The sequence below is a fragment of the Gadus morhua genome, chromosome 5 (assembly GCF_902167405.1).
Source record: "Gadus morhua chromosome 5, gadMor3.0, whole genome shotgun sequence".
In the NCBI taxonomy this organism is placed as follows: Eukaryota; Metazoa; Chordata; class Actinopteri; order Gadiformes; family Gadidae; genus Gadus; species Gadus morhua.
This window is the reverse complement of record NC_044052.1, coordinates 21778213-21850301: the sequence shown is the minus strand read 5'-3', so window position 1 is coordinate 21850301 and position 72089 is coordinate 21778213. Positions and strand designations below refer to the sequence as shown.

Below are 72089 nucleotides of genomic sequence, written 5' to 3'. Positions count from 1 at the left end.
CTAGAGACAGCGATAGACAACGTGTTTTTCTGAGAGTGGACGGTTGCTCCATGCCATAGAACACCGCACGCTCAGGAACACAGACAGGGCCTCCATAGAGCTGTCAGGATCTGAGCTTTTGTAGTCCCCGTCCGCCATATTTGGAGTTCTCTTACTCCACCTCATGTTGTAGTTCCCCGTCCGCCATGTTTAATAATAATAATAATAATATATTTAATTTGTAGAGCACTTTACATTCAGAAATCTCAAAGTGCTTTAAGAGAGAGAAAATGGGGTTGTTAAAACATATAATGCATAAACAGTAAAAGGGAAATTAGCAAAAGGCTTTTTTAAAAAGATAAGTCTAATTTTTTTTTTTTTTAAACAGCTGTTGTCTGTGGGGCCCTCAGGTTGTCAGGGAGGGCGTTCCATAGTCTTGCGGCAGCAGCGGAGAAAGCCCGATCGCCCATGGTGCGAATCTTGGTCTTGGGTGGTCTGAGGGTGTGTGCTGATGCAGAGCGAAGGGTGCGCGAGGTGGTCTGGAGGGTGAGGAGCTCCTGAAGGTAGGGGGGGGGGGGGCATGTCCGTGGATGCACTGGTGGGTGAGGAGGGAGACTGGAGTTTGGAGTTTTTTGTAGTCTCTATAGTTAGGTTTCACTTTAACAAACCCCCTGCTGGCCGACAAGGGAAACTACCACTAGTTTCTCCCCCACCCAGCCCCCAGAGCACGCACGCTTCAAGGCGTAAAGGCCGCACCCAACGTGCAGCCCCAGCTAGCGGAGGCGAAACCCAATCAGACACCCCGGCCCAGCTGTATGGAAGCATATATGTAGCAAAATTCAAATGGCAATGCAATTTGGAATTACATTATGCATTTGACAATTCATTATGCAATTTTATAATGTAATTTGTAAATACGTTATTCAAAGTGTATTTTAACATGCAAAGTGACAATGCAATCCTCAATTAAATTTGCAAAAGTTATAACAATACAAATAGAATAACATTTTGTCAAATTCTTTGAGTTCCTTTATACAAATTGAAAAGCTATAGCGTCCCCGTGATTGCAATCCACTTCGCCACGCTCCGTGTGTCGCGATATTCAAATGACATTTCAATCCGCAAAACGGAATCCAAAGAGGGAATCCAAAGAGGAATCCAAAACGGAATCCAAAGAGGAATCCAAAAGAGTCAACATGCAAAGTGGCAAACGTATCAGCCAATCAGCGTCTGGGCGGGAACTACGTCACTTGCTCGTAATTTCCTTGTTCACTTCTAGTTCGTATGTGTCAGGTCCATGGTCACCAACGGAGAGTATTGATACGCTCCGAAGTTTGGCCGATGATGTGGAGAACAATCGTGTTGAAGACATGCAGTAGATAGAGTGCGTGTTCTGGGAGATAGGATAGACGACTTATCCTCACTTGTACGTTTTGACGCCAGTGTGGTAAACACAAAGATTTCCGAAGTGCTACAGGCACTGGGTGCGAAACATAGGGTCGGGAGACCCACCGTCTCCACCCACTCCTCACCTACAAAGCTCTCCACAACCTAGCCCCCAGTTACCTCTGCGACCTCCTCCAAGAATACACTCCCTCCCGCTCCCTCCGCTCAACCTCTGGACTACTATATGTATCCCCACATCACGACTCATTACGAATGGGTGCCCGGTCATTCAACTTTTCAGCACCCAGGCTCTGGAACTCCCTCCCCCCACACATAAAACAGATACCCTTGGAGACCCAGACGCTATTTGGCTGATACGTTTGCCACTTTGCATATTGACTTTTTGGATTCCTCTTTGGATTCCGTTTTGCCAAATCTTTGGCAAAGCGTTCGTTTTGCGGATTGAAATGTCATTTGAATATCGCAACACACGGAGCGTGGCGAAGTGGATTGCAATCACGGGGACGCTATAGCTTTTCAATTTGAATAAAGGAACTCAAAGAATTTGACAACATTTTATTGTATTTTTATTGTTATAACTTTTGCAAATTTAATTGAGGATTGCATTGTCACTTTGCATATTAAAATTCACTTTGAATAACGTATTTACAAATTACATTATGAAATTGCATAATGCATTGTCAATTGCATAACGTAATTACTTATAGAATTTCAAATTGCAAATTGCATTGCCATTTGAATTTTGCTACATATATGCTTCCATACAGCTGAGAGCCACGGTAGCTAGGCACTTAGCCGCCAACGCCCACGGCGCTGTCCACTAGCGAACAGAGACAGTAGAGAAAGGAGAAGATAGAGGCAACATTCCACCCTTATCTATTGTTTTACACCAAACAGCACCCAGTACTGAGGAGGGAGATAGAGAGCGCGTTCTCCTGAGTGAGGGAGAGAGTCACAGGGAGACACGCAGAGAGAGGAGGAAGGGCCCACCCTGAGGTAATAGATCAGGGGAGAGCCCCCTCGTATTAGAGCAACAATTAGCATTTAAAGTTGTCTACAGCACACTCCCTGAGGGATTACAGTAATAACAGACATTCAATTAAAAGTGATTATATAATCTAGAGATAATAATCGACAATACCTAAAATTTGACTAAATAATTAGGATAAAATGTTATCTCAATTTCTAATTCATGTTATCCACAGTGAAGAAGTGGGGTGAAAAAAAATATATAACAAGAAAGTACCATGTGCGTGTGTGTTTATTGTAAGTCACTGTACCGTTATTACTGTATGACTTATGAATTGCTACAAGTTCAGATGACTCTTTATTCTACCCTAGTGAGAAATTTAATCAAAGTGTGGATTCTGAAATCAAAAATTTGACTCAATTGAATTGTGTAGATACACTACCAGTGGCACTAATGAGTTATCACATGCAAGCTAACAGAATGACACATCTCACCCCGCATGATTACATGGAGATCAAGGATCAATCGGTGAAGACAGGCGGGGATCTGCCAGAGGGACCCGACCTGATCCGGCTCCTCGTTTGGGAAAATGTTCCTGACTTCTGGTACGGGCGAGTTGATAATTGGATGCCAGGAGGACGCTCACATGTGATCGTGCTACCAACCTTGCTGTGTTCTTTTGGAAAAAGGTCGCAGAGTCAGGATCGCTTGTAACTCACTTTATTTGGTAAAGGTTTTGTTATGATATCTATGAAGCAAAAGGAGGGGAATTGTATGGGCACACGTGGATATACGCTTGGTAAGACATCTAATGGGTGCGTTACCTAGAGCGTTCTGGCCCCCTGGGCTATGTGTTGTGACTTTAAAACTTGGTGTTGGTCCCTTGTGGCTATGTGTGGGCATTGCCACTTGGTTTGTGGCTTGGTGCTGACCTCTAGTGGCTCCTGTGCACATTGATTAATCAATGTACAACTGGTGTGCAGCTTCACCCAGCCCCACAACCACTAATCCACACTCCATAAAACAAAATACATAAGCTGGGCTCTGACCAGTCTTACCATACCCAACTAAAACAACAGACTCTTAACCAACTTCAAAAATAAATAAATAATAACATAGTCCCCACTCCCCACACCTGCCCAACTGTGACCTCTAAGCGACCTCCCCCCTCCATCCTGGAGACCAGAGGCCTGGGCTGCTGCCTTGACGGGCCACGTGTTGCAGGGCTGTCTGGATGGGCTGGATGGGTTAGTTATGGATCTCAAACTCTAATGATTGGGTATTTGGGTCAGTGATAGCAGGATGACACTAGAAACAAACATCAGCTATGTTGCAATTATATGCAAAAGAAAGAAATACCAGCACAATCACAACTGGATAAAGTGTTAAAATTATTAAAACGCACACACTGGTTCATAAAGTTTGACTGGAAATCACATTTTACACATTCTCAAATGGTGCATCTCTGTGTTTGAACCACGTTCATCATCCAAATCAATAAATAAATATTACCCCCCCTTTAAATTCCCTGAAAACAACTAAATCGATCAGAGTTTAAGAAACATCTCTACTGTGTGGATATTATTTCTGAATCAGCTTAGCCAGACAGAGATAGAAGCCAACAGATACTTTCGATACAATCCTGAACTCACAAGCTCAACATTTCGAAACAAAGACTGATGCATGACACACCGACATCTGCTCGTGAAGGAATGAATTGATTATCTTCTAAAGTGAATGTATTCTACATGCTATGTCACATTGTCCATAATGTGATATTATGCAGAACAAGCCATCTACCACGGACACTCTGAGCTACAGCATTCGGAAGCTTCACTACGTAGGACCTTGTCGGAATCAGCAGCTCTGTTCCCCAGTGAGGCCAAGTTAGGTGCAGCGAATTTGATTCTCTCTTGTGGAACTATAGAAGTGCAACTTCTTCACTCCCTCGGTCTGACCTGCGGAAATATAAATATATACAAGAAGGATAATGAAAGTGGCGTAGAATACCTACAGCTGATTACACTCATTCACACTCCTAGGTTGAGCACAATACTTATGAGGACTTTAATTTACCCAAACTGGAATCTCGGCCCACTTACTGTGTAAAGCAGTTTGTAATTGTTTAAATGTTCAATTAAAAAGGATTGAATGTATGTATATATATATATATATATATATATATATATATATATATATATATATATATATATATATATATTCAAGTGATGCCCGACGAGGTGTCCATTATCAGGAATTAATGGACGACGTGGAGGTCTTAGAACCGTCCGACGCGCGGAGGACGACACCTTGAAGGGCATTATCCCGCTTATACCATGGTCACTTGCCAAAGAAAATAAATTAAGACCATTCATTTAGATTTCCAGACAATCCAGATATACGTTTTTCACAAGCCATAATTTAGTTTCCCTGGTATTCCTGAGGGTTTGACTAATACCTGGAACAATCATTACCCTCCTGTAAGGTACTTATGCAACGGAAACATTGTTCACATCATGGTCACAACCTGTACAACCTCTTTCCCTCTGGTACGCGATACAGGGCGCTGTTTGCCAAAACCAGCAGACACAAAGTCAGCTTCTTTCCCCAGGCAGTCACTCTGTTGAACGCTCAGAAATAGCCCCCACCCTAATCGAAGTCAAATTCCTTGTTTGTTATGCAAACTGAATCTGAATCTGAATCTGAGAGCTAACGGTATACATTGTACATATTATAATTCGGAATTCGTCCCAGCCTTTATACCACAGATACTCTAGGGTATATAACATATAACCGCGTTGTCTGATCACAGTTTTATTAATTTTTCACAATTCACCAGCTCTAGTTTTGAAGAGAAATAACCGCGCCATTCGTTTCAATGGGAATCGTGACGGTTTATACTTTCTAAATGAAGTGTACAAATGTACAGTTTGTACACAATTTACCAGCTCTCGTTTTGAAGGCTGAACAGACAATTTGACTGGAACTACTTAGTAGGTGTCCATATATCAGGGATTAGCCAATCAGAAACGAGTATTTCCCAAGACCATGGTATAAATGTATAGATATATATAGCTTGATAAGGACCTGCTAATAGTCTGGACCAACCTGTGAAGCAGATGAAGTTAAGGTGTTCTTCACAGGAGCGTTGCCTCCATGTGGAAGGTTCCACACTGGACACGCCCCCACAGGGGCTGGGGTGGTGTGAGCCTTCGTCCCATTGGCTGAAGTCCATCGGTTCACCGGACATCCAAAACCAGGAGCTTCCTAAAATGGACCTAACGACATTGACAGAGAGGTCCATTGAGCTGGTTTGAAGGAAGAATAATGTGGCCAAATATTTAGCTTTTGTGATTTTCATAGTATTTCATTAGACAAAGTGATGGACAACAAGATGATCTTAAGGACTTGATTGCCTGATAGACACTAAGGTCTGGGCAGTACCTGCGCAGGCCCACCCAGAGGTGGCTGGTTAGTGGGAAGGGGGCGCGAGCCACCAGCTCATCAATCCTCTCCTGGTCTTCTGGGTCCCTGAGGCTCAGCAGGTCCCAGTGAAAGTCTCTGCAGTAGAGCAGGGCGTCTGACCAGCACAGCCGCCTCCCCACCAGAGTGATGTTCCTCCCCGTCTCCTGAATACTGACGGAGGGTGGAGCACGCCCTAACTCTGGGGAACCAAAAGACAGTGTGGCTGTGAGGGATTACTACTCTCAGCCGTGTAAGTATCCCTTTATGTCTCTTTGAGCAGACACCTTATCCCTACCCACCATTAAGATATTGAGCAGACACTTTTACATCTACCAAAGAGTAATTTCTGACACTAAATCGTCAAACAGTGTGGGATGTTTTTAAAATGCATATACAACACCTTCAGACACTTGGCTTTACTTTTCCCTCAGAAATCTCAGCACACGTGAACTCAATTGATGTCGAAGTCTATTGGGTGCCTTGGACCATACAGAAAACAACATCCCAATGCAATCGGGATGTCACGTAGATCAGTGGGGCCTCACGTTAGACTTTTGGTGGACCACTAAATTGTCGTCAAGACCATTCACTGACCAGCTTATATGCAAACAGCAGAAAAAAGGTAAATACAAATGCAGTGCTTGAGCAAAGAGTGCCATCAAACCCTTTATACACAAGTATTACTGCAGGAAGGCCATGGCCAGTGGGAAACAGCGGAAAGAAGAAGTCAGTAACGCTGCTTATGCTCCCTTTGTGTATATTCAGCAAACACCAATCAACACAAATCATTAATTGAGAACATTAGTCCAACAAACCATAATACTTTGTTTACTGAATATTTATAATTGAAGCTTTGATCTGTATTTTCTTTTCCTTTATCTTGCATTTGTCTCTTTCAAAAATAAAATTCCACGTTCCACCTGCAGTACCATCGTGTTCCACCAGTAGTAAGCGTACCACGTGCAGTACCCTCGTGTTCCACCAGTAGTAAGCGTACCACCTGCACTACCATCGTGTTCCACCAGTAGTAAGCGTACCACCTGCAGTACCAGCGTGTTCCACCAGTAGTAAGCGTACCACCTGCACTACCATCGTGTTCCACCAGTAGTAAGCGTACCTCAGGTTGAGAACACTGTATGCAGATTGTCCTTTGCTGGATTATTTTACTAAAGTGTCTTACAATACTGCCTCTGCCTACATTGTTATAACAGGTAGCCCAGAGAAAAACAAACCCCTAACGTGGCAGTGTTACTGCCATGCTCAACCAGTTGAGCTACACAGGACCAGCACTGTTTGACCATTGACCAAATCTGTTTTACCAGCAATGGTACTGGTACACCAATCCCCCTTTGATGATCATGTAATGATGGACGGGGTCCCTACCTCCGTACACCTTGACCTCACAGAACTGCACAATATTTGTTGCATCATGGGACCGGTAGAAGTTGATAAACCTTCCTTCCATTCCCCAACACTTGACAGTCTGAGTCAAGCAGCCTGGGTCATCGTTGATGATGGCACACCTGAGCGAAAGACAGAGAGACGATACAGTAGTCTGGTGAAGGTAGGTATCAGAGGCTAAATTCCAGTAACTGGTGTGTCAAGGTGTACTAGAGCAGAGCACTGGTTGTGTTTCCTTATTTTCTGGGAATAAACTGTTCAATACTTTTATCCAAAGACACTTAAAAGCAGGTTGAGGTCATGAGAGATAAAACCTAGAAAGATTTGCTTGGAGTCTAACAGTATGGAGTAAATGTAGGGACGGTGACCAGTGATTCACCTTGGATTGTCATTGCCGTTGTTTGACAGTGAATCCCCGATGAGAATTTCCACGTTGTTGAGTAACCACCCAAAGTCATTCCTATTGGTGACCTCAATCTCTGACACCCGGTACACACCAGGCAGCTCCAGCCTCCACCATGCTCTAGCCTGTATGGCGGTACAGCTGCAACTGTTGTGCTCCCACTGAGGGTCGTTGTTCCCATCGATGGAGCGTTCGGCCAGCCCTCCATAACCGGTTGAAGACTGAATAGCCGTGCCACTCAACGCTACGTTAATGCGGGATGCAGCTAATGGAGAATGAAACCACAGATCATTTGTCAAGTTTAAAAAACATATCGAAATACTTGCCTGATTGGATAACTTGTAATCTGCCCCTAAATTGGGTACATAGAAATACCTGAAAATCCTGGTGACTTCCACAAGAGGACCAAAACACCTGGTGAAGAGAAAATACTATTTACTTAAAGAAGTAGTATTTCAGCTATTATCAGCTTATATTTACAAGCATATATCCCGCAACTATGTGGATAAATGACTGCAACAAGTCATGAATCGTGGCGAAGGGAAACGGGGAATGTATTAAGCCTTGAAAAGATCCGATATCACAACAATGAAGAATTGAAATACTATTATAAGATCTAATAATAATCGATAGAATTAATATAGCACTTTTCTAGACGCTCAAAGACGCTTTACGGGGGTACCTCACTCACCACCACCAGTGTGTAGCACCCACTTGGGTGATGAACGGCAGCCAATCTGCGCAAGAACGCTCACCACACACCAGCTTGAGGTGGAGAGTGAGGGAATTAATGAGTCAGCCAATTATTCAGGAGGAAGATTATGGGGCAAGAATGAGCCTGGTTGGGCAGTTTTAGCAAGGACACCGGGGAAAACCCCTACTCTTTGCGATAAGTGCCCTGGGATCTTTTTATGACCTCAGTGAGTCAGGAGCTCCGTTTTACGTCTCCGCCGAAGGACGACGCCTTCCACAGCACAGTGTCCCCGTCACTGCACTGGGATTGATGTTAAGGCCAGAGGGAAGAGTTACATCTTTTTGCCACAACCCGATATCACTTACAGCACCTGGTATTCCCAGGCGGTCTCCCATCCAAGTACTAACCAGACCCAACCATGCTTAGCTTCCGAGATCAGACGAGACCGGGTGTGTTCATAGTGGTAAGCCTGTCAGATCTGGGACCCTCCACTGTTGTACATAAAGGGCCAAGACTGAGACCTAATACTGTACACTTCTGGAAACCCTGATCAATGTTTTCTTTTGGATATTTATTTCTTAATGTAAATACTCTGTATTGAACTGCATTACATTCATGACCCACATGCCTGTTTTGCAATATGTGCAATGTTCAATCCATAACAAAAATGACATTTATTTATATCTGTAAAAAATAAATTATCTATAGTATATATATAAAAAAAAACAAGAGGCAAGTCGTCAACAGTTATGGCAGGTACATTTTCATAAATTAAATTCAATGAACTGGATAATGATTAATACTGTAGTGCTGTGTGGAAAACCTACCAATCAAACTGCAGATGAGACGAATGGACCCCATAGTTGATACTTGAGAAATAACCTGTTCAGATCATAAATAGTACAAGCTACTTGGTAGACATGTCTTCATGTTAACATTATTTCAAAAGTGAAGAATCTACCATCAAAAAGCAAAACAACGAAACTCTAAAAGAGTTATCTCTCTAATTTGAGATGGTACTCACCAATAGAGTCGGTGGCTGAATTCAAAGGAACAGAAATAGAATGGAGACACTTGTGTGTCCGTTCTCCCTTTCTCACACAGAGATCACATATTCTCTTTGTGCAACTTGTTGACGTGTCTCACACTAAGACTTTTGGCTAACGGCTCGCTGAAAACGCGTCACATGGTGTAAAATTAGCAAATTCCCGTTCCGGTCGTCAGCATATTAATACCTAATTGTCTACACAAATGATGTTTGCAAATATCCAACCTCCTTCAAATTTCGCTCTGCAGTTGCTAGTAATGTTTCCCTTCTATCTATCTGTCATCAGAGGAGATATTCTCACAGATACAAAACATAAAACATCTTGTTGTTGTTGGATAATTTAATGTGGAAATGTTAACGTCTTATACCTTTCATCTCTATAGCTGCTGTAAATAACCTCTAACCTAATACCTTCACCCAACCAACAAACCAGCTAACATAAGCAATTTATCAAACGTAATTTTGAAAGCTGAAGTTTGAGTAGCTCACTTTAAAAGTATTAAAGGCAAAACAGTAAAATAACCATGGGGCTTATTACATGATATTGTCTGGCTGGGTAGTCTAGGCTGAGGAGAATCTTGTCATTGAAGTGTTTGATCACCAGCTAGGGCCTTGTCTTTCTCCGTCTGCCTCTGTACCTTCCTCTCCAATTTCATGTGCAAAGATATTCAATGAAGGAGAAATACATGTGTGTATTTCTTCCTCGATGTATTCATTCTGAAGTATAATTTTAGAAGTATTATATGTTTTTAATAGTTTTTACATGTCCGGGCTGATAATACTTACCATTAAACTGCACCCATTAAACAGGGACGTTTGAAGGTGGTTGGATATTTGCAAACATTATTTCCATAGACTAGATTAGGTATGGTCACAGTCTACTGACGACCGGTCCGTGACACAACTAATTTTACTGCCTGATCTCGCCTGATCTCACATGCAGCGAGCAATTTACTTTGTGTGAGACGCGTCAATGTCACAAAGGATCATGTTAAACTCTGTCACATGGTCTTGCTCTGTCACATGGTCTTGCTAACCCCTGGTTAACCATGTTATGTCTGACGTCTCCCAATTAACCCAAACAGTATATTCTGCGACACCCCATTGGTTCCTTGAGCCTGCTCCACCCTCTCCAGGGAGTACCCGTCCCCACCTCCCTTCTGGAGCCTGGGTCTTCGGTGTCCTGGCTGGCAGAGGGGCGGAGGGGCCTGGGCTGATGCGTGATGGACCCCGGGGCCGCTAGCCGCAGACGGATGCCTCTTGCTGCCTCCCCAGTCCTCAAGCCCCCTGTGGTTTGTGCCCTGAAGCGAAGGTGCGCTCACGGTGGGCTTTTGTCTTGGCCACTGAGGCCAAGACACTTTATTCTACCCTAGTGAGAAATTAAATCAAAAAATTTGACTCAATTGAATTTTGTAGATGACCTACTAGTCGCACTAATGAGTTATCACATGCAAGCTAACAGAATGACACATCTAACCCCGCATGAAATGCTTACGGGTCGACTCATGCCTTCATCTACATTTCGAGGGCCCCATAAGGGAGCAATTAGAAATAGAATTAGGAAATATATGTTTGATAACTAACAGCTATACATGAGTTTGTATTCCAACAAGAGAAACACAAAGTTCTGGAGCCAGATGCATACCCGCACAGAGCCGACCAACTACCCCAGGACCAGAGCCAGCCGCGCCAAGAGCAACAGCCACATGATGCAATCAAATAGGGGCAGGGTTTGAATCAGTTGTTTTGGTGGGCCACTGTCACGCCAAATTTGTACTGGGTGCCAAATTTGACCGGGCACGTCATCCATACGTAATCCATTCCAAAGCTGCCTGGCAACGGACGACCGCGTCGAATGACGTGAAAGGTTCACGACCATTCGCAAACCTTCACGCCTCGTTTCCACATACGTACATTCTCGTATGCGATCCAACCGTCTCCGACCGAAAGTCCATTCATTCCTATGTGATTCTCCGTAATGTCAGTTTTTCCTCCGAGACTCCTCCCCTCCGTAAAATTTCTGTCCGGTATGTCCGTAATCAGTGGCGGCCTTCCCTACAGGCGGGTTAGGCGGCCGCCTAGAGCGCCATCTAGAGGGGGACCGCAAAATAGTGCGTCCAAAAAAATCTTATCGGCCACATTAGCACTAGCGCTCCTTCCGTAAATTTACGGAAGCACGGATACGAAAAACATACGTATGTGGAAACGAGGCGTCAAGCTCGTTCATTCGCACTTGTTCATTGACCGTGACAAGACCGATAACAATGACCGTGACCAGACAGATAACACTTACACTTACAAATTAAATAAATTTGAGGACAACCCTTACGTAATCAGTTGGCCGTTGCCTTGCAACGGACATCTGATGACGTGCCCGGTACAAATTTGGCACCCGGTACAAATTTGGCGTGACACTACCATTAACAAAAATGTTGATTGGATAAAATATATATACTATAATCAGCAATGGTTTGGTCAATTTGACAACGGATGCGGTCAAGGGACTATCAGAACAATTAGTTGCCACCTCCAGAATGACCTATCAGAATAGGCTAGCCTTATATATATTATTGGCAGAGCAAGAAGGGGTGTGTATAGGATGATAGGGACGACACGTTGTACTTTTATCCCCAACAATACACCTCACTGGATGGATGGAGAACCTGTTTGCGGTGAGTGCTCCAGGAGCGCCAGGTGCCATCCAAGCTTACATGGAGATCAAGTATGAATCGGTGAACACAGGCGAGGATCTGCCAGAGGGTCCCGGCCTGATCCGGCTCGACGTTTGGGAAAATGTTCCTGTCTTCTGGTACGGGCGAGTTGATAATTGGATGCCAGGAGGACGCTCACATGTTATCGTGCTACCAACCTTGGTGTGTTCTTTTGGAAAAAGGTCGCAGAGTCAGGATCGCTTGTAACTCACTTTATTTGGTAAAGGTTTTGTTATGATATCCATGAAGCAAAATTAGGGGAATTGTATGGGCACACGTGGAGATACGCTTGGTAAGACATCTAATGGGTGCGTGACCTAGAGCGTTCTGGCCCCCTGGGCTATGTGTTGTGACTTTAAAACCTGGTGTTGGTCCCTTGTGGCTATGTGTGGGCATTGCCACTTGGTTTGTGGCTTGGTGCTGACCTCTAGTGGCTCCTGTGCACATTGATTAATCAATGTACAACAGGTGTGCAGCTTCACCCAGCCCCACAACCACTAATCCACACTCCATAAAACAAAATACATAAGCTGGGCTCTGACCAGTCTTACCATACCCAACTAAAACAACAGACTCTTAACCAACTTAAAAAATAAATTAAAAAAAACATTGTCCCCACTCCCCACACCTGCCCAACTGTGACCTCTAAGCGACCTCCCTCTCCATCCTGGAGACCAGGGGCCGGATTCACAAAGCATTCTTAAGAAGAAAAAAGTTCTTAAGTAGCCCTTTTTTCTTAACTATGTTCTTAAGACAAAATTGAAGATTTGATATTCTTGAAGAATTTCTTAGTTTCTTCTTAACTTTTTTCTCAACTTTCTTCTTAACTTTTTTCCTAAGTTCCTAAGTTTTTTCCTAAGAAAGTATTTAAGAACAAATGAGATTCTTGAAGACAAAGTTCTTGAATTTCTTCTCAAATTTCTTCACAACTTTAAGATAACCCTTCACCAGTCTTAAACCAGCTGCAGTTAAAAGGTAAGTCTTTCTTTAAACATATCTATATTACATTTATATTAATTAATTAATTAATTAATATATTGCTTAACCCAAGACTATATGTTAAACAATGTTGTGAATTTAAGCTTGTCATACTACTATATATATATTATATTATATAATATTAAATGAAATGGGCCTAAACTCTGTCATTTACTATTGATAATACCAGACAGTGTTGAGAAGTAATAGTTATCAAGGATGTTTGATTATACTTCAATTTTCTCTTAAGTATATCAAGAAGGCAGTTGTATTTATTTAGATTATTAGATCATTTCAGTAGGCCAAGTCACTGAAATCATATTACTCTTCTTTTTTTTTAGATGGAAGTTCTTTGGGTGGCAGTTAGGGAGGAAAATCCACCAAGGCAGAATGGATCCGCTTATACTCCCTGATCACATGTTGATTAGACAATATAGGCTCCCTAGGTCTGCAATTATTTATTTAGCAGATATGCTATCAAATGACCTGAAAAGGAAAACAAGGCGATCGTCACCCCTTCCAGTTGTAACGCAAATTATGGCTGCCCTGAGATTTTTTGCCTCTGGGTCTTTTCAAATGGTGGTGGGGGGCACCCTGTGTGTGAGCCAATCATCCGTTAGCCGAGTGGTCAGAGATGTTACAAATGCACTCTGTAGAAGAGCACGGCAGTTCATCAAGTTTCCAGCAACAGACGCAGAATGCATTCGAACCAAACAGCAATTTTTTGAAATAGCCGGATTTCCAAATGTGCTGGGGGCAGTTGATGGGACACATATTGCAATCAAAGTAAGATAATGTTATTTATTTGAATTTTGTTTATGCTGTTTATGAACGTATCAGCTTGAATCAAAAAACATTTCACGTGGTGCTTGAAGCGTTACCTTAAGTATGAATTATTCCATACATTTTAATTCCATAGGCACCAAATGATGAGGAGGAGGCCTTTGTGAACAGGAAAAATTTCCACTCGATAAACACACAGGTCATATGTGAGGCAACGCTCCGAGTGACAGACCTTGTTGCGAAGTGGCCGGGTAGCACCCACGACTCCTTTGTTCTTATGAATTCAGGAACAGGCATTAAATTTAATGAGGGAGAAATGCCCGGTGGTTGGTTGTTAGGTGAGAACTACACATGAATTCTACTTTAGGTTAAAAAAAAAAACATACTGTACCGCCCTAACTAATGTCCTCTATGACAGGAGACGGTGGCTAGGCCTTAAGACCATGGTTGATGACACCCATCCTTCACCCTGCAACAGAGCCAGATGAGCGCTACAGCCGGGCACAACGAAAAACGCGTAGTGTTGTGGAGAGGTGCATTGGGGTAGTGAAGTCAAGGTTTAGGTGTATCGACCGTTCTGGTGGAGTGCTCCAGCACACTCCTGAGAGGGCATGTAAAATGATTACCTGTGCTTTTATCCTCCACAACATCTGCATTATGTACCGCTTGCCAATCCCTGACATCCCAGAAGATGATGCCCTCCGAGGGAGATGTCCCAGTCCCTGCCCCATGTAACACTGGCATGCAAGTGAGACAAGACCTCATAAGGAGGAGATTCATGTGAAGAAAAACCACAATAAACAACACATGAAAACCTCTGAGTGATTGCTATTTTATTCTAGGTTCAACATTCATTTTTTTTTAAATCAAACTTGGCTTGGGCAAGGTGAAGCTTCTCCCTCTCGACGAGCAGCTTTTCCCTCTCCACCTGCAGGAGTTGCTCCGGAGTGTGCCTCAGCATTTTAACTTCCTCCAAAAGCTGACGCTGAAGGGAGACCATGTCCTCTGTGTTGCTTCTGGATGTGGCTGGCAGGTGTATGAAAGGTTTCCGAGAATAGCTGGGATATTGTCAGGTCATCCCCGGGACTCTGTAACAGCTGTGAGTAGAACGATTGTAAATTTAACAGTATCAAAATGTATGGTTAGGTAAAACAGTTAGTGTCAGATACACTTATTAACTTACGTTTTGATGGTTTGTAAGGGCTTGGGTTGGTTCAGCTGCATTGATTGTGTGGGATTGTTCTGCATCCTGGTTGACTGCTATTATGACCAAAGTATCTAAAGAAAAGCAACAGAAACAAAGAAATTTGATGCAGCTGGCTAAAACAACTTACATTAGCAGGGTGAGTGCTTGCTCTGTAAGCTACACAGAGTAGCCTACTTGATCAAGTTATAATATTTAAACAATGAGTTACCTTGCCTGGGTTTATTAAATGGCATAAGGTTTATTCAGTTTATCAAACACTTTTCACAGGACACAATGTTGTTGACAGCTTACAACCCATGGGGCCAATAGCTGAACTACTTGTAACCAATAAATAGATACATCTACACTAAACACTGACAACAACTCAGCCACCGCCAGTCTAACAGCTTGTTTCTTTGACAACAACACAGCCAACGCCAGTCTAGTGGCAGCTAGTGTTGTGATAGCAGCTAGTTCTACGTTTTGGTAGGCTGGAAACAAATTGTCACGGTCAAAGTAACCAAGCCTAGGTAAACTGCGGTCATCGGAGACGTAACTCAATCAATAGTGGTCTCTCTTCTCTATGGTTTCATGGTCATCATAATAACTAGCAAGCGCTAGACAACAGTTGACCGTCTTGATTGGCTTACCTCCTGCTTGCAGGCTATCGTCTTCTCCCGGTTCTCCAGTGTCCACTCCTCTATCTACTCCTTCAACTAACGTTTCGGCAATCGCCCCCAACAACTTCTCCTCCAGTGGGTCCAGCTGGATTGTCGTCTTCCCTCCTCCGGTTTTTTTTCAACTCTCTTGCCCTCTCCGTTCCATTCTTTTTTACAATAGATTTGATGTCAGCCCACTTTTTTTTTTACTACATCCGCCACTGCAGATACAGTCTGGGCAACTTTGGCCCACGCCCTCTTTTTGTTTTACGACGTTATCATACTGTCTAGCTTGCCAAACAATAATCTTTTTCGGATGATGATCTCCTCGACCATCACCTCCAACTCCTGTTTGGAGAAGTTAAAGCTTCGTTTACAGGCGATGTCCTCCATTTTTCACAAATCAATTTCTCTCAAATGTCGGTCAACTGTTGGTTCAAAAACCTCGCGAGCGTTCTTAAGATAAAAATCTAAGAACATCCTAAGTGAGAAAACTAAGAAGTTCGAAGACAATCAACAATTCTTAAGAAAAAAATGGTGGATAGCGTTTAAGAAGATTCTTAGGAACTTCTTATATTTTTTCTGAAGAATCTTCTTAAGTTTTATCTTAAGAACACTTTTGTGAATCCGGGCCCAGAGGCGTGGGCTGCTGCCTTGAAGGGCCACGTGTTGCAGGGCTGTCTGGACGGGCTGGATGGGTTAGTTATGGATCTCAAACTCTAATGATTGGGTATTTTGGTCAGTGATAGCAGGATGACACTAGCAAAAAACATTAGCTATGTTGCAATTATATGCAAAAAGAAAGAAAAAACAGCACAATCACAACTGGATAAAGTGTTAACATTATTAAAACACACACACTGGTTCATAAAGTTTGACTGGAAATCACATTTTACACATTCTGAAATGGTGTATCTCTGTGTTTGAACCGCTTTCATCATCCGAATCAATAAATAAATATTACCCCCCCTTTAAATTCCCTGAAAACAACTAAATCGATCAGAATTTAAGAAACATCTCTACTGTGTGGATATTATTTCTGAATCAGCTTAGCCAGACAGAGATAGAAGCCAACAGATACTTTCGATACAATCCTGAACTCACAAGCTCAAGATTTCGAAACAAAAGACTGATGCATGACACACCTACATCTGCTCGTGAAGGAATGAATTGATTAACTTCTAAAGTGAATGTATTCTACATGCTATGTCACATTGTCCATAATGTGATATTATGCAGAACAAGCCATCTACCACTGACACTCTGAGCTACAGCATTCGGAAGCTTCACTACGTAGGACCTTGTCGGAATCAGCAGCTCTGTTCCCCAGTGAGGCCAAGTTAGGTGCAGCGAATTTGATTCTCTCTTGTGGAACTATAGAAGTGCAACTTCTTCACTCCCTCGGTCTGACCTGCAGAAATATAAATATGTACAAGAAGGATAATGAAAGTGGCGTAGAATACCTACAGCTGATTACACTCATTCACACTCCTAGGTTGAGCACAATACTTACGAGGACTTTAATTCACCCAAACTGGAATCTCGACCCTCTTACTGTTTAAATGTTCAATTAAAAAGGATTGAATGTATACATATATATATATATATATATATATATATATATATATATATATATATATATATATATATATATATATATATATATATATATATATATATATTCAAGTGATAATGCCCGACGAGGTGTCCATTATCAGGAATTAATGGACGACGTGGAGGTCTTAGAACCGTCCGACGCGCGGAGGACAACACCTTGAAGGACATTTTCCCGCTTACACCATGGTCACTTGCCAAAGAAAATAAATTAAGACCATTAATTTAGATTTCCAGACAATCCAGATATAAGTTTTTCACAAGCCATAATTTAGTTTCCCTGGTATGCCTGAGGGTTTGACTAATACCTGGAACAATCATTACCCTCCTGTAAGGTACTTATGCAACGGAAACATTGTTCACATCATGGTCACAACCTGTACAACCTCTTTCCCTCTGGTACGCGATACAGGGCGCTGTTTGCCAAAACCAGCAGACACAAAGTCAGCTTCTTTCCCCAGGCAGTCACTCTGTTGAACGCTCAGAAATAGCCCCCACCCTAACCGAAGTCAAGTTCCTTGTTTGTTACGCAAACCTGGCAAATAAAGCTGAATCTGAATCTGAGAGCTAACGTTACACATTGTACATATTATAATTCGAAATTCGTCCCAGCCTATATACCACAGATACTCTAGGGTATATAACATATAACCGCGTTGTCTGATTACAGTTTTATAAATTTTTCACAATTCACCAGCTCTTGTTTTGAAGAGAAATAACCGCGCCATTCGTTTCAATGGGAATCATGACGGTTTATACTTTCTACATGAAGTGTACAAATTTATAATTTGTACACAATTTACCAGCTCTCGTTTTGAAGGCTGAACAGACAATTTGACTGGAACTACTTAGTAGGTGTCCATATATCAGGGATTAGCCAATCAGAATCGAGTATTCCCCCAGACCATGGTATAAATGTACATATATATTTAGCTTGATAAGGACCTGCTAATAGTCTGGACCGACCTGTGAAACAGATGAAGTTAAGATGTTCTTCACAGGAGCGTTGCCTCCATGTGGAAGGTTCCACACTGGACACGCCCCCACAGGGGCTGGAGTGGTGTGAGCCTTCGTCCCATTGGCTGAAGTCCATCGGGTCACCGGACATCCAAAACCAGGAGCTTCCTAAAATGGACCTACCAACATTGACAGAGATAAAGGGTGAGCTGGTTTGAAGGAAGAATAATGTGGCCAAATATTTAGCTTTTGTGATATTCATAGTATTTCATCAAACAAAGTGATGGACAACAAGATGATCCTAAGGACTTGATTGCCTGATAGGCACTAAGGTCTGGGCAGTACCTGCGCAGGCCCACCCAGAGGTGGCTGGTTAGTGGGAAGGGGGCGCGAGCCACCAGCTCATCAATCCTCTCCTGGTCTTCTGGGTCCCTGAGGCTCAGCAGGTCCCAGTGAAAGTCTCTGCAGTAGAGCAGGGCGTCTGACCAGCACAGCCGCCTCCCCACCAGAGTGATGTTCCTCCCCGTCTCCTGAATACTGACGGAGGGTGGAGCACGCCCTAACTCTGGGGAACCAAAAGACAGTGTGGCTGTGAGGGATTACTACTCAGCAGACACTTTTACATCTACCAAAGAGTCATTTCTGACACTAAATCGTCAAACAGTGTGGGATGTTTTTGAAAACGCATATACAACACCTTCAGACACTTGGCTTTACATTTCCCTCAGAAATCTCAGCACACGTGAACTCAATCGATGTCGAAGTCTATTGGATGTCTTGGACCATACAGAAAACAACATACTTCACACACTCACTCTGAAACATCCCAATGCAATTGGGATGTCACGTAGATCAGTGGGGCCTAACGTTTGACTTTTGGTGGACCATCAAATTGTCGTCAAGACCATTCACTGACCAGTTTATATGCAAACATCAGAAAAAAGGTAAATATAAATGCAGTGCTTGAGCAAAGAGTGCCATCAAACCCTTTATACACAAGTATTACTGCAGGAAGGCCATGGCCAGTGGGAAACAGCAGAAAGAAGAAGTCAGCAACGCTGCTTATACTCCCTTTGTGTATATTCAGCAAACACAAATCAACACAAATCATTAATTGACAACATTAGACAAACAAACCATAATACTTTGTTTACTGAATATTTATAATTTAATCTTTGATCTGTATTTTCTTTTCCTTTATCTTGCATTTGCCTATTTAAAAAATTAAATTCCACGTACCACCTGCAGAACCCTCGTGTTCCACAAGTAGTAAGCGTACCAACTGCAGTACCATCATGTTCCACCAGTAGTAAGCGTACCACCTGCAGTACCATCGTGTTCCACCAGTAGTAAGCGTACCACCTGCAGTACCATCGTGTTCCACCAGTACTAAGCGTACCTCAGGTTGAGAACACTGTATGCAGATTGTCCTTTGCTGGATTATTTTACCAAAGTGTCTTACAATACTGCCTCTGCCTACATTGTTATAACAGGTAGCCCAGAGAAAAACAAACCCCTAACATGGCAGTGTTACTGCCATGCTCAACCAGTTGAGCTACACAGGACCAGCAGTGTTTGACCATTGACCAAGTATGTTTTACCAGCAATGGAAATTGTACACCAATCCCCCATTGATGATAATTTAATGATGGACGGGGTCCCTACCTCCATACACCTTGACCTCACAGAACTGCAGAGATTCTGGTGCATCAGAGGACCGGTAGAGGTTGATAAACCTCCCTTCCATTCCCCAACACTTGACAGTCTGAGTCAAGCATCCTGGGTCATCGTTGATGATGGCACACCTGAGCAAAAGACAGAGAGACGATACTGTAGTCTGGTGAAGGTAGGTATCAGAGGCTAAATTCCAGTAACTGGTGTGTGTCCAAGTGTACTAGAGCAGAGCACTGGTTGTGTTTCCTATTCTATACTTTTATCCAAAGACACTTAAAAGCAGGTCGAGGTCATGAGAGATAAAACCCAGAAAGATTTGCTGGGAGTCTGTATTGAGTAAATGCAGGGACGGGGACCAGTGATTCACCTTGGATTGTCATTGCCGTTGTTTGACAGTGAATCCCCGATGAGAATTTCCACGTTGTTGAGCCTCCACCTATTGGAATTCCTATTGGTGACCTCAATCTCTGACACCCGGTACACACCAGGCAGCTCCAGCCTCCACCATGCTCTAGCCTGTCCGGCGGTACAGCTGCAACTGTTGTGCCCCCACAGAGGGTCGTTGTTCCCATCGATGGAGCGTTCGGCCAGCCCTCCCGAACTGGTTGAAGACTGAATAGCCGTACCACTCAACGCTACGTTAATGCGGGATGCAGCTAATGGAGAGTGAAACCAAAGACTAGTTTGTCAAGTTGAAAAAACATATTGAAATAATTGCCTGATTGGATAACTTGTAATCTGCCCCTAAATTGGGCACATAGAAATACCTGAAAATCCAGGTGACTTCCACAAGAGGACCAAAACACCTGGTGAAGAGAAAATACTATTTACTGAAAATAAGAAATGTCTCAGCTATTATCAGCTAATATTTACAAGCATATATCCCGCAACTATGTGGATAACTGACTCTGCAACAAGTCAAGAATCGTGGCAAAGGGAAATGGGGAAAGTTCTAAGCCTTGAAAAGATATCACAGATATCACAACAATGAAAAATTGAAATACTTTGATTAGATCTAATAATAATAGATTTAATTAATATAGCACTTTTCTAGACGCTCAAAGACGGTTTTACAGTGAACGGGGGTACCCCACTCACCACCACCAGTGTGTAGCACCCACTTGGGTGATGAACGGCAGCCAATCTGCGCCAGAACGCTCACCACACACCAGTTTGAGGTGGAGAGTGAGGGAATTAATGAGTCAGCCAATTATACAGGAGGATGATTATGGGGCAAGATTGAATGAGTCTGGTTGGGCAGTTATAGCAAAGACACCGGGGAAGCCCCTACTCTTTGCGATAAGTGCCCTGGGATCTTTTTATGACCTCAGTGAGTCAGGACCTCAGCTTTACGACTCCTCCGAAGGACGACGCCATCCACAGCACAGAGTCCCCGTCACTGCACTGGGATTGATGTTAAGGCCAGAGGGAAGAGTTCCACATTTTCTCCACCACCCGACACCACTTAATGCACCTGGTATTCCCAGGCGGTCTCCCATCAAAGTACTAACGAGGTCTAGCCATGCTAAGCTTCCGAGATCAGACGAGACCGGGCGTGTTCATAGTGGTAAGTCTGTCTGATCTGGGACCCTCCACTGTTGTACATAAAGGGCCAAGACTGAGACCTAATACTGTACACACTTCTGGAAGCCCTGATCAATGTTTTCTTTTGGATATTTATTTCTTAATGTAAATACTCTGTATTGAACTGCATTACATTCATGACCCTCATGCCTGTTTTGCAATATGTGCAATGTTCAATCCATAACCAAAAAGACTTTTATATATATCTTTAAAAAATAAATTATATAGTGTATATATTAAAAAAACAAGAGGCAAGCCGTCAACAGTTATGGCAGGTACATTTTCATGAATTAAATTCAATGAACTGGATAATGATTAATACTGTAGTGCCGTGTGGAAAACCTACCAATCAAACTGCAGATGAGACGAATGGACCCCATAGTTGATACTTGAGAAATAACCTACAAGCTACTTGGTAGACATGTCTTCATATTAACATTCTTTCAAAAGTGAAGAATCTACAATCAAAAAGCAAAACAACGAAACTCTAAAAGAGTTCTCTCTCTCTGATTTGAAGTTGGTGCCCTCCAGTAGAGTCGGTAGCTCAATTCAAAGGAACAACAAGAAATAGAATGGAGACACTTGTGTGTCCGTTTTCCCTTTCTCACACAGAGATCACATATTCTCTTTGTGCGATTTGTTGGCGTGTCTCACACAAAGACTTTTGGCTAATGGCTCGCTGAAAATGCGTCACATGGTGTAAAATGAGCAAATTCCGTCAGTATACTTATACCTAATAGTCTATACAAACGATGTTTGCAAATATCCGACCTCCTTCAAATTTCGCTCTGCAGTTGCTAGTAATGATTCCCTTCTATCTATCTGTCATCAGAGGAGATATTCTCAACGATACAAAATATAAAACATCTCGTTGTTGGTGAATCATTTAATGTGGAAATGTTACATATTATACCTTTCATCTCTATAGCTGCTGTAAATAACCTCTAACCTAATACCTTCACCTAACTAACAAACCAGATAAAATAAGCAATTTATCAAACGTAATTTAGAAAGCTGAAGTGTGAGTAGCTCACTTTAAAAGTATTAAAGGCAGAACAATAAAATAACCATGGAGCTTATTACATGCACATGATATTGTCTGGCTGGGTAGTCTAGGCTGAGGAGAAACTTGGGCCTTGTCTTTCTCTGTCTTGCTCTGTACCTTCCTCTCCAATTTCTTGTGCAAAGATATTCAATGAGGGGGAAATACATGTTGGTATTTCTTCCTCCATGTATTCATTCTGAAGTATAATTTTAGAAGCATTATATGTAATTATTTGTAATTCTTAGTAATAGATTTACTTTTTAAATAGTTTTGACATGTCCAGGCTGATAATACTTGTCTTGGAAACATTAAACTGCACCCATTAAACAGGGACGTTTGAAGGTGGTTAGATATTTGCAAACATTATTTCCATAGACTAGATTAGGTATGGTCACAGTCTACTGACGACCGGACCGTGACACAACTCATTTTACTGCCTGATCTCACCTAACTCACATGCAGCGAGCAATTTACTTTGTGTGAGACGCGTCAATGTCACAAAGGATCATGTTAAACTCTGTCACATGGTCTTGCTCTGTCACATGGTCTTGCTAACCCCTGGTTAATCATGTTATGTCTGACGTCTCCCAATTAACCCAAACAGTATATTCTGCGACACCCCATTGGTTCCTTGAGCCTGCTCCACCCTCTCCAGGGAGTACCCGTCCCCACCTCCCTTCTGGAGCCTGGGTCTTCGGTGTCCTGGCTGGCAGAGGGGCGGAGGGGCCTGGGCTGATGCGTGATGGACCCCGGGGCTGCTAGCCGCAGACGGATGCCTCTTGCTGCCTCCCCAGTCCTCAAGCCCCCTGTGGTTTGTGCCCTGAAGCCAAGGTGCGCTCACGGTGGGCTTTTGTCTTGGCCACTGAGGCGGCGCAGTTGGGAAGGGTTGAGGATGTCGACCAGGAGAAGGAAGAAGGTCAAAAGTGGGGTGTGGAAAAATATACTTGCTATTAAGGTGTGAGGTGTCGGACATAACGAGGTAAACAAGGTTTGCTCTGTCTATGCTAAATTCGATTTTAAGGTACAACAAGAAAATAGACTGGAGAATAGTAATTCTTCAATCGTTCACGTTATTCTTCTGCATAGTTCGTTATAAACACAGTGGAAACCCCGGGAGCTGTAAATAGCACAGAGTAAGTCATCTCCTGTTGCAACAAATTCACAACTTGTTGGACAGAAACAATGACGAATTGATTGCTGTTAGAGAATGTTGCCCACATAATAAGCATCAGTTTTTCAATACTGAGCGTCTGTAGCCTAAATTGAGCAGCTAGCCAACAGTTGTAAAGTCTGCTCCCTCTCACACGACACACACACTATGCGTGCACGCACACACGCGGAAAATGAATAATGTGTGAATAATTTTCTTCAAAACTCGAGGAGCCCTGTAAAAGTATAGGCCTTTGTTTTGTGAAGCTGTCCTGTAAAACTACACATTAGCCTTCTGAATAACGGTTTCCGCAAATTCTTCATGAACAGAGGACGAGGAGCAGTGAGGAGAGCTGAGGTGGACGAGGGAGGTATGATAACTGGCCACATTAACGTTAACATTAATATTTATGCTGGGAATTACTAGTATGATGTGCTGTGATTTGATCAATGGTTTAATGGCAAACTTAAATAAGTTTGCTGAATTTGAAAGTGCACCTTTTATAATCTAGAGCAACAATTAGCATTTAAATTTGTCCACAGCATATTCCCTGAGAGATACGGTAATAACAGACATTATATTAAAAGTGATCATATAATCTAGAGATAATAATCGACAATGCCTAAAATTTGACTAAATAAGTAGGATAAAATGTTGCCTAAAATTCTAATTCATGTTATCCACAGTGAAGTGAAAAAAAAATAGAAGAATAAAGTACCATGTGCGTGTGTGTTTATTCTGTGTCACTGTACCGTTATTACCGTATGATTTATGAATTGCTACAAGTTCGGATGACTCTTTATTCTACCCTAGTGAGAAATTAAATCAAAGTGCGGATGCTGAAATTAAAAAATTGACTCAATTGAATTGTGTAGATGCACTACCAGTAGCACTAATGAGTTATCACATGCAAGCTAACAGAATGACACATCTAACCCTGCATGAAATGCTTACGGGTCGACTCATGCCTTCACCTACATTTCGAGGGCCCCGTAAGGGAGCAATTAGACATAGAATTAAGAAATATATGTTTGATAACTAACAGCTATATATGAGTTAGTATTCCAACAAGAGAAACACAAAGTTCCGGAGCCAGATGCATACCCGCACAGAGCCGACCAACTACCCCAGGACCAGAGCCAGCCCAGCCAAGAGCAACAGCCACATGATGAAATCAAATAGCGTCAGGGTTTGAATCTGTTGTTTTGGTGGGCCACCATTAACAAAAATGCTGATTGGATAAATTATATATGCTATGATTAAGCAATAGATCACGACAGGCTGTGGTATGTGCTCATTATACCACTGTTAAGGGGCGTTGTCCGGCCCCGACGCGCAGCGGAGGGCCGGCGACCCCCTTCACAGTGGTATAATGAGCACATACCACTGACTGAAGTGATCTATTGCTTTTATACAACGGTTACTATTATGGCAAAACGAAAGTCATAGACGCACTACATTTAAAAAGAAACCAAGAAAGTCAAAGTAGCAGTTTTATTAAAGAATACAAAAAAGTAGTCCCTCCTGGCTGCCTTCAAAATGCACGACGGTCGCTATGCAACACACTTTAGCGTCCCTCCGAGAGAAGGCTCGGCTAGAGCGGTTTGCCGGCAATTTATCCTATGGAGCAGTTCACTCGCCGATTTTAGGCTTCAGTGAACTGTGCTATTGCTATTATACAACTGTTACAATTATGGCAAAATGACTCCACACACACACTAGAAAAATACGGATGTATTCTTTGACACTTTCCACTTCAAGAAGCGGAGTGATACTTTCACAAAATGATTGGGCGTCATAACAGTTATGTATACGCTCATTATACAACAGTTAGGAACCAATCAGATCGCTGGATTCAGGCCCCCCGTTGTATAATCAGCAACACTTTGGTCAATTTGACCACGGATGCGGTCGAGGGACTATCAGAACAATTAGTTGCCACCTCCAGAATGACCGATCAGAATAGGCTAGCCTTATATATATTATTGGCAGAGCAAGCAGGGGTGTGTATAGGATGATAGGGACGACATGTTGTACTTTTATCCCCAACAATACACCTTACTGGATGGATGGAGAACCTGTTTGGGGTGAGTGCTCCAGGAGCGCCAGGTGACATCCAAGCTTACATGGAGATCAAGTATGAATCGGTGGACACAGGCGAGGATCTGCCAGAGGGGCCCGCCCTGATCCGGCTCCTCGTTTGGGAAAATGTTCCTGACTTCTGGGACGGGCGAGTTGATAATTGGATGCCAGGAGGACGCTCACATGTGATCGTGCTACCAACCTTGCTGTGTTCTTTTGGAAAAAGGTCGCAGAGTCAGGATCGCTTGTAACTCACTTTATTTGGTAAAGGTTTTGTTATGATATCTATGAAGCAAAAGGAGGGGAATTGTATGGGCACACGTGGAGATACGCTTGGTAAGACATCTAATGGGTACGTGACATAGAGCGTTCTGGCCCCCTGGGCTATGTGTTGTGACTTTAAAACCTGGTGTTGGTCCCTTGTGGCTATGTGTGGGCATTGCCACTTGGTTTGTGGCTTGGTGCTGACCTCTAGTGGCTCCTGTGCACATTGATTAATCAATGTACAACAGGTGTGCAGCTTCACCCAGCCCCACAACCACTAATCCACACTCCATAAAACAAAATACATAAGCTGGGCTCTGACCAGTCTTACCATACCCAACTAAAACAACAGACTCTTAACCAACTTAAAAAATAAATTGAAAAAAACATTGTCCCCACTCCCCACACCTCCCCAAGCGTGACCTCTGAGCGACCTCCCCCCCCTCCATCCTGGAGACCAGAGGTCTGAGCTGCTGCCTTGACGGGCCACGTGTTGCAGGGCTGTCTGGATGGGCTGGATGGGTTAGTTATGGATCTCAAACTCTAATGATTGGGTATTTGGGTCAGTGATAGCAGGATGACACTACAAACAAACATTAGCTATGTTACAATTATATGCAAAAAGAAAGAAAAAACAGCACAATCACAACTGGATAAAGTGTTAACATTATTAAAACACACACACTGGTTCATAAAGTTTGACTGGAAATCACATTTTACACATTCTGAAATGGTGTATCGCTGTGTTTGAACCGCTTTCATCGTCCAAATCAATAAATAAATATTACCCCCCCTTTAAATTCCCTGAAAACAACTAAATCGATCAGAGTTTAAGAAACATCTCTACTGTGTGGATATTATTTCTGAATCAGCGTAGCCAGACAGAGATAGAAGCCAACAGATACTTTATCTAGTCTTTCGGTACAATCCTGAACTCACAAGCTCAACATTTCGAAACAAAAGACTGATACATGACACACCTACATCTGCTCGTGAAGGAATGAATTGATTAACTTCTAAAGTGAATGTATCCTATATTCTATGTCACATTGTCCATAATGTGGAATTATGCAGAACAAGCCATCTACCACAGACACTCTGAGCTACAGCATTCGGAAGCTTCACTACGTAGGACCTTGTCGGAATCAGCAGCTCTGTTCCCCAGTGAGGCCAAGTTAGGTGCAGCGAATTTGATTCTCTCTTGTGGAACTATAGAAGTGCAACTTCTTCACTCCCTCGGTCTGACCTGCGGAAACATAAATATATACAAGAAGGATAATGAAAGTGGCGTAGAATACCTACAGCTGATTACACTCATTCACACTCCTAGGTTGAGCACAATACTTATGAGGACTGTGTAGCAATATATTAAAAACAACAACATAGTTGTTTTTAATATATTGCCATTGCACTGAACTGCCTTGCACTGTATTTATATTTATATTTAAATCTTAAATCTCTGACCGTATATTGACTGCACTGATATTGCTCCATTTCTTCCCTCTCTTATGTTGTTATTGTATATTCTTTTTTGCAAATTAGTATATTATATTGTATTGTTATACTGTATACTTAACAGTATATTTATACATTATAGTTATTTTATGTATTAACGATAGGTTAAGTGTTGAGTGTTGTACTTTGAGGGCAAAGGGTTAACCGGAGTCAAATTCCTTGTTTGTTATGCAAACCTGGCCAATAAAAATGAATCTGAATCTGAGAGCTAACGTTACATTGTACATATTTATAGTTCGAAATTCGTCCCAGCCTTTATACCACAGGTACTCTAGGGTCTATAACATATAACCGCGTTGTCTGATAACAGTTTAATTCATTTTTCACAATTTACCAGCTCTCGTTTTAAAGAGAAATAACCTTGCCACTCGTTTCAATGGGAATCGTGACGGTTTATACTTTCTACACTTTCTACACGAGAGCTGGTAAATTGTGTACAAATTATAAATTTGTACACAATTTACCAGCTCTCGTTTTGAAGGCTGAACAGACAATTTGACTGGAACTACTTAGTAGGTGTTGTGACGACCCCGCCTACTTGTTTACTACCTCTCTCCCTTAAGGTGATCAGCTGATGCCATCAGCTGGATCTGGAGCACCTGGGACCGGTGCTCCAGCCGAATAAAAGAGCAGCTGATTGCTTGCTGTGGGCGCTACTCATTGGCCCTTCTTACAGGCGTCCACACCTTTTGGGGTTTTCGTTGGCGGTTTCGTTGAAGTTATGTTTTGTATGGAAATAAACCTTTATTTTATATTGGTAATGCACCGTCTCTCCCGTTTTTGTCATCGCCGTTGAGCCGGGTTATGACCAATGGGGGCTCGTCCATTCGGTTTGCCATAGTTGAGTGTAGATTTTGTTTGACGTGAGTTTGGAGTTTGGTTGGCCTGGCTGCAGGTGTTTTCCTTTTAGTACGGACTTTGTGGGCGGTGCTGGTGGAGGCACACCGGCACACATGTGCCTTTGTTTGTTTGCCTTAAGGGTAAAACGGTTGTTGCTCATTTTGCGAGTGTTTTTCCGTAATTAAGGGGAGAGTTCATGGTGCATATGGGCTGACGGATCAGGGTGAGTATCTGGGTCGCTCATTTAATTTATGCCATTAACAATAGCCGGTTGACAAGTGTTGTCCTCAGCGTGTGGGTCTTAGTGCGGTGCGGAGTTTTCCCTGGTAGGCATAGCGGCGTTCCCCTTTGGGTTCGTTGGGGGGTCGTGGTAGTGTTGTGGCGGCATAGTGGTTAAAGCATTGTCTTGGGAGCATGTCCGTGATTTCGGGGGAGTTGCTGGCTTGCTAGTCGCTTTCCCGGGTCAGCGGTCTCTAGTGCGTAAGTACCCGCCACTGCCCGCTGCATGAAGACTAGCCGGGAGTTTAGGTAGGGGGTTGATGTTTAGTTAGCGGGGAAACTCCAAACTGGGATCCTATTAGGGCGCATGGGGACACTTCGCTGTCTTGCTGGTCCGGTTCGGGCATAACGGTGTGTTTTGCTTGGTCCTAGTGGTGGTTTTGAGATGGCTGAATGTGAAGCGTTTGTGGCGGCTCCGTCAGAGGAGGCCTTGGACAAGTGTACAAAGGAACAGTTGTTGAAACTGTCGGATTATTATTCGGTGGCCGGGATAGAAAGGAAGCGTAAAGAAGATATTAAAATTGCTTTGAAGGTAAAACTTATTGAACTGGGAGTCCTTACGTCTGGCCCGGTGCCAGCTTATCCACCTGCCGTAGGCATGCCTTTTCAGACCCAGGGGCTGACGTTTGAGCAGCAAAAGGAGCTCCTCTCGATGCAGTTGGAACATGAGAGATTTAAATGTGAGATGGAAGCAAAAAAAAAAATAGAGCTGGAGGTGATCCGCCAGCGGGAGGGTTATCGTCTGGCTGCTGAGAGTCAGAAGGGGCAGGTGTCTGGGGTCGGTGCGCGGCCCTTTGACATCAACAACTTGCGGCTGTTGCCACCGTTTAATGAGAGGGATCCTGACTCATTTTTTGTGCTTTTTGAGCGTGTTTCCGGGGCGAGGCGTTGGTCTGATGAGGACTGTGCTCTGCTGCTCCAGTGCGTCCTCACGGGTAAGGCGCAGGGGGCATATTCGTCTATGAGCGCGGCTGATAGCAGTAGTTACGTTAAAATAAAATCTGCAGTGCTGAAGGCTTATGAGCTTGTGCCTGAAGCATATCGCCAACGTTTTCGGGCTTGGGAAAGGGAAAGTGGCCAAACCTATGTTGAATTTGTTCGGGATTTAACTACCCATTTTAAACGTTGGTTGGCTGCGCTTGATATATCTACTTTTGATGAGTTGTGTGAGTTGGTAATTTTGGAGCAGTTTAAAAATACGCTACCTGGTATGATTGCAACATATATTAATGAAAGGAAGATTGCCTCTGCTGCAGAAGCGGCTGTGTCAGCAGATGAGTACATGCTGCTCCATAAGGGCGATGTGAGAGAGCGCGCACTCGGCCGCTATGATTCTGGCTGGGGTGGAAGCAGGCGAGGTGTTGCGGCGGCTGACCAGATGCGTTCCGGGACGTCTGGCATGTTTAGACCCGAGTCTTACTCACGGAGCAGTGTTGACAGCAGTATAACCTGTAACTATTGTCGTGAGATGGGCCATTGGAAGGCTGATTGTCCGGGGTTGCGGTCTAGACATGGGGGGAGCAGCTATAATGTTAAGCCGGCTGCAGCTACGCTGGGAAATGGCTGTGTTTCTAATGGGTTTTCCTCTGTCTGTGAGCCGGATGTTCTGAAAGCATACGCTCCTTTCATTAGAAGTGGTTTTGTATCGCTAGTTGGTAGCGATGTTAAAGTCCCGGTTACAATCTTGAGGGACACAGGGGCATATGATTCCTATATGACTGAGTCAGTGCTGCCTTTGTCCGCGGAGACGGGACAGCGGGGACCGTATTCTCAGTCGAGGGATGGGGTTGACGGTTTTACCCGTGCCCTTGCATAAGGTGGTCCTGGATTGTGAGCTTGTGCAGGGTGAGGTAGCTGTGGGAGTGCGGCCGGCGTTGCCTATAGAGGGGGTTCATTTTATTTTGGGCAATGGCTTGGCTGGCGGCCGCCTCTGGGCTGATGCTCCTCCCTCACCTGTTGTTACGCTCTGTCCGGTTAGTACTGTCTCTGACTGGAGTTCCAGTGAGGTACCTGAGGTTCTTTCAGCCTGTGTGGTTACAGGAGCAATGAGTAAGGCTGAGCCTGAGTTATCAGATGGGGAGCTTGGTGACGATGATTTTGAGGATCCGTCTTTGTCTGATTTTCCACTGTCAGTGTCACAGAGCGAGTTGCTGCAGGAGCAAATTGGTGATTCCTCTTTAACTGAATTATTTGGTCGTGTTTTGTCTGCTGCAGAGATAAAGAGTGCAGCCAGTGGCTACTTTTTGCGTAGCAGACTGCTGTTTCGGAAATGGGCTGTTTTGGGTGACGGTGTGGGGGATGCTGTGTACCAGTTGGTTGTACCGACTAAATTCAGGCCTCTGGTCCTTAAAGTGGCACACGACGAGAGTGGGCACTTTGGTGTCAGGAAAACGTATTTAAATGTCTTGAAACGGTTCTTTTGGCCGCGTGTAAAACGAGATGTTGCCGAATATGTTAAAACCTGCCATGTGTGCCAATTAACGGGGAAGCCGAATCAGAGTGTGAAGTCTGCTCCTCTGCAACCGATTCCTGCTTAGCCACCAAAAAATCTGATTGATTTTGTGAACGGATTTCGGCATCGTTTGTTCGTGGCGGGTAGTATGGCACGGGACAAGTTGCAGATGTCGCAGGGCAAAATGAAAAAAAAATATGACCGTCACACAGAGCAGCGAGAGTTTAGCCCCTGGGACCAAGTTTTGGCATTAATGCCTATTGTGGGTTCGCCGTTCCAGGCTAGGTATACCGGCCCGTATACAGTCATTGAGAAACTCTCGGATTTGAACTATTTCATTGCGACACCAGAGCGGAGAAAGTCCAAACAGCTTTGTCACATTAACTTGTTGAAGCCGTTAGAACTACAACCGTGTTAGTGAGTCAGGTCAGGCTGAGGAAGGCGTGCGTCCGGTTCTGGTTGCTAGTTCAGTGGCTGGGATGCATGGGATGAGATGGTCGGTATGGAGATGAGTTGGTCGGTATGGAGATGAGTTGGTCGGTATGGAGATGAGTTGGTCGGTAGGGTAAAGAGTTGGTCGGTATGTGGGTGGAGTTATGTGTGTTCTTTCTTAGATTTATCTTGTCTTTGAATTAATATATTTTTGGGGTGGATAATTTCAGGTCAATTGGTTTAGCATGTGCCGGTGTTCCTTTTGGGACACCGACTTTATGGGGGGGGGTGTGACGACCCCGCCTACTTGTTGACTACCTCTCTCCCTTAAGGTGATCAGCTGATGCCATCAGCTGGATCTGGAGCACCTGGGACCGGTGCTCCAGCCGAATAAAAGAGCAGCTGATTGCTTGCTGTGGGCGCTACTCATTGGCCCTCCTTACAGGCGTCCACACCTTTTGGGGATTTCGTTGGCGGTTTCGTTAAAGTTATGTTTTGTATGGAAATAAACCTTTATTTTATATTGGTAATGCACCGTCTCTCCCGTTTTTGTCATCGCCGTTGAGTCGGGTTATGACATATATATATATATATATATATATCCCTGATATACCATATATCAGGGATTAGCCAATCAGAATCGAGTATTTCCCAAGACCATGGTATAAATGTATAGATATATATAGCTTGATAAGGACCTGCTAATAGTCTAGACCGACCTGTGAAACAGATGAAGTTAAGATGCTCTTCACAGGAGCGTTGCCTCCATGTGGAAGGTTCCACACTGGACACGCCCCCACAGGGGCTGGAATGGTGTGAGCCTTCGTCCCATTGGCTGAAGTCCATCGGGTCACCGGACATCCAAAACCAGGAGCTTCCTAAAATGGACCTAACAACATTGACAGAGATAAATGGTGAGCTGGTTTGAAGGAAGAATAATGTGGCCAAATATTTAGCTTTTGTGATATTCATAGTATTTCATCAAACAAAGTGATGGACAACAAGTTGATCTTAAGGACTTGATTGCCTGATAGGCACTAAGGTCTGGGCAGTACCTGCGCAGGCCCACCCAGAGGTGGCTGGTTAGTGGGAAGGGGGCGCGAGCCACCAGCTCATCAATCCTCTCCTGGTCTTCTGGGCCTATGAGGCTCAGCAGGTCCCAGTGAGAGTCTCTGCAGTAGAGCAGGGCGTCTGACCAGCACAGCCGCCTCCCCACCAGAGTGATGTTCCTCCCCGTCTCCTGAATGCTGACGGAGGGTGGAGCATGCCCTAACTCTGGGGAACCAAAAGACAGTGTGGCTGTGAGGGATTACTACTCTCAGCCGTGTAAGTATCCCTTTATTTCTCTTTGAGCACCTTATCCCTACCCACTATTAAGACATTTAGCAGACACTTTTACATCTACCAAAGAGTCATTTCTGACACTAAATCGTCAAACAGTGTGGGATGTTTTTTAAATGCATAAACAACACCATCAGACACTTGGCTTTACTTTTCCCTCAGAAATCTCAGCACACGTGAACTCAATTGATGTCGAAGTCTATTGGGTGTCTTGGCCCATACAGAAAACCACATACTTCATATTTCACTCTGAAATATCCCAATACAGAACAGTCACGTAGATCAGTGGGGCCTCACGTTTGACTTTTGGTGGACCACTAAATTGTCGTCAAGACCATTCACTGACCAACTTATATGCAAACAGCAGAAAAAAGGTAAATACAAATGCAGTGCTTGAGCAAAGAGTGCCATCAAACCCTTTGCACACAAGTATTGCTGCAGGAAGGCCATGGCCAGTGGGAAACAGCGGAAAGAAGAAGTCAGCAACGCTGCTTATGCTCCTTTTGTGTATATTCAGCATTCACAAATCAACACAAATCATCAATTGAGAACATTACAATGCAAAAAAGTGACAAACAAACCATAATACTTTGTTTACTGAATATTTATAATTTAATCTTTAATCTGTATTTTCTTTTCCTTTATCTTGCATTTGCCTCTTTCAAGAATAAAATTCAACGTACCAGCTGCAGTACCCTCGTGTTCCATTAGTAGTAAGCGTACCACCTGCAGTACCCTCGTGTTCCACCAGTAGTAAGCGTACCAACTGCAGTACCATCGTGTTCCACCAGTAGTAAGCGTACCACCTGCAGTACCCTCGTGTTCCACCAGTAGTAAGCGTACCACCTGCAGTACCCTCGTGTTCCACCAGTAGTAAGCGTACCACCTGCAGTACCCTCGTGTTCCACCAGTAGTGAGCGTACCACCTGCAGTACCATCGTGTTCCACCAGTAGTAAGCGTACCACCTGCAGTACCATCGTTTTCCACCAGTAGCAAGCGTACCACAGGTTGAAAACACTGCATGCTGATTGCCCTTTGCTAGATTATTTTACAAAAAGCATCTTACAATACCTGTGCATTTATTGTTATAACATGTAGCCCAGAGAAAAACAAACCTCTAATGCTGGGAGTTATACTGCCATTCTCAACCAGTTGAGCCATACAGTGTTTGACCATTGACCAAATATGTTTTACCAGCAATGGTACTGGTACACCAATCCCCCTTTGATGATCATGTAATGATGGACGGGGTCCCTACCTCCATACACCTTGACCTCACAGAGCTGCAGATATTCGATTTCATGAGAGGACCGGTAGAAGTTGATAAACCTTCCTTCCATTCCCCAACATTTGACAGTCTGAGTCAAGCAGCCTGGGTCATCGTTGATGATGGCACACCTGAGCGAAAGACAGAGACGATACAGTAGTCTGGTGAAGGTAGGTATCAGAGGCTAAATTCCAGTACCTGGTGTGTGTCCAAGTGTACTAGAGCAGAGCACTGGTTGTGTTTCCTATTCTATACTTTTATCCAAAGACACTTAAAAGCAGGTTGAGGTCATGAGAGATAAAACCCAGAAAGATTTGCTGGGAGTCTAACAGTATGGAGCAAATGTAGGGACGGTGACCTGTGATTCACCTTGGATTGTCATTGCCGTTGTTTGACAGTGAATCCCCGATGAGAATTTCCACGTTGTTGAGCATGCTCCTACCGATATTCCTATTGGTGACCACAATCTCTGACACCCGGTACACACCAGGAAGCTCCAGCCTCCACCATGGTTTAGCCTGTTTGGCGGTAATGCTGCAAGTGTAGTGCTCAAAGTCAGGGTCGCTGTTCCCATCGATGGAGCGTTCGGCCAGCCCTCCCCAATCGGTTGTAGACTGAATAGCCGTGCCACTCAATGCTACGTTAATGCGGGATGCAACTAATGGAGAGTGAAACCACAGGCTAGTTTGTCAAGTTGAAAAAACATATTGAAATACTTGCCTGATTGGATAACTTGTAATCGGCCCCTAAATTGGGCACATAGAAATACCTGAAAATCCAGGGGACTTCCACAAGAGGACCAAAACACCTGGTGAAGAGAAAATATTATTTACTTAAAATAAGTAATATCTCAGCTATTATCAGCTAATATTTACAAGCATATATCCCGCAACTATGTGGATAAATGACTCTGCAACAAGTCAAGAATCGTGGCGAAGGGAAATGGGGAATGTACTAAGCCTTGAAAAAATCAGATACCACAACAATGAAAAATTGAAATTTTCTAATAATAGATTGAATTAATCTAGCACTTTTCTAGACGTGTGTAGATCCCACTTGGGTGATGAACGGCAGCCAATCTGCACCAGAAGGCTCACCACACACCAGCTTGAGGGAATTAATGAGTCAGCCAATTATGGGGCAAGATTGAATGAGCCTGGTGGGGCAGTTTTAGCAAGGACACCGGGGAAACCCCAACTCTTTGCGATAAGTGCCCTAGGATCTTTATATGACCTCAGTGAGTCAGGACCTCATTTTTACGTCTCCTCCGAAGGGCGACGCCTTCCACAGCACAGTATCCCCGTCACTGCACTGGGATTGATGTTAAGGCCAGAGGGAAGAGTTCCATCTTTTTGCCACCACCCGAAACCACCTACAGCACCTGGTATTACCAGGCGGTCTCCCATCCAAGTACTAACCAGACCCAACCATGCTTAGCTTCCGAGATCAGACGAGACCGGGCGGGTTCATAGTGGTAAGCCTGTCTGATCTGGGACCCTCCACTGTTGTACATAAAGGGCCAAGACTGAGACCTAATGTACACTTCTGGAAACCCTGATCAATGTTTTCTTTGGGATATTTATTTCTTAATGTAAATACTCTGTATTGAACTGCATTACATTCATGATTCTCATGCCTGTTTTGCAATATGTGCAATGTTCAATCCATAACCAAAATTACTTTTATTTATATCTGTAAAAAAATAAATTATCTATAGTATATATATAAAAAAACAAGAGGCAAGCCGTCAACAGTTATGGTAGGTACATTTTCATAAATTAAATTCAATGAACCGGATAATGATTAGTACTGTAGTGCTGTGGAAAACCTACCAATCAAACTGCAGATGAGACGAATGGACCCCATAGTTGATACTTGAGAAAGAACCTGTTCAGATCATAAATAGTACAAGCTACTTGGTAGACATGTCTTCATGTTAACATTCTTTCAAAAGTGAAGGATCTACCATCAAAAAGCAAAACAACGAAACTCTAAAAGAGTTATCTCTCTGATTTGAGATGGTACTCACCTGTAGAGTCGGTAGCTCAAATCCAAGGAACAACAAGAAATAGAATGGAGACACTTGTGTGTCCGTTTTCCCTTTCTCACACAGAGATCACATATTCTCTTTGTGCAACTTGTTGAGTCTGTTGTGTCTCACACAAAGACTTTTGGCTAATGGCTCGCTGAAAACGCGTCACATGGTGTAAAATTAGCAAATTCCTGGTCCGGTCGTCAGTGTACTTATACCTAATTGTCTACACAAATGATGTTTGCAAATAGCCAACCTCCTTCAAATTTCGCTCTGCAGTTGCTAGTAATGTTTCCCTTCTATCTATCTGTCATCAGAGGAGATATTCTCACAGATACAAAATATTAAACATCTCGTTGTTGTTGGATTTGATGTGGAAATGCTAACATCTTATACCTTTCATCTCTATAGCTGCTGTAAATAACCTCTAACCTAATACCTTCACCTAACTAAGAAACCAGATAAAATAAGCAATTTATCAAACGTAATTTAGAAAGCTGAAGTGTGAGAAGCTCACTTTAAAAGTATTAAAGGCAGAACAGTAAAATAACCATGGGGCTTATTACATGCACATGATATTGTCTGGCTGGGTAGTCTAGGCTGAGAAGAAACTTGGGCCTTGTCTTTCTCTGTCTTGCTCTGTACCTTCCTCTCCAATTTCTTGTGCAAAGATATTCAATGAGGGGGAAATACATGTGTGTATTTCTTCCTCCATGTATTCATTCTGAAGTATAATTTTAGAAGCATTATATGTAATTATTTGTAATTCTTAGTAATAGATTTATTTTTTAAATAGTTTTTACTTGTCCAGGCTGATAATACTTGTCTTTGAAACATTAAACTCCACCCATTAAACAGGGACGTTTGAAGGTGGTTAGATATTTGCAAACATTATTTCCATAGACCAGATTAGGTATGGTCACAGTCTACTGACGACCGGTCCGTGACACAACTCATTTTACTGCCTGATCTCACCTAACTCGCATGCAGCGAGCAATTTACTTTGTGTGAGACCCGTCAATGTCTCAAAGGATCATGTTAAACTCTGTCACATGGTCTTGCTCTGTCACATGGTCTTGCTAACCCCTGGTTAACCATGTTATGTCTGACGTCTCCCAATTAACCCAAACAGTATATTCTGCGACACCCCATTGGTTCCTTGAGCCTGCTCCACCCTCTCCAGGGAGTACCCGTCCCCACCTCCCTTCTGGAGCCTGGATCTTCGGTGTCCTGGCTGGCAGAGGGGCGGAGGGGCCTGGGCTGATGCGTGATGGACCCCGGGGCCGCTAGCCGCAGACGGATGCCTCTTGCTGCCTCCCCAGTCCTCAAGCCCCCTGTGGTTTGTGCCCTGAGGCCAAGAGGCGCTCACTGTGGGCTTTTGTCTTGGCCACTGAGGCGGCGCAGTTGGGAAGGGTTGAGGATGTCGACCAGGGGAAGGAAGAAGGTCAAAAGTGGGGTGTGGAAAAATATACTTGCTATTCAATTGTGAGGTGTCGGACATAACGAGGTAAACAAGGTTTGCTCTGTCTATGCTAAATTCGATTTTAAGGTACAACAAGAAAATAGACCGGAGAATAGTAATTCTTGAATCGTTCACGTTATTCTTCTGAATGTTTTGTTATAAACACAGTGGAAACCACGGGAGCTGGAAACAGCGTAGAGTAAGTAATCCCCTGTTATAATGTTACAACAAATTCACAACCTGTTGGACAGAAACAATGACAACTTGATTGCTGTTAGAGAATGTTGCCCACGTAGTAAGCATCAGTTTTTCAATACTGAGCGTCTGTAGCCTAAATTGAGCAGCTAGCCAACAGTTGTACAGTCTGCTCCCTCTCACACACACACACACACACACACTATGCGTGCACGCACACACCCAGAAAATGAATAATGAATAAATAATTGTCCGTCTTCAAAACTCGAGGAGCCCTGTAAAAGTATAGGCCTTTGTTTTGTGAAGCTGTCCTGTAAAACTAGACATTAGCCTTCTGAATAATGACTTCAGGAAATTCTTCATGAACAGAGGCAGAGGGAGAGGAGCAGTGAGGAGAGCTGAGATGGACGAGGGAGGTATGATAATTGCCCACATTAACGTTAACATTAATAGTTATGCTGGTAATTGCTATTATGATGTGCTGTGATTTGATTAATGGTTTAATGGCAAACTTAAATAAGTTTGCTGCATTTGAAAATGTACCTTTTATAATCTAGACTAGAGCAACAATTAGCATTTAAAGTTGTCCACAGCATATTCCCTGAGAGATACGGTAATTACAGACATTATATTAAAAGTGATCATTTAATCAAGAGATAATAATCGACAATGCCTAAAATTTGACGAAATAAGTAGGATAAAATGTTACCTACATTTCTAATTCACGTTATCCACAGTGAAGTGAAAACAAAATAGAAGAAGAAAGTACCATGTGCGTGTGTGTTTATTCTGTGTCACTGTAGCATCATTACCGTATGATTTATGAATTGCTACAAGTTCGGATGACTCTTTATTCTACCCTAGTGAGAAATTAAATCAAAGTGCGGATGCTGAAATCAAAAATTTGGCTCAATTGAATTGTGTAGATGCACTACCAGTAGCACTAATGAGTTATGACATGCAAGCTAACAGAATGACACATCTAACCCCGAATGAAATGCTTACGGGTCGACTCATGCCTTCGCCTACATTTCGAGGGCCCCATAAGGGAGCAATTAGACATAGAATTAAGAAATATATGTTTGATAACTAACAGCTATACATGAGTTTGTATTCCAACAAGAGAAACACAAAGTTCCGGAGCCAGATGCATACCCGCACAGAGCCGACCAACTACCCCAGGACCAGAGCCAGCCGCGCCAAGAGCAACAGCCACATGATGCAATCAAATAGAGGCAGGGTTTGAATCAGTTGTTTTGGTGGGCCACCATTAACAAAAATGTCGATTGGATAAATTATATATGCTATAATCAGCAACGGTTTGGTCAATTTGACAACGGATGCGGTCAAGGGACTATCAGAACAATTAGATGCCACCTCCAGAATGACCTATCAGAATAGGCTAGCCTTATATATGTATGGATATCAAACTCTAATGATTGGGTATTTGGGTCAGTGATAGCAGGATGACACTAGTAACAAACATTAGCTATGTTGCAATTATATGCAAAAAGAAAGAAAAAACAGCACAATCACAACTGGATAAAGTGTTAACATTATTAAAACGCACACACTGGTTCATAAAGATTGACTGGAAATCACATTTTACACATTCTCAAATGGTGTATCTCTGTGTTTGAACTGCTTTCATCATCCAAATCAATAAATAAATATTACCCCCCCTCTAAATTCCCTGAAAACAACTAAATCGATCAGAGTTTAAGAAACATCTCTACAGTGTGGATATTATTTCTGAATCAGCTTAGCCAGACAGAGATAGAAGCCAACAGATACTTTATCGAATCTTTCGATACAATCCTGAACTCACAAGCTCAACATTTCGAAACAAAAGACTGATGCATGACACACCTACATCTGCTCGTGAAGGAATGAATTGATTAACTTCTAAAGTGAATGTATTCTACATGCTATGTCACATTGTCCATAATGTTATATCATGCAGAACAAGCCATCTACCACAGACACTCTGAGCTACAGCATTCAGAGGCTTCACTACGTAGGACCTTGTCGGAATCAGTTCCCCAGTGAGGCCAAGTTAGGTGCAGCGAATTTGATGCTCTCTTGTGGAACTATAGTAGTGCAACTTCTTCACTCCCTCGGTCTGACCTGCGGAAACATAAATATATACAAGAAGGATAATGAAAGTGGCGTAGAATACCTACAGCTGATTACACTCATTCACACTCCTAGGTTGAGCACAATACTTATGAGGACTTTTATTTACCCAAACTGGAATCTCGACCCACTTACTGTGTAAAGCAGTTCGTAATTGTTTAAACGTTCAATTAAAAAGGATTGAATGTATACATATATATATATATATATATATATATATATATATATATATATATATATATATATATATATATATATATTTATATATATGTAAGGGCCCGATGAGGTGTAGCCTACATTATCAGGAATTAATGGACGACTTGGAGGCCCTAGAACCGTCCGATGCGCGGAGGACGACACCTTGAAGGGCATTATTGGAGAATGAAACCACAGATCAGTTTGTCAAGTAGAAAAAACATATCGAAATACTTGCCTGATTGGATAACTTGTAATCGGCCCCTAAATTGGGCACATAGAAATACCTGAAAATCCAGGTGACTTCCACAAGAGGACCAAAACACCTGGTGAAGAGAAAATACTATTTACTGAAAATAAGTAATATCTCAGCTATTATCAGCTAATATTTACAAGCATATATCCCGCAACTATGTGGATAACTGACTCTGCAACAAGTCATGAATCGTGGCAAAGGGAAATGGGGAAAGTACTAAGCCTTGAAAAGATCAGATATCACAACAATGAAAAGTTTAAATACTTTGATTAGATCTAATAATAGTAGATTGAATTAATATAGCACTTTTCCAGACGCTCAAAGACGCTTTACAGTGAACGGGGGTACCTCACTCACCACCGCCAGTGTGTAGCACCAACTTGGGTGATGAACGGCAGCCAATCTGCGCCAGAACGCTCACCACACACCAGCTTGAGGTGGAGTGTGAGGGAATTAATGAGTCAGCCAATTATACAGGAGGATGATTATGGGGCAAGATTGAATGAGCCTGGTTGTGCAGTTTTAGCAAAGACACCGGGGAAACCCCTACTCTTTGTGATAAGTGCCCTAGGATCTTTATATGACCTCAGTGTGTCAGGACCTCATTTTTACGTCTCCTCCGAAGGGCGACGCCTTCCACAGCACAGTGTCCCCGTCACTGCACTGGGATTGATGTTAAGGCCAGAGTTCCACCACCCGACACCACTTAATGCACCTGGTATTCCCAGGCGGTCTCCCATCCAAGTTCTAACGAGGCGCAACCATGCTTAGCTTCCGAGATCAGACGAGACCGGGCGTGTTCATAGTGGTAAGCCTGTCTGAACTGGGACCCTCCACTGTTGTACATAAAGGGCCAAGACTGAGACCCAATACCGTACACTTCTGGAAACCCTGATCAATGTTTTTTTTTGGATATTTATTTCTTATTATAAATACTCTGTATTGAACTGCATTACATTCATGATTCTCATGCCTGTTTTGTCAATATGTGCAATGTTCAATCCATAACAAAAATGATTTTTGTATATATGTCAATTTATTTAATATATATGTAAAAAAAAAGAGGTAAGCCGTCAACAGTTATGGCAGGTACATTTTCATTAATTAAATTCAATGAACTGGATAATGATTAATACTGCAGTGCTGTGTGGATAACCTACCAATCGAACTGCAGATGAGACGAATGGACCCCATAGTTGATGAGAAATAACCTGTTCGGATAATAAATAAAACAAGCTACTTGGTAGACATGTCTTGATATTAACATTCTTTCTAAAGCAAAGAATCTACCATCAAAAAAGCAAAACAATAAAACTCTAAAAGAGTTATCTCTCTGATTTGAGATGGTACTCACCAGTAGAGTCGGTAGCTCAAATCCAAGGAACAACAAGAAATAGAATGGAGACACTTGTGTGTCCGTTTTCCCTTTCTCACAGAGATCACGTATTCTCGCAACTTGTTGACCTGTCTCACACAAAGACTTTTGGCTAATGGCTCGCTGAAAACGCTTCACATTGTGTAAAATGAGCAATTTCCCGGTCCGGTCGTCAGTATATTTAGGCCTAATAGTCTATACAAATTATGTTTGCAAATATCCAACCACCTTCAAATTTCGCTCTGCAGTTGCTAGTAATGTTTCCCTTCTATCTATCTGTCATCAGAGGAGATATTCTCACAGATACAAAATATTAAACATCTCGTTGTTGTTGGATAATTTGATGAGGAAATGTTAACATCTTATACCTTTCATCTCTATAGCTGCTGTAAATAAACTCTAACCTAATACCTTCACCTAACCAACGAATCAGCTAAAATAAGCAATTTATCAAACGTAATTTAGAATGCTGAAGTGTGAGTAGCTCACTTTAAAAGTATTAAAGGCAGAACAGTAAAATAACCATGGGGCTTATTACATGCACATGATATTGTCTGGCTGGGTAGTCTAGGCTGAGAAGAAACTTGGGCCTTGTCTTTCTCTGTCTGGCTCTGTACCTTCCTCTCCAATTTCTTGTGCAAAGATATTCAATGAGGGGGAAATACATGTTGGTATTTCTTTGTCCATGTATTCATTCTGAAGTATAATTTTAGAAGCATTATATGTAATTATTAGTAATTCTTAGTAATAGATTTATTTTTTTAAATAGTTTTTACATGTCCAGGCTGATAATACTTGTCTTGGAAACATTAAACTGCACCCATTAAACAGGGACGTTTGAAGGTGGTTGGATATTTGCAAACATTATTTCCATAGACTAGATTAGGTATGGTCAAAGTCTACTGACGACCGGACCGTGACAGAACTCATTTTACTGCCTGATCTCACCTAACTCACATGCAGCGAGCAATTTACTTTGTGTGAAACGCGTCAATGCCACAAAGGATCATGGGAAATCTGTGTGTTATATTGTTGTGTCTCCACAACATGTTAAACTCTATCACATGGTCTTGCTCTGACACATGAAGCCAAGGTTGGGATGTTGAAGCCCTCAGCCCGCTGTGGTTTATGCCCTGAATCCAAGGTGCGTTCACTGTGGGCTTTTGTCTTGGCCACTGAGGCGGCGCAGTTGGGAAGAGTCGAGGATGTCGACCAGGAGAATGCAGAGGGTCAAAAAATACTTTCTAGGTTAAATTGGGAGGCGTCAGACATAACAAGGTAAACAAGGTTTGCTCTGTCTATGCTAAATTCGATTTGAAGGTACAACAAGAAAATTGACTGGAGAATAGTAATTCTTGAATCGTTCACGTTATTCTTCTGAATGGTTTGTTATAAACACAGTGGAAACCACGGGAGCTGGAAACAGCATAGAGTAAGTAATCCCCTGTTATAATGTTACAACAAATTCAGAACTTATTGGACAGAAACAATGACAAATTGATTGCTGTTAGAGAATGTTGCCCACATAATAAGCATCAGTTTTTCAATACTGTGCGTCTGTAGCCTAAATTCAGCAGCTAGCCAACAGTTGTACAGTCTGCTCCCTCTCACACCCACACACACATGCGTGCACTGCACGCACACTTCAAAACTCGAGGAGCCCTGTAAAAGTATAGGCCTTTGTTTTGTGAGGCTGTCCTGTAAAACTACACATTAGCCTTCTGAATAACGATTTCAGCAAATTCTTCATGAACAGTGGCAGAGGAGCAGTGAGGAGAGCTGAGGTGGACGAGGGAGGTATGATAATTGCCCACATTAACGTTAACATTAATATTGATGCTGGTAATTGCTAGTATGATGTGATGTGATTTGATCAATGGTTTAATGGCAAACTTAAATAAGATTGCTGCATTTGAAAATGTACCTTTTATAATCTAGACTAGAGCAACAATTAGCATTTAAAGTTGTCCACGGCATATTCCCTGAGAGATACGGTAATAACAGACATTATATTTAAAGTGATCATATAATCTAGAGATAATAATCGACAATGCCTAAGATTTGACTAAATAAGTAGGATAAAATGTTACCTAAAGTTCGAATTCATGTTATCCACAGTGAAGAAGTGAGGTGAAAAAAAAATAGAAGAAGAAAGAAGCATGTGTGTGTGTGGTTATTGTACGTCACTGTACCGTTATTACCGTATGACTTATGAATTGCTACAAGTGTGGATGCTGAAATCAAAAATTTGACTCAATTGAATTGTGTAGATGCACTACCAGTGGCACTAATGAGTTATCACATGCAAGCTAACAGAATGACACATCTAACCCCGCATGAAATGCTTGAGGGTCGACTCAGAAACAGATGCATACACACCAAGAGCCGACCAACTACCCCAGAAACTGAACCAGCCGAGCCAAGCGCAACAGCCAAATGATGCAATCAAATAGCGGCAGGGTTGAATTAGTTGTTTTGGTGGTCCACCATTAACAAAAATGTTGATTGGATAAATTATATATGCTATAATCAGCAAAAGTTTGGTCAATTTTACCACTGATGCGGTCAGGGGTCTTTCAGAACAATTACATGCCACCTCAGAATGACCTATCAGAATAGGCTAGGCTTGGATATATTATTGGCAGAGCAAGAAGGGGTGTGTTGGATGATAGGGACGACATGTTGCACTTTTATCCCCAACAATACACCTCACTGGATGGATGGAGAACCTGTTTGCGGTGAGTGCTCCAGGAGCGCCAGGTGCCATCCAAGCTTACATGGAGATCAAGGATGAATCGTTGAACACAGGCGAGAATCTGCCAGGGGGGCCCGACCTGATCCGGCTCCCCGTTTGGGAAATTGTTCCTGACTTCTGGTACGGGCGAGCAGATAATTGGATGCCAGGAGGACGCTCACATGTGATCGTGCTACCAACCTTGCTGTGTTCTTTTGGAAAAAGGTTGCAGAGTCAGGATCGCTTGTAACTCACTTTATTTGATAAAGGATCGTTTTGATATCTATGAAGCAAAAGGAGAGAAATTTTATGGGCACACGTGGAGATACGCTTGGTAAGACATCTAATGGATGCGTTACCTAGAGCGTTCTGGCCCCCTTGGCTATGTGTTGTGACCAGAGCCGGACAGTAACGGAGTACATTTACTTGAGTACAGTACTTAAGTAAAATTTTGAGGGATCTGTACTTTACTCGAGTATCATTTTTTGGGAGTATTCATGACTTTTCTCAAGTACATTTGAGAGGCAAATATTGTACTCTTTACTCCGTTACATTTCTATCCATAACCGTGAGTACCCGTTACTCCTTCTGAAAAATAAAAAATAAAAGGAGAAAAGAAAAATCACGGAAACCCTCAATTTGTTGTTTCCCTCTCAAACGTGATTCCCTCTCAAACTGATTAGGACAGCCTTCAGCCTATCAGCAATCACCTTCGCTTTCCGCCAACTCCATGGTCAGAATTAGATGAGAGACGATTGTTGATTTGATTGATAAAAAAACGGAGAAACTCACACATACATAGAATTGTTAGCTGAATTTTCTTTTCTGATATTGCATATTTATGTAAGCTGAGCAATTGTTTTTATGTTCTTGAGTATACTGTTATACTGTATACTATTGTGCTATTGCCATGGTAAAAAGATGAAAATTACTTGATTTTACTTTCAATTCCTTTTACATTCTCCAAGGTGTTAACATTTTTCATAACTCCATGTAGGACGTTTCTATACATAAATGTAAGCACTGTGGCAGTAGTAATGCAATATTTAGAAAAAATACTCTTGTACTCTTGATACTCAAGTACTTTTAACAACAAGTACTTCAGTACTTTTACTTAAGTAGACATCTGACTGTAGTACTTTTACTTGTACTTGAGTAAAATTTAGCAAGGGGTATCTGTACTTTTACTCAAGTAAGGAAGCTGTGTACTCTGTCCGCCTCTGGTTGTGACTTTAAAACTTGATGTTGGTCCCTTGTGGCTATGTGTGGGCATTGCAACTTGGTTTCTGGCTTGGTGCTGTCCTCTAGTGGCTATGTGCGGGAATTACACTTGCTTTTGTGGCCTCGAGCGTCTTGAGTTTCTCAGCCAACTGGCGTGCTGGTACCTCCAGAATTGATGCATGAATGAATAGCTCCTTTTATGAGCTGGACGCCTCTCTAGATGCCAAGGACATATGTGGCATCTATGATTATATGTGACATATGCTACAGATGTAAACAACAGATAATGTTGGAATGTTGGCCCTCTCTCACAGACAAAGGGATTTGTCTGCCACATGAAAAATCTTCACCCAGGAGGAAAAAATAGCATCCAACGTAACATACAAGCATGCATTACTAATGCATGCTTGTATGTTACGTTGGATGCTATTTTTTACATAAAAGGGTTATTCACAAAAAAATATTTGTGATTCATGCAAGTTGGCTTAGCCCCTCGGGGTTAGAAGTATAACTGATTTGACTCGAGGCGGCGTCTTGCTACCGCTAGGAATATAACTTCCAAACCAACGTCTTATCACAACTTGAAATATAATGGGGCCAGACTAGTGTCTGCCGACTTCAAACTTAAACACAATGGAGCCAGACAATATATTTTGTCCCTCGACCCCTAACCTTAATGAAGCCAGACTTAGTGTCCCTCGACTTCTAATGTGGAGCCAGACTTAGTGTCCCTCGACCCCTTGTTGAAGCCAGATTATAGTGTCCCTCGGCTTCATTATTCTACAATTATTGCCCTTTGCTTCCTCTATATAGTCTTACAATGGCGACTGAAATAATTATTAGTTTAATCAAATCTCTTTCAGAGTTCTCTGTGATTGTTCCAACTTCATGTCGATTCAACTTTTCTTATACCAGGTCCGGGACTACAGAGCGCTGCGACAGGACTTTGCTTTTTCCTCAGAATCCAATCGGGGGAACTTCTTTTCTTATAGAAGTTTTAAAGTAACTGCTCCTAATTTTTTTTTATAATGAAAACCAAGTTAAAAAGGTTAAATCATTTTAGCTCTTGTTGATGGTTAAACATTCAATAAAAATTGAAAATGTTGCAAGCAATTCCTGATTCATGTCTTGATGTTCTAGCGCTTGGGTGAAGCCGTCTGCCTGCCCATCGGCTCCCTGACTCCCCTTATCACTACCTGAACCGGGCACTCCACCACCACCACCACATATCGTCTCCATGATGCTAGAATCAGGTTCCATGATGCGAGGCTATACTCTAAACCCTGAGCTCAAGAGACTTAATTCATCTTAGGACTGACACTGTCCCACTGCCCAAACACATATCCTGATCCCATAGTTCCGGAAATGTGACTTCATTCCAAACGTCCCTTTAACTGTTATTGTCATGACACGCAGACACATGTGTTAATGTTTAAAGCCGGTTTATTGTAGAGTTTGCAGACAGTAAGACAGGAAGATAGTGATCCATGTTGCCATGTAGGACATCTCCCTACAGAGTGTGTGTGGTGATGGCTGACTTAACCTGTGCACATTGATTAATCAATGTACAACAGGTGTGCAGCTTCACCCAACCCCACAACCACTAATCCATAATCCACACACAAAATACACAGGCTAGGCTCCGACCAGTCTTACCATACCCAACTAAAACAACAGACTCTTCTCATTCCAAGCACACATCAATAACATCACCAGGTCTGCCTATTACCATCTACGCAACATCAACCGCCTCCGCCCATCCCTCACACCCCATAGCACAGCCATCCTTGTTCACACCCTGGTCACTTCCCGCATCGATTATTGTAACTCCCTCCTCTTTGTTATCCCCCTCAAGTCCATCCGTAAGCTTCAACTGGTCCAGAACTCTGCCGCTCGCATCATCACCAGAACCCCCTCCGTTAATCACATCACTCCTGTCCTTCAGCAGCTTCACTGGCTTCCGGTCAAAACCCGCATCCATTTCAAGATTCTGCTCCTTACCTTCAAGGCCCTCCACAACCTCGCCCCTCCATACATCTGTGAACTCCTGCACACCAACACACCCACCCGCACTCTCTGGTCCTCTTCTTCCATTCAACTCACTGTACCAACCGCCCGCCTGGTCACCATGGGGTCCAGGGCATTCAGCCGATCTGCCCCCCACCTCTGGAACACCCTCCCACCTGACATCCGTAACTCTGACACTCTCTCCACATCTTTTTAAACTGACATAATCAATCTAATTCATTGTCTCCCACCCATTTCACCCCACTTGTGTAAATTGTAATGTATCTTGTTCTTGTGTTTTTATGATTGTTGATTTTGTTTTTTAAACACTGCCCTGTAAGGTGACCTTGAGTGCTATGAAAGGCGCCCTCAAATGAAATTAATTATTATTATTATTAAATTAACCAACTTAAAATTAAAAAAAAACATTGTCCCCACTCCCCACTCGCCCAAGCGTGACCTCTAAGCGACCTCCCCCCTCCATCCTGGAGACCAGAGGCGTGGGCTGCTGCCTTGACGGGCCGTGTGTTGCAGGGCTGTCTGGATGGGATGGATGGGTAATTTATGGATCTCAAACTCTAATGATTGGGTATTTGGGTCAGTGATAGCAGGATGACACTAGCAACAAACATTAGCTATGTTACAATTATATGCAAAAAGAAAGAAAAACCAGCACAATCACAACTGGATAAAGTGTTAACATTATTAAAACGCCCACACTGGTTCATCAAGTTTGACTGGAAATCACATTTTACACATTCTCAAAAGGTGTATCTCTGTTTGAACCGCTTTCATCATCCGAATCAATAAATAAATATTACCCCCCCCCCCTTTAAATTCCCTGAAAACAACTAAATCGATCAGAGTTTAAGAAACAACTCTACCTTGTGGATATTATTTCTGAATCAACCGGACAGAGATAGAAGCCAACGGATACTTTAACTAGGCTTTCGATACAATCCTGAACTCACAAGCTCAACATTTCGAAACAAAAGACTGATGCATGACACACCTACATCTGCTCGTGAAGGAATGAATTGATTATCTTCTAAAGTAAATGTATCCTATATTCTATGTCACATTGTCCATAATGTGACATTATGCAGAACAAGCCATCTACCACGGACACTCTGAGCTACAGCATTCGGAAGCTTCACTACGTAGGACCTTGTCGGAATCAGCAGCTCTGTGCCCCATTGAGGCCAAGTTAGGTGCAGCGAATTTCCTTCTCTCTTGTGGAACTATAGAAGTGCAACTTCTTCACTCCCTCGGTCTGACCTGCGGAAATATAAATATATACAAGAAGGATAATGAATGTGGCGTAGAATACCTACAGCTGATTACACTCGTTCACACTCCTAGGTTGAGCACAATACTTATGAGGACCTTTATTTACTTTAAGCAGTTCGTAATTGTTTGAATGTTCAATTAAAAAGGATTGAATGGATATATATATATATATATGTAAGGGCTAATGCCCGATGAGGTGTCCATTATCAGGAATTAATGGACGACTTGGAGGCCTTAGAACCGTCCGACGCGCGGAGGATGACACCTTGAAGGGCATTATCCCGCTTATACCATGGTCACTTACCAAAGAAAATAAATTAAGACCATTCATTTATATTTCCATTATGACTGAGAGCTTGACTAATACCTCGAACAATCATTACCCTCCTGTAAGGTACTTATGCAACGGAAACATTGTTCACTCCTCCAGTAAATAGGACGGACCTTGGATACGACTTGGCAACGGGAGGTATTCTAGTCCACTCAGCTATGAGCCAGAGAGACAGTGTCTGTGGTCATGAAATCCTTTGAAAGACTGGTGTTGAGCCACCTGAGTGACATAACAGGACCCATGCTGGACCCCCTGCAGTATACCTACAGGGCAGACAGGTCGGTGGATGAGGCTGTCGACATGGGACTGCAATACATGCTGCACCACCTCGACTACCCAGGGACGTATGCCAGGACCCTGTTTGTGGACTTCAGCTCGGTTTCAACACCATCATCCCTGAAGTCCTACATCAGAAGCTCACCCAGTTGGCAGTGCCGGACACCACCTGCCAGTGGATCATCAGCTTCCTGATTGACAGGGAGCAGCATGTAAGACTGGGGAGCATCTCATCCAAAACCCGGTCATCAGCACTTGCGCCCCCCAGAGGTGAGTCCTCTCCCTGTTGCTCTTCTCCCTCTACACTAATTACTGCACCTCAAAGAACTATATATATATATATATATATATATATATATATATATATATATATATAGCTTGATAAGGACCTGCTAATAGTCTGGACCGACCTGTGAAACAGATGAAGTTAAGATGCTCTTCACAGGAGCGTTGCCTCCATGAGGAAGGTTCCACACTGGACACGCCCCCACAGGGGCTGGAGTGGTGAGAGCCTTCATCCCATTGGCTGAAGTCCATCGGGTCACCGGACATCCAAAACCAGGAGCTTCCTAAAATGGACCTAACAACATTGACAGAGATAAAGGGTGAGCTGGTTTGAAGGAAGAATAATGTGGCCAAATATTTAGCTTTTGTGATATTCATAGTAATTCACTCAACAAAGTGATGGACAACAAGATGATCCTCAGGACCTGATTGCCTTATAGACACTAAGGTCTGGGCAGTACCTGCGCAGGCCCACCCAGAGGTGGCTGGTTAGTGGGAAGGGGGCGCGAGCCACCAGCTCATCAATCCTCTCATGCTCTTCTGGGTCTCTGAGGCTCAGCAGGTCCCAGTGAAAGTCTCTGCAGTAGAGCAGGGCGTCTGACCAGCACAGCCGCCTCCCCACCAGAGTGATGTTCCTCCCCGTCTCCTGAATGCTGACGGAGGGTGGAGCACGCCCTAACTCTGGGGAGCCAAAAGACAGTGTTGCTGTGAGGGATTACTACTCTCAGCCGTGTGTAAGTATCCCTTTATTTCTCTTTGAGCAGACACCTTATCCCTACCCACTATTAAGACATTTAGCAGACACTTTTACATCTACCAAAGAGTCATTTCTGACACTAAATCGTCAAACAGTGTGGGATGTTTTTTAAATGCATATACAACACCATCAGACACTTGGCTTTACTTTTCCCTCAGAAATCTCAGCACACGTGAACTAAATTGATGTCGAAGTCTATTGGGTGTCTTGGCCCATACAGAAAACCACATACTTCATACTTAACTCTGAAACATCCCAATACAGAACAGTAACGTAGATCAGTCGGGCCTCACATTTGACTTTTGGTGGACCACCAAATTGTCGTCAAGACCATTCACTGACCAGCTTATATGCAAACAGCAGAAAAAAAGGTAAATACAAATGCAGTGCTTGAGCAAAGAGTTCCATCAAACCCTTTATACACAAGTATTACTGCAAGAAGGCAGTAGTAGCAAGCGTGCCACCTGCAGTACCCTCGTGTTCCACCAGTAGTAAGCGTATCACCTGCAGTACCATCGTTTTCCACCAATAGTAAGCGTACCACCTGCAGTACCGTCGTTTTCCACCAGTAGTAAGTGTACCGCAGGTTGAAAACACTGTATGCTGATTGCCCTTTGCTAGATTATTTTACCAAAGCGTCTTACAATACTGCATTCATTATTATAACAGGTAGCCCAGAGAAAAACAAACCTCTAATGCTGGGAGTTATACTGCCTTGCTCAACCAGTTGAGCTACACAGGACCAGCAGTGTTTGACCATTGACCAAATATGTTTTACCAGCAATGGTACTTGTACACCAATCCCCCTTTGATTATCATGTAATGATGGACGGGGTTCTTACCTCCGTACACCTTGACCTCACAGAGCTGCAGATATTCTGGTGCGTCAGAGGACTGGTAGAAGTTGATAAACCTTCCTGCCATTCCCCAACACTTGACAATCTGAGTCAAGCAGCCTGGGTCATCGTTGATGATGGCACACCTGAGCGAAAATGAGAGACGATACAGTAGTCTGGTGAAGGTAGGTATCAGAGGCTAAATTCCAGTGTCTGGTGTGTGTCAAGGTGTACTAGAGCAGAGCACTGGTTGTGTTTCCTTATTTTCTGGGAATAAACTATTCTATGCTTTTATCCAAAGACACTTAAAAGCAGGTCGAGGTCATGAGAGATAAACCCCAGAAAGATTTGCATGGAGACGAACAGTATGGAGTAAATGTAGGGACGGTGACCAGTGATTCACCTTGGATTCTCATTGCCGTTGTTTGACAGTGAATCCCCGATGAGAATTTCCACGTTGTTGAGCCTCCATCTATTGGCATTCCTATTGGTGACCTCATCTCTGACACCCGGTACACACCAGGCAGCTCCAGCCTCCACCATGCTTTAGCCTGGAGGGCGGTAATGCTGCAACTGTTGTGCTCCCACTGAGGGTCGTTGTTCCCATCGATGGAGCGTTCGGCCAGCCCTCCGTTGATGGTTGAAGACTGAATAGCCGTGCCACTCAATGCTACGTTAATGCGGGCTGCAGCTATTGGAGTATGAAACCACAGACTAGTTTGTCAAGTTGAAAAAACATATTGAAATAATTGCCTGATTGGATAACTTGTAATCTGCCCCTAAATTGGGCACATAGAAGTACCTGAAAATCCAGGTGACTTCCACAAGAGGACCAAAACACCTGGTGAAGAGAAAATACTATTTACTCAAAATAAGTAATATCTAAGCTATTATCAGCTTATATTTACAAGCATATATCCCACAACTATGTGGATAAATGACTCTAATAATAGATTGAATTAATATAGCACTTTTCTAGACCCTCAAAGACGCTTTACAGTGAACGGGGGTACCTCACTCACCACCACCAGTGTGTAGCACCCACTTGGGTGATGAACGGCAGCCAATCTGCGCAAGAACCCTCACCACACAACAGCTTGAGGTGGAGAGTGAGGGAATTAATCAGTCAGCCAATTATACAGGAGGATGATTATGGGGCAAGATTGAGCCTGTTTGTGCAGTTTTAGCATGGACACCGGGGAAAACCCCTATTCTTTGCGATAAGTGCCCTGGGATCTTTTTATGACCTCAGTGTGTCAGGACCTCCGTTTTACGACTCCTCCGAAGGGCGACGCCTTCCACAGCACAGTGTCCCCGTCATTGCACTGGGATGGATGTTAAGGCCAGAGGGAAGAGTTCCATCTTTTTGCCACCACCCGACAGCACCAACAGCACCTGGTATTCCCAGGCGGTCTCCCACCCAAGTACTAACCAGACCCAACCATGCTTAGCTTCCGAGATCAGACAAGACCGGGCGTGTTCATAGTGGTAAGCCTGTCTGATCTGGGACCCTCCACTGTTGTACATAAAGGGCCAAGACTGAGACCTAATACTGTACACACTTCTGGAAGCCCTGATCAATGTTTTCTTTTGGATATTTATTTCTTATTTTAAATACTCTGTATTGAACTGCATTACATTCATGATTCTCATGCCTGTTTTGTCAATATGTGTATTGTTTTTTAATATATACATATATATATATACATATATACGTATATATTAAAAAACAATTACAGATATGTTATAAAAATATTTTTTATATATAAAAAAAGAGGTAAGCAGTCCAATGTTACGGCAGGTACATTTTCATGAATTAAATTCAATGAACTGGATAATGATTAATACTGTAGTGCTGTGTGGAAAACCTACCAATCAAACTGCAGATGAGACGAATGGACCCCATAGTTGATGCTTGAGAAATAACCTGTTCAGATAATAAATAGTAAAAACTACTTGGTAGACATGTCTTCATATTAACATTCTTTCAAAAGTGAAGAATCTACCATCAAAAAGCAAAACAACGAAACTCTAAAAGAGTTCTCTCTCTCTGATTTGAAGTTAATGCCCTCCAGTAGAGTCGGTAGCTCAATTCAAAGGAACAACAAGAAATAGAATGGAGACACTTGTGTGTCCGTTTTCCCTTTCTCACACAGAGATCACATATTCTCTTTGTGCGACTTGTTGGCGTGTCTCACACAAAGACTTTTGGCTAATGGCTCGCTGAAAATGCGTCACATGGTGTAAAATGAGCAAATTCCGTCAGTATACTTATACCTAATAGTCTATACAAACGATGTTTGCAAATATCCGACCTCCTTCAAATTTCGCTCTGCAGTTGCTAGTAATGTTTCCCTTCTATCTATCTGTCATCAGAGGAGATATTCTCAACGATACAAAATATAAAACATCTCGTTGTTGGTGAATCATTTAATGTGGAAATGTTACATATTATACCTTTCATCTCTATAGCTGCTGTAAATAACCTCTAACCTAATACCTTCACCTAACTAACAAACCAGATAAAATAAGCAATTTATCAAACGTAATTTAGAAAGCTGAAGTGTGAGTAGCTCACTTTAAAAGTATTAAAGGCAGAACAATAAAATAACCATGGAGCTTATTACATGCACATGATATTGTCTGGCTGGGTAGTCTAGGCTGAGAAGAAACTTGGGCCTTGTCTTTCTCTGTCTGGCTCTGTACCTTCCTCTCCAATTTCATGTGCAATGATTTTCAATGAGGGAGAAATACATGTGTGTATTTCTTCCTCGATGTATTCATTCTGAAGTATAATTTTAGAAGTATTATATGTAATTATTTGTAATTCTTAGTAGGCCAAATTGATTTATTTTTTTAAATAGTTTTGACATGTCCAGGCTGATAATACTTGTCTTGGAAACATTAAACTCCACCCATTAAACAGGGACGTTTGAAGGTGGTTGGATATTTGCAAACATTATTTCCATAGACCAGATTAGGTATGGTCACAGTCTACTGACGACCGGACCGTGACACAACTCATTTTACTGTCTGATCTCACCTAACTCACATGCAGCGAGCAATTTACTTTGTGTGAGACGCGTCAATGTCACAAAGGATCATGTTAAACTCTGTCACATGGTCTTGCTCTGTCACATGGTCTTGCTAACCCCTGGTTAACCATGTTATGTCTGACGTCTCCCAATTAACCCAAACAGTATATTCTGCGACACCCCATTGGTTCCTTGAGCCTGCTCCACCCTCTCCAGGGAGTACCCGTCCCCACCTCCCTTCTGGAGCCTGGGTCTTCGGTGTCCTGGCTGGCAGAGGGGCGGAGGGGCCTGGGCTGATGCGTGATGGACCCCGGGGACGCTAGCCGCAGACGGATGCCTCTTGCTGCCTCCCCAGTCCTCAAGCCCCCTGTGGTTTGTGCCCTGAAGCCAAGGTGCGCTCACGGTGGGCTTTTGTCTTGGCCACTGAGGCGGCGCAGTTGGGAAGGGTTGAGGATGTCGACCAGGAGAAGGAAGAAGGTCAAAAGTGGGGTGTGGAAAAATATACTTGCTATTAAGGTGTGAGGTGTCGGACATAACGAGGTAAACAAGGTTTGCTCTGTCTATGCTAAATTCGATTTTAAGGTACAACAAGAAAATAGACTGGAGAATAGTAATTCTTCAATCGTTCACGTTATTCTTCTGCATAGTTCGTTATAAACACAGTGGAAACCCCGGGAGCTGTAAATAGCACAGAGTAAGTCATCTCCTGTTGCAACAAATTCACAACTTGTTGGACAGAAACAATGACGAATTGATTGCTGTTAGAGAATGTTGCCCACATAATAAGCATCAGTTTTTCAATACTGAGCGTCTGTAGCCTAAATTGAGCAGCTAGCCAACAGTTGTAAAGTCTGCTCCCTCTCACACGACACACACACTATGCGTGCACGCACACACGCGGAAAATGAATAATGTGTGAATAATTTTCTTCAAAACTCGAGGAGCCCTGTAAAAGTATAGGCCTTTGTTTTGTGAAGCTGTCCTGTAAAACTACACATTAGCCTTCTGAATAACGGTTTCCGCAAATTCTTCATGAACAGAGGACGAGGAGCAGTGAGGAGAGCTGAGGTGGACGAGGGAGGTATGATAACTGGCCACATTAACGTTAACATTAATATTTATGCTGGGAATTACTAGTATGATGTGCTGTGATTTGATCAATGGTTTAATGGCAAACTTAAATAAGTTTGCTGAATTTGAAAGTGCACCTTTTATAATCTAGAGCAACAATTAGCATTTAAATTTGTCCACAGCATATTCCCTGAGAGATACGGTAATAACAGACATCATATTAAAAGTGATCATATAATCTAGAGATAATAATCGACAATGCCTAAAATTTGACTAAATAAGTAGGATAAAATGTTGCCTAAAATTCTAATTCATGTTATCCACAGTGAAGTGAAAAAAAAATAGAAGAAGAAAGTACCATGTGCGTGTGTGTTTATTCTGTGTCACTGTACCGTTATTACCGTATGATTTATGAATTGCTACAAGTTCGGATGACTCTTTATTCTACCCTAGTGAGAAATTAAATCAAAGTGCGGATGCTGAAATTAAAAAATTGACTCAATTGAATTGTGTAGATGCACTACCAGTAGCACTAATGAGTTATCACATGCAAGCTAACAGAATGACACATCTAACCCTGCATGAAATGCTTACGGGTCGACTCATGCCTTCACCTACATTTCGAGGGCCCCGTAAGGGAGCAATTAGACATAGAATTAAGAAATATATGTTTGATAACTAACAGCTATATATGAGTTAGTATTCCAACAAGAGAAACACAAAGTTCCGGAGCCAGATGCATACCCGCACAGAGCCGACCAACTACCCCAGGACCAGAGCCAGCCCAGCCAAGAGCAACAGCCACATGATGAAATCAAATAGCGTCAGGGTTTGAATCTGTTGTTTTGGTGGGCCACCATTAACAAAAATGCTGATTGGATAAATTATATATGCTATGATTAAGCAATAGATCACGACAGGCTGTGGTATGTGCTCATTATACCACTGTTAAGGGGCGTTGTCCGGCCCCGACGCGCAGCGGAGGGCCGGCGACCCCCTTCACAGTGGTATAATGAGCACATACCACTGACTGAAGTGATCTATTGCTTTTATACAACGGTTACTATTATGGCAAAACGAAAGTCATAGACGCACTACATTTAAAAAGAAACCAAGAAAGTCAAAGTAGCAGTTTTATTAAAGAATACAAAAAAGTAGTCCCTCCTGGCTGCCTTCAAAATGCACGACGGTCGCTATGCAACACACTTTAGCGTCCCTCCGAGAGAAGGCTCGGCTAGAGCGGTTTGCCGGCAATTTATCCTATGGAGCAGTTCACTCGCCGATTTTAGGCTTCAGTGAACTGTGCTATTGCTATTATACAACTGTTACAATTGTGGCAAAATGACTCCACACACACACTAGAAAAATACGGATGTATTCTTTGACACTTTCCACTTCAAGAAGCGGAGTGATACTTTCACAAAATGATTGGGCGTCATAACAGTTATGTATACGCTCATTATACAACAGTTAGGAACCAATCAGATCGCTGGATTCAGGCCCCCCGTTGTATAATCAGCAACACTTTGGTCAATTTGACCACGGATGCGGTCGAGGGACTATCAGAACAATTAGTTGCCACCTCCAGAATGACCGATCAGAATAGGCTAGCCTTATATATATTATTGGCAGAGCAAGCAGGGGTGTGTATAGGATGATAGGGACGACATGTTGTACTTTTATCCCCAACAATACACCTTACTGGATGGATGGAGAACCTGTTTGCGGTGAGTGCTCCAGGAGCGCCAGGTGACATCCAAGCTTACATGGAGATCAAGTATGAATCGGTGGACACAGGCGAGGATCTGCCAGAGGGGCCCGCCCTGATCCGGCTCCTCGTTTGGGAAAATGTTCCTGACTTCTGGGACGGGCGAGTTGATAATTGGATGCCAGGAGGACGCTCACATGTGATCGTGCTACCAACCTTGCTGTGTTCTTTTGGAAAAAGGTCGCAGAGTCAGGATCGCTTGTAACTCACTTTATTTGGTAAAGGTTTTGTTATGATATCTATGAAGCAAAAGGAGGGGAATTGTATGGGCACACGTGGAGATACGCTTGGTAAGACATCTAATGGGTACGTGACATAGAGCGTTCTGGCCCCCTGGGCTATGTGTTGTGACTTTAAAACCTGGTGTTGGTCCCTTGTGGCTATGTGTGGGCATTGCCACTTGGTTTGTGGCTTGGTGCTGACCTCTAGTGGCTCCTGTGCACATTGATTAATCAATGTACAACAGGTGTGCAGCTTCACCCAGCCCCACAACCACTAATCCACACTCCATAAAACAAAATACATAAGCTGGGCTCTGACCAGTCTTACCATACCCAACTAAAACAACAGACTCTTAACCAACTTAAAAAATAAATTGAAAAAAACATTGTCCCCACTCCCCACACCTCCCCAAGCGTGACCTCTGAGCGACCTCCCCCCCCTCCATCCTGGAGACCACAGGTCTGAGCTGCTGCCTTGACGGGCCACGTGTTGCAGGGCTGTCTGGATGGGCTGGATGGGTTAGTTATGGATCTCAAACTCTAATGATTGGGTATTTGGGTCAGTGATAGCAGGATGACACTACAAACAAACATTAGCTATGTTGCAATTATATGCAAAAAGAAAGAAAAAACAGCACAATCACAACTGGATAAAGTGTTAACATTATTAAAACACACACACTGGTTCATAAAGTTTGACTGGAAATCACATTTTACACATTCTGAAATGGTGTATCGCTGTGTTTGAACCGCTTTCATCGTCCAAATCAATAAATAAATATTACCCCCCCTTTAAATTCCCTGAAAACAACTAAATCGATCAGAGTTTAAGAAACATCTCTACTGTGTGGATATTATTTCTGAATCAGCGTAGCCAGACAGAGATAGAAGCCAACAGATACTTTATCTAGTCTTTCGGTACAATCCTGAACTCACAAGCTCAACATTTCGAAACAAAAGACTGATACATGACACACCTACATCTGCTCGTGAAGGAATGAATTGATTAACTTCTAAAGTGAATGTATCCTATATTCTATGTCACATTGTCCATAATGTGGAATTATGCAGAACAAGCCATCTACCACAGACACTCTGAGCTACAGCATTCGGAAGCTTCACTACGTAGGACCTTGTCGGAATCAGCAGCTCTGTTCCCCAGTGAGGCCAAGTTAGGTGCAGCGAATTTGATTCTCTCTTGTGGAACTATAGAAGTGCAACTTCTTCACTCCCTCGGTCTGACCTGCGGAAACATAAATATATACAAGAAGGATAATGAAAGTGGCGTAGAATACCTACAGCTGATTACACTCATTCACACTCCTAGGTTGAGCACAATACTTATGAGGACTGTGTAGCAATATATTAAAAACAACAACATAGTTGTTTTTAATATATTGCCATTGCACTGAACTGCCTTGCACTGTATTTATATTTATATTTAAATCTTAAATCTCTGACCGTATATTGACTGCACTGATATTGCTCCATTTCTTCCCTCTCTTATGTTGTTATTGTATATTCTTTTTTGCAAATTAGTATATTATATTGTATTGTTATACTGTATACTTAACAGTATATTTATACATTATAGTTATTTTATGTATTAACGATAGGTTAAGTGTTGAGTGTTGTACTTTGAGGGCAAAGGGTTAACCGGAGTCAAATTCCTTGTTTGTTATGCAAACCTGGCCAATAAAAATGAATCTGAATCTGAGAGCTAACGTTACATTGTACATATTTATAGTTCGAAATTCGTCCCAGCCTTTATACCACAGGTACTCTAGGGTCTATAACATATAACCGCGTTGTCTGATAACAGTTTAATTCATTTTTCACAATTTACCAGCTCTCGTTTTAAAGAGAAATAACCTTGCCACTCGTTTCAATGGGAATCGTGACGGTTTATACTTTCTACACTTTCTACACGAGAGCTGGTAAATTGTGTACAAATTATAAATTTGTACACAATTTACCAGCTCTCGTTTTGAAGGCTGAACAGACAATTTGACTGGAACTACTTAGTAGGTGTTGTGACGACCCCGCCTACTTGTTTACTACCTCTCTCCCTTAAGGTGATCAGCTGATGCCATCAGCTGGATCTGGAGCACCTGGGACCGGTGCTCCAGCCGAATAAAAGAGCAGCTGATTGCTTGCTGTGGGCGCTACTCATTGGCCCTCCTTACAGGCGTCCACACCTTTTGGGGTTTTCGTTGGCGGTTTCGTTAAAGTTATGTTTTGTATGGAAATAAACCTTTATTTTATATTGGTAATGCACCGTCTCTCCCGTTTTTGTCATCGCCGTTGAGCCGGGTTATGACCAATGGGGGCTCGTCCATTCGGTTTGCCATAGTTGAGTGTAGATTTTGTTTGACGTGAGTTTGGAGTTTGGTTGGCCTGGCTGCAGGTGTTTTCCTTTTAGTACGGACTTTGTGGGCGGTGCTGGTGGAGGCACACCGGCACACATGTGCCTTTGTTTGTTTGCCTTAAGGGTAAAACGGTTGTTGCTCATTTTGCGAGTGTTTTTCCGTAATTAAGGGGAGAGTTCATGGTGCATATGGGTTGACGGATCAGGGTGAGTATCTGGGTCGCTCATTTAATTTATGCCATTAACAATAGCCGGTTGACAAGTGTTGCCTCAGCGTGTGGGTCTTAGTGCGGTGCGGAGTTTTCCCTGGTAGGCATAGCGGCGTTCCCCTTTGGGTTCGTTGGGGGGTCGTGGTAGTGTTGTGGCGGCATAGTGGTTAAAGCATTGTCTTGGGAGCATGTCCGTGATTTCGGGGGAGTTGCTGGCTTGCTAGTCGCTTTCCCGGGTCAGCGGTCTCTAGTGCGTAAGTACCCGCCACTGCCCGCTGCATGAAGACTAGCCGGGAGTTTAGGTAGGGGGTTGATGTTTAGTTAGCGGGGAAACTCCAAACTGGGATCCTATTAGGGCGCATGGGGACACTTCGCTGTCTTGCTGGTCCGGTTCGGGCATAACGGTGTGTTTTGCTTGGTCCTAGTGGTGGTTTTGAGATGGCTGAATGTGAAGCGTTTGTGGCGGCTCCGTCAGAGGAGGCCTTGGACAAGTGTACAAAGGAACAGTTGTTGAAACTGTCGGATTATTATTCGGTGGCCGGGATAGAAAGGAAGCGTAAAGAAGATATTAAAATTGCTTTGAAGGTAAAACTTATTGAACTGGGAGTCCTTACGTCTGGCCCGGTGCCAGCTTATCCACCTGCCGTAGGCATGCCTTTTCAGACCCAGGGGCTGACGTTTGAGCAGCAGAAGGAGCTCCTTTCGATGCAGTTGGAACATGAGAGATTTAAATGTGAGATGGAAGCAAAAAAACAAATAGAGCTGGAGGTGATCCGCCAGCGGGAGGGTTATCGTCTGGCTGCTGAGAGTCAGAAGGGGCAGGTGTCTGGGGTCGGTGCGCGGCCCTTTGACATCAACAACTTGCGGCTGTTGCCACCGTTTAATGAGAGGGATCCTGACTCATTTTTTGTGCTTTTTGAGCGTGTTTCCGGGGCGAGGCGTTGGTCTGATGAGGACTGTGCTCTGCTGCTCCAGTGCGTCCTCACGGGTAAGGCGCAGGGGGCATATTCGTCTATGAGCGCGGCTGATAGCAGTAGTTACGTTAAAATAAAATCTGCAGTGCTGAAGGCTTATGAGCTTGTGCCTGAAGCATATCGCCAACGTTTTCGGGCTTGGGAAAGGGAAAGTGGCCAAACCTATGTTGAATTTGTTCGGGATTTAACTACCCATTTTAAACGTTGGTTGGCTGCGCTTGATATATCTACTTTTGATGAGTTGTGTGAGTTGGTAATTTTGGAGCAGTTTAAAAATACGCTACCTGGTATGATTGCAACATATATTAATGAAAGGAAGATTGCCTCTGCTGCAGAAGCGGCTGTGTCAGCAGATGAGTACATGCTGCTCCATAAGGGCGATGTGAGAGAGCGCGCACTCGGCCGCTATGATTCTGGCTGGGGTGGAAGCAGGCGAGGTGTTGCGGCGGCTGACCAGATGCGTTCCGGGACGTCTGGCATGTTTAGACCCGAGTCTTACTCACGGAGCAGTGTTGACAGCAGTATAACCTGTAACTATTGTCGTGAGATGGGCCATTGGAAGGCTGATTGTCCGGGGTTGCGGTCTAGACATGGGGGGAGCAGCTATAATGTTAAGCCGGCTGCAGCTACGCTGGGAAATGGCTGTGTTTCTAATGGGTTTTCCTCTGTCTGTGAGCCGGATGTTCTGAAAGCATACGCTCCTTTCATTAGAAGTGGTTTTGTATCGCTAGTTGGTAGCGATGTTAAAGTCCCGGTTACAATCTTGAGGGACACAGGGGCATATGATTCCTATATGACTGAGTCAGTGCTGCCTTTGTCCGCGGAGACGGGACAGCGGGGACCGTATTCTCAGTCGAGGGATGGGGTTGACGGTTTTACCCGTGCCCTTGCATAAGGTGGTCCTGGATTGTGAGCTTGTGCAGGGTGAGGTAGCTGTGGGAGTGCGGCCGGCGTTGCCTATAGAGGGGGTTCATTTTATTTTGGGCAATGGCTTGGCTGGCGGCCGCCTCTGGGCTGATGCTCCTCCCTCACCTGTTGTTACGCTCTGTCCGGTTAGTACTGTCTCTGACTGGAGTTCCAGTGAGGTACCTGAGGTTCTTTCAGCCTGTGTGGTTACAGGAGCAATGAGTAAGGCTGAGCCTGAGTTATCAGATGGGGAGCTTGGTGACGATGATTTTGAGGATCCGTCTTTGTCTGATTTTCCACTGTCAGTGTCACAGAGCGAGTTGCTGCAGGAGCAAATTGGTGATTCCTCTTTAACTGAATTATTTGGTCGTGTTTTGTCTGCTGCAGAGATAAAGAGTGCAGCCAGTGGCTACTTTTTGCGTAGCAGACTGCTGTTTCGGAAATGGGCTGTTTTGGGTGACGGTGTGGGGGATGCTGTGTACCAGTTGGTTGTACCGACTAAATTCAGGCCTCTGGTCCTTAAAGTGGCACACGACGAGAGTGGGCACTTTGGTGTCAGGAAAACGTATTTAAATGTCTTGAAACGGTTCTTTTGGCCGCGTGTAAAACGAGATGTTGCCGAATATGTTAAAACCTGCCATGTGTGCCAATTAACGGGGAAGCCGAATCAGAGTGTGAAGTCTGCTCCTCTGCAACCGATTCCTGCTTAGCCACCAAAAAATCTGATTGATTTTGTGAACGGATTTCGGCATCGTTTGTTCGTGGCGGGTAGTATGGCACGGGACAAGTTGCAGATGTCGCAGGGCAAAATGAAAAAAAAATATGACCGTCACACAGAGCAGCGAGAGTTTAGCCCCTGGGACCAAGTTTTGGCATTAATGCCTATTGTGGGTTCGCCGTTCCAGGCTAGGTATACCGGCCCGTATACGGTCATTGAGAAACTCTCGGATTTGAACTATTTCATTGCGACACCAGAGCGGAGAAAGTCCAAACAGCTTTGTCACATTAACTTGTTGAAGCCGTTAGAACTACAACCGTGTTAGTGAGTCAGGTCAGGCTGAGGAAGGCGTGCGTCCGGTTCTGGTTGCTAGTTCAGTGGCTGGGATGCATGGGATGAGATGGTCGGTATGGAGATGAGTTGGTCGGTATGGAGATGAGTTGGTCGGTAGGGTAAAGAGTTGGTCGGTATGTGGGTGGAGTTATGTGTGTTCTTTCTTAGATTTATCTTGTCTTTGAATTAATATATTTTTGGGGTGGATAATTTCAGGTCAATTGGTTTAGCATGTGCCGGTGTTCCTTTTGGGACACCGACTTTATGGGGGGGGGGTGTGACGACCCCGCCTACTTGTTGACTACCTCTCTCCCTTAAGGTGATCAGCTGATGCCATCAGCTGGATCTGGAGCACCTGGGACCGGTGCTCCAGCCGAATAAAAGAGCAGCTGATTGCTTGCTGTGGGCGCTACTCATTGGCCCTCCTTACAGGCGTCCACACCTTTTGGGGATTTCGTTGGCGGTTTCGTTAAAGTTATGTTTTGTATGGAAATAAACCTTTATTTTATATTGGTAATGCACCGTCTCTCCCGTTTTTGTCATCGCCGTTGAGCCGGGTTATGACATATATATATATATATATATATCCCTGATATACCATATATCAGGGATTAGCCAATCAGAATCGAGTATTTCCCAAGACCATGGTATAAATGTATAGATATATATAGCTTGATAAGGACCTGCTAATAGTCTAGACCGACCTGTGAAACAGATGAAGTTAAGATGCTCTTCACAGGAGCGTTGCCTCCATGTGGAAGGTTCCACACTGGACACGCCCCCACAGGGGCTGGAATGGTGTGAGCCTTCGTCCCATTGGCTGAAGTCCATCGGGTCACCGGACATCCAAAACCAGGAGCTTCCTAAAATGGACCTAACAACATTGACAGAGATAAATGGTGAGCTGGTTTGAAGGAAGAATAATGTGGCCAAATATTTAGCTTTTGTGATATTCATAGTATTTCATCAAACAAAGTGATGGACAACAAGTTGATCTTAAGGACTTGATTGCCTGATAGGCACTAAGGTCTGGGCAGTACCTGCGCAGGCCCACCCAGAGGTGGCTGGTTAGTGGGAAGGGGGCGCGAGCCACCAGCTCATCAATCCTCTCCTGGTCTTCTGGGTCCCTGAGGCTCAGCAGGTCCCAGTGAAAGTCTCTGCAGTAGAGCAGGGCGTCTGACCAGCACAGCCGCCTCCCCACCAGAGTGATGTTCCTCCCCGTCTCCTGAATGCTGACGGAGGGTGGAGCATGCCCTAACTCTGGGGAACCAAAAGACAGTGTGGCTGTGAGGGATTACTACTCTCAGCCGTGTAAGTATCCCTTTATTTCTCTTTGAGCACCTTATCCCTACCCACTATTAAGACATTTAGCAGACACTTTTACATCTACCAAAGAGTCATTTCTGACACTAAATCGTCAAACAGTGTGGGATGTTTTTTAAATGCATAAACAACACCATCAGACACTTGGCTTTACTTTTCCCTCAGAAATCTCAGCACACGTGAACTCAATTGATGTCGAAGTCTATTGGGTGTCTTGGCCCATACAGAAAACCACATACTTCATATTTCACTCTGAAATATCCCAATACAGAACAGTCACGTAGATCAGTGGGGCCTCACGTTTGACTTTTGGTGGACCACTAAATTGTCGTCAAGACCATTCACTGACCAACTTATATGCAAACAGCAGAAAAAAGGTAAATACAAATGCAGTGCTTGAGCAAAGAGTGCCATCAAACCCTTTGCACACAAGTATTGCTGCAGGAAGGCCATGGCCAGTGGGAAACAGCGGAAAGAAGAAGTCAGCAACGCTGCTTATGCTCCCTTTGTGTATATTCAGCATTCACAAATCAACACAAATCATCAATTGAGAACATTACAATGCAAAAAAGTGACAAACAAACCATAATACTTTGTTTACTGAATATTTATAATTTAATCTTTAATCTGTATTTTCTTTTCCTTTATCTTGCATTTGCCTCTTTCAAGAATAAAATTCAACGTACCAGCTGCAGTACCCTCGTGTTCCATTAGTAGTAAGCGTACCACCTGCAGTACCCTCGTGTTCCACCAGTAGTAAGCGTACCAACTGCAGTACCATCGTGTTCCACCAGTAGTAAGCGTACCACCTGCAGTACCCTCGTGTTCCACCAGTAGTAAGCGTACCACCTGCAGTACCCTCGTGTTCCACCAGTAGTAAGCGTACCACCTGCAGTACCCTCGTGTTCCACCAGTAGTGAGCGTACCACCTGCAGTACCATCGTGTTCCACCAGTAGTAAGCGTACCACCTGCAGTACCATCGTTTTCCACCAGTAGCAAGCGTACCACAGGTTGAAAACACTGCATGCTGATTGCCCTTTGCTAGATTATTTTACAAAAAGCATCTTACAATACCTGTGCATTTATTGTTATAACATGTAGCCCAGAGAAAAACAAACCTCTAATGCTTGGAGTTATACTGCCATTCTCAACCAGTTGAGCCATACAGTGTTTGACCATTGACCAAATATGTTTTACCAGCAATGGTACTGGTACACCAATCCCCCTTTGATGATCATGTAATGATGGACGGGGTCCCTACCTCCATACACCTTGACCTCACAGAGCTGCAGATATTCGATTTCATGAGAGGACCGGTAGAAGTTGATAAACCTTCCTTCCATTCCCCAACATTTGACAGTCTGAGTCAAGCAGCCTGGGTCATCGTTGATGATGGCACACCTGAGCGAAAGACAGAGACGATACAGTAGTCTGGTGAAGGTAGGTATCAGAGGCTAAATTCCAGTACCTGGTGTGTGTCCAAGTGTACTAGAGCAGAGCACTGGTTGTGTTTCCTATTCTATACTTTTATCCAAAGACACTTAAAAGCAGGTTGAGGTCATGAGAGATAAAACCCAGAAAGATTTGCTGGGAGTCTAACAGTATGGAGCAAATGTAGGGACGGTGACCTGTGATTCACCTTGGATTGTCATTGCCGTTGTTTGACAGTGAATCCCCGATGAGAATTTCCACGTTGTTGAGCATGCTCCTACCAATATTCCTATTGGTGACCACAATCTCTGACACCCGGTACACACCAGGAAGCTCCAGCCTCCACCATGGTTTAGCCTGTTTGGCGGTAATGCTGCAAGTGTAGTGCTCAAAGTCAGGGTCGCTGTTCCCATCGATGGAGCGTTCGGCCAGCCCTCCCCAATCGGTTGTAGACTGAATAGCCGTGCCACTCAATGCTACGTTAATGCGGGATGCAACTAATGGAGAGTGAAACCACAGGCTAGTTTGTCAAGTTGAAAAAACATATTGAAATACTTGCCTGATTGGATAACTTGTAATCGGCCCCTAAATTGGGCACATAGAAATACCTGAAAATCCAGGGGACTTCCACAAGAGGACCAAAACACCTGGTGAAGAGAAAATATTATTTACTTAAAATAAGTAATATCTCAGCTATTATCAGCTAATATTTACAAGCATATATCCCGCAACTATGTGGATAAATGACTCTGCAACAAGTCAAGAATCGTGGCGAAGGGAAATGGGGAATGTACTAAGCCTTGAAAAAATCAGATACCACAACAATGAAAAATTGAAATTTTCTAATAATAGATTGAATTAATCTAGCACTTTTCTAGACGTGTGTAGATCCCACTTGGGTGATGAACGGCAGCCAATCTGCACCAGAAGGCTCACCACACACCAGCTTGAGGGAATTAATGAGTCAGCCAATTATGGGGCAAGATTGAATGAGCCTGGTGGGGCAGTTTTAGCAAGGACACCGGGGAAACCCCAACTCTTTGCGATAAGTGCCCTAGGATCTTTATATGACCTCAGTGAGTCAGGACCTCATTTTTACGTCTCCTCCGAAGGGCGACGCCTTCCACAGCACAGTATCCCCGTCACTGCACTGGGATTGATGTTAAGGCCAGAGGGAAGAGTTCCATCTTTTTGCCACCACCCGAAACCACCTACAGCACCTGGTATTACCAGGCGGTCTCCCATCCAAGTACTAACCAGACCCAACCATGCTTAGCTTCCGAGATCAGACGAGACCGGGCGGGTTCATAGTGGTAAGCCTGTCTGATCTGGGACCCTCCACTGTTGTACATAAAGGGCCAAGACTGAGACCTAATGTACGCTTCTGGAAACCCTGATCAATGTTTTCTTTGGGATATTTATTTCTTAATGTAAATACTCTGTATTGAACTGCATTACATTCATGATTCTCATGCCTGTTTTGCAATATGTGCAATGTTCAATCCATAACCAAAATTACTTTTATTTATATCTGTAAAAAAAGAAATTATCTATAGTATATATATAAAAAAACAAGAGGCAAGCCGTCAACAGTTATGGTAGGTACATTTTCATAAATTAAATTCAATGAACCGGATAATGATTAGTACTGTAGTGCTGTGGAAAACCTACCAATCAAACTGCAGATGAGACGAATGGACCCCATAGTTGATACTTGAGAAAGAACCTGTTCAGATCATAAATAGTCCAAGCTACTTGGTAGACATGTCTTCATGTTAACATTCTTTCAAAAGTGAAGGATCTACCATCAAAAAGCAAAACAATAAAACTCTAAAAGAGTTCTCTCTCTCTGATTTGAGATGGTACTCACCTGTAGAGTCGGTAGCTCAATTCAAAGGAACAGAAATAGAATGGAGACACTTGTGTGTCCGTTTTCCCTTTCTCACACAGAGATCACATATTCTCTTTGTGCAACTTGTTGAGTCTGTTGTGTCTCACACAAAGACTTTTGGCTAATGGCTCGCTGAAAACGCGTCACATGGTGTAAAATTAGCAAATTCCTGGTCCGGTCATCAGTGTACTTATACCTAATTGTCTACACAAATGATGTTTGCAAATAGCCAACCTCCTTCAAATTTCGCTCTGCAGCTGCTAGTAATGGTTCCCTTCTATCTATCTGTCATCAGAGGAGATATTCTCACAGATACAAAATATTAAACATCTCGTTGTTGTTGGATTTGATGTGGAAATGCTAACATCTTATACCTTTCATCTCTATAGCTGCTGTAAATAACCTCTAACCTAATACCTTCACCTGACCAACAAATCAGCTAAAATAAGCAATTTATCAAACGTAATTTAGAAAGCTGAAGTGTGAGAAGCTCACTTTAAAAGTATTAAAGGCAGAACAGTAAAATAACCATGGGGCTTATTACATGCACATGATATTGTCTGACTGGGTAGTCTAGGCTGAGAAGAAACTTGGGCTTTGTCTTTCTCTGTCTGCCTCTGTACCTTCCTCTCCAATTTCTTGTGCAAAGATATTCAATGAGGGGGAAATACATGTTGGTATTTCTTCCTCCATGTATTCATTCTGAAGTATAATTTTAGAAGCATTATATGTAATTATTTGTAATTCTTAGTAATAGATTTATTTTTTAAATAGTTTTTACTTGTCCAGGCTGATAATACTTGTCTTTGAAACATTAAACTCCACCCATTAAACAGGGACGTTTGAAGGTGGTTAGATATTTGCAAACATTATTTCCATAGACCAGATTAGGTATGGTCACAGTCTACTGACGACCGGTCCGTGACACAACTCATTTTACTGCCTGATCTCACCTAACTCGCATGCAGCGAGCAATTTACTTTGTGTGAGACCCGTCAATGTCTCAAAGGATCATGTTAAACTCTGTCACATGGTCTTGCTCTGTCACATGGTCTTGCTAACCCCTGGTTAACCATGTTATGTCTGACGTCTCCCAATTAACCCAAACAGTATATTCTGCGACACCCCATTGGTTCCTTGAGCCTGCTCCACCCTCTCCAGGGAGTACCCGTCCCCACCTCCCTTCTGGAGCCTGGATCTTCGGTGTCCTGGCTGGCAGAGGGGCGGAGGGGCCTGGGCTGATGCGTGATGGACCCCGGGGCCGCTAGCCGCAGACGGATGCCTCTTGCTGCCTCCCCAGTCCTCAAGCCCCCTGTGGTTTGTGCCCTGAGGCCAAGAGGCGCTCACTGTGGGCTTTTGTCTTGGCCACTGAGGCGGCGCAGTTGGGAAGGGTTGAGGATGTCGACCAGGGGAAGGAAGAAGGTCAAAAGTGGGGTGTGGAAAAATATACTTGCTATTCAATTGTGAGGTGTCGGACATAACGAGGTAAACAAGGTTTGCTCTGTCTATGCTAAATTCGATTTTAAGGTACAACAAGAAAATAGACCGGAGAATAGTAATTCTTGAATCGTTCACGTTATTCTTCTGAATGTTTTGTTATAAACACAGTGGAAACCACGGGAGCTGGAAACAGCGTAGAGTAAGTAATCCCCTGTTATAATGTTACAACAAATTCACAACCTGTTGGACAGAAACAATGACAACTTGATTGCTGTTAGAGAATGTTGCCCACGTAGTAAGCATCAGTTTTTCAATACTGAGCGTCTGTAGCCTAAATTGAGCAGCTAGCCAACAGTTGTACAGTCTGCTCCCTCTCACACACACACACACACACACACACTATGCGTGCACGCACACACCCAGAAAATGAATAATGAATAAATAATTGTCCGTCTTCAAAACTCGAGGAGCCCTGTAAAAGTATAGGCCTTTGTTTTGTGAAGCTGTCCTGTAAAACTAGACATTAGCCTTCTGAATAATGACTTCAGGAAATTCTTCATGAACAGAGGCAGAGGGAGAGGAGCAGTGAGGAGAGCTGAGATGGACGAGGGAGGTATGATAATTGCCCACATTAACGTTAACATTAATAGTTATGCTGGTAATTGCTATTATGATGTGCTGTGATTTGATTAATGGTTTAATGGCAAACTTAAATAAGTTTGCTGCATTTGAAAATGTACCTTTTATAATCTAGACTAGAGCAACAATTAGCATTTAAAGTTGTCCACAGCATATTCCCTGAGAGATACGGTAATTACAGACATTATATTAAAAGTGATCATTTAATCAAGAGATAATAATCGACAATGCCTAAAATTTGACGAAATAAGTAGGATAAAATGTTACCTACATTTCTAATTCACGTTATCCACAGTGAAGTGAAAACAAAATAGAAGAAGAAAGTACCATGTGCGTGTGTGTTTATTCTGTGTCACTGTAGCATCATTACCGTATGATTTATGAATTGCTACAAGTTCGGATGACTCTTTATTCTACCCTAGTGAGAAATTAAATCAAAGTGCGGATGCTGAAATCAAAAAATTGGCTCAATTGAATTGTGTAGATGCACTACCAGTAGCACTAATGAGTTATGACATGCAAGCTAACAGAATGACACATCTAACCCCGAATGAAATGCTTACGGGTCGACTCATGCCTTCGCCTACATTTCGAGGGCCCCATAAGGGAGCAATTAGACATAGAATTAAGAAATATATGTTTGATAACTAACAGCTATACATGAGTTTGTATTCCAACAAGAGAAACACAAAGTTCCGGAGCCAGATGCATACCCGCACAGAGCCGACCAACTACCCCAGGACCAGAGCCAGCCGCGCCAAGAGCAACAGCCACATGATGCAATCAAATAGAGGCAGGGTTTGAATCAGTTGTTTTGGTGGGCCACCATTAACAAAAATGTCGATTGGATAAATTATATATGCTATAATCAGCAACGGTTTGGTCAATTTGACAACGGATGCGGTCAAGGGACTATCAGAACAATTAGATGCCACCTCCAGAATGACCTATCAGAATAGGCTAGCCTTATATATGTATGGATATCAAACTCTAATGATTGGGTATTTGGGTCAGTGATAGCAGGATGACACTAGTAACAAACATTAGCTATGTTGCAATTATATGCAAAAAGAAAGAAAAAACAGCACAATCACAACTGGATAAAGTGTTAACATTATTAAAACGCACACACTGGTTCATAAAGATTGACTGGAAATCACATTTTACACATTCTCAAATGGTGTATCTCTGTGTTTGAACTGCTTTCATCATCCAAATCAATAAATAAATATTACCCCCCCTCTAAATTCCCTGAAAACAACTAAATCGATCAGAGTTTAAGAAACATCTCTACAGTGTGGATATTATTTCTGAATCAGCTTAGCCAGACAGAGATAGAAGCCAACAGATACTTTATCGAATCTTTCGATACAATCCTGAACTCACAAGCTCAACATTTCGAAACAAAAGACTGATGCATGACACACCTACATCTGCTCGTGAAGGAATGAATTGATTAACTTCTAAAGTGAATGTATTCTACATGCTATGTCACATTGTCCATAATGTTATATCATGCAGAACAAGGCATCTACCACAGACACTCTGAGCTACAGCATTCAGAGGCTTCACTACGTAGGACCTTGTCGGAATCAGTTCCCCAGTGAGGCCAAGTTAGGTGCAGCGAATTTGATTCTCTCTTGTGGAACTATAGTAGTGCAACTTCTTCACTCCCTCGGTCTGACCTGCGGAAACATAAATATATACAAGAAGGATAATGAAAGTGGCGTAGAATACCTACAGCTGATTACACTCATTCACACTCCTAGGTTGAGCACAATACTTATGAGGACTTTTATTTACCCAAACTGGAATCTCGACCCACTTACTGTGTAAAGCAGTTCGTAATTGTTTAAACGTTCAATTAAAAAGGATTGAATGTATACATATATATATATATATATATATATATATATATATATATATATATATATATATATATATATATATATATATATATATATATATATATATATATATATATATATTTATATATATGTAAGGGCCCGATGAGGTGTAGCCTACATTATCAGGAATTAATGGACGACTTGGAGGCCCTAGAACCGTCCGATGCGCGGAGGACGACACCTTGAAGGGCATTATTGGAGAATGAAACCACAGATCAGTTTGTCAAGTAGAAAAAACATATCGAAATACTTGCCTGATTGGATAACTTGTAATCGGCCCCTAAA

At 43.1% G+C, this 72089-nt stretch overlaps 1 long non-coding RNA gene and 4 pseudogenes across 1 annotated transcript; all 5 read right to left on the bottom strand.

Moving 5' to 3' along the window:
• Positions 1-8677: 8677 nt before the first annotated feature.
• On the bottom strand, positions 8678-8796 carry LOC115544619 (uncharacterized; annotated as a pseudogene).
• Positions 8797-14655: 5859 nt separating this feature from the next.
• LOC115544420 (uncharacterized) lies at positions 14656-15876 on the bottom strand. The gene is made up of 3 exons (XR_003976856.1): positions 15676-15876; positions 15023-15117; positions 14656-14936 (listed from the first exon to the last, which is right to left on the bottom strand). It is a non-coding gene; the product is annotated as an uncharacterized LOC115544420 (long non-coding RNA).
• Positions 15877-35550: 19674 nt separating this feature from the next.
• On the bottom strand, positions 35551-35669 carry LOC115544636 (uncharacterized; annotated as a pseudogene).
• Positions 35670-52952: 17283 nt separating this feature from the next.
• LOC115544633 (uncharacterized) lies at positions 52953-53071 on the bottom strand (annotated as a pseudogene).
• A 14064-nt stretch (positions 53072-67135) lies between these two features.
• On the bottom strand, positions 67136-67254 carry LOC115544635 (uncharacterized; annotated as a pseudogene).
• Between the last annotated feature and the right edge of the window lie 4835 nt (positions 67255-72089).